This window comes from Bos mutus, chromosome 6, assembly GCF_027580195.1.
Source record: "Bos mutus isolate GX-2022 chromosome 6, NWIPB_WYAK_1.1, whole genome shotgun sequence".
NCBI classification, from domain to species: Eukaryota; Metazoa; Chordata; class Mammalia; order Artiodactyla; family Bovidae; genus Bos; species Bos mutus.
Window position 1 is genome coordinate 86,668,156 of NC_091622.1, and position 72,089 is coordinate 86,740,244.

At 38.7% G+C, this 72,089-nt stretch overlaps 1 protein-coding gene across 1 annotated transcript; it reads right to left on the bottom strand.

Moving 5' to 3' along the window:
• Positions 1–433: 433 nt before the first annotated feature.
• Positions 434–43,377, bottom strand: GC (GC vitamin D binding protein). Its single transcript, XM_014478621.2, has 13 exons — positions 43,356–43,377; positions 38,497–38,589; positions 22,429–22,498; positions 21,445–21,577; positions 19,212–19,423; positions 16,171–16,303; positions 15,768–15,862; positions 13,951–14,077; positions 12,084–12,286; positions 11,243–11,372; positions 9,239–9,336; positions 7,211–7,343; positions 434–485 (listed from the first exon to the last, which is right to left on the bottom strand). Exons 1-13 carry the CDS (start codon positions 43,375–43,377, stop codon positions 453–455), a joined length of 1,482 nt encoding a protein of 493 aa, XP_014334107.2. The 3' UTR covers positions 434–452.
• Between the last annotated feature and the right edge of the window lie 28,712 nt (positions 43,378–72,089).

A 72,089-nucleotide genomic window follows, 5' to 3' on the forward strand; every position in this document is an offset into this window, starting at 1 on the left:
GTACTATCTGAAAAAAGCAAGTGGCAGTATTTCAACAGTGTTGCTTTTGCTTGAGGAATGTCGTTTTCCTCCTGAGAATACTGCCATGTTATTGAAGACTTGATGGATTCTGTCTTCAAACTCAGCTTTTTCTGCTGAATGCATCAAGACCCCTGATCTCTATGAGGTCATTATCTTAGCTGTGGGGTTATAATGGATAAAGTACTGGGCTGGGGACTAGGACTCTAGTCCTAAATATGTCAGAAGTTGGTTGTATATTCTTGTTTAAGTTCCTTAACTTCTCCATATGCTTAATATTCTCATGTATAAAATACATTTGACTAGATAATTGTTAGAATAAATAATATGAACAAATAATCTCCTTCCTATTATGATTAAAAAAAATACATAGTACAAAGCTAGGTTCTTTACTGCCTTTAACAACTATACTTACTTAAGACGGTACACATGCATCAGGACTGTAGGGTATTAATTTCAGCATCAATCTGAAATGAAAAATGTTATTTAAATCATGAGATATTTTGTTTCAAGATAACATCATTCAGAAGGAATAAAAATTTTTTGAACCTTGCTTATATGAAATGATTCTTGTCAAAATACAGTTTTATATTAAATTTTTAATTGACCATCCTTCATATTTATTTGGAGAAGACAATGGCACCCCACTCCAGTACTCTTGCCTGGAAAATCCCATGGATGGAGGAGCCTGGTAGGCTGCAGTCTATGGGGTCGCACAGAGTCGGACATGACTGAGCGACTTCACCTTCACTTTTCACTTTCATACATTGGAGAAGGAAATGGCAACCCACTCCAGTGCTCTTGCCTGGAGAATCCCAGGGACAGAGGAGCCTGGTGGGCTGCCGTCTCTGGGGTCGCACAGAGTTGGACACGACTGAAGCGACTTAGCAGCAGCAGCAGCAGCATATTTATTTAGTTTTATATTACAGTATTCCAGGAAAAAAGACAAGAAACAATGACATGAGTTAATAGGTGCTAATTATTGGGTGTGCACAGAATATTAATTCATAGCAGATGAGCTTGGGTTCCAGGGGAGTTGATGTTTAATTTGAATCCTGAAGCTTGTGGAAGGATTGAGCCAGTTATAGTGTGTGAATAGGGCAATCTGGGTTGAGTTAGTAGGTGCAAAAGCCTTGAGGTAAGACCCAGCAATCCCACTCCTAGGCATATACCCTGAGGAAACCAAAATGGAAAGAGACACATGTATCCCATTGTTTATTGCAGCACTATTTATAATAGCTAGAACATTGGAAGTGACCTAGATGTCCATTGACAGATGAATGGATAAAGAAGTTGTGGTACATGTACACAATGGAATATTACTTGGCCATAAAAAGGAGTGCATTTGAGTCAGTTCTAAGGAGGTGGATGAATCTAGAGCCTACTATACAGAGTGAAGTTAGTAGAAAGTGTAAGATAAATGTTGTATTCTAACACATATATATAAAGAATCTAGGAAAAGGGTACTGGAGAATTTATTTATAGGGCAGCAGTGGAGAAACAGACATAGAGAATAGACAAATGGACATGGGGAGAGAGGAAGAGAGGGTGAGATGTATGGAAAGAGTGACATGGAAACTTGCATTACCATATGTAAAATGGATAGCCAATGGGAATTTTCTGTGTGGCTCAGGAAACTCAAACATGGGCTCTGTATCAACCTACCAAGATGGGATGTGGAGGGAGGTTCAAAAGGGAGGGGATTTATGGATACCTATGGCTGATTCACGTTGAGGGTTGAAAGAAAACAAGAAAATTCTGTAAAGTAATTATCCTTCAATAAAAATAAATAAGTTAAAAAAAAAAAAAAGAGCAAGCTTAATTTACTTAGGAAACTGCAAGTTGTTTAGGAGAGCCAAAGCAATAAGAATAAGTCACGACCAGTTTGGAGAAGAAACCAAGGTCCAAATTCTTTTGATTAGAAAAAAACAAAAATTGGACATAATTTAGAAGTGATGGAGAGGAATTAAAATGTATTTACCATTTTGTGCATCACAAAGGTTATTTTGACCTCAGTATAGAGAGGGGATTGGGTGTGAGACACTTAAGGAAGACTAGAGATGAGAGACCAATGGGCAGCTTGTAATCTAGGTAAAATGTTGCCTAAATTGTGCTGTGCTTAGCTGCTCAGTTGTGTCTGACTCTTTGCGACCCTATGGACTGTAGCCCACTAGGCTCCACTGTCTGTAGGGATTCTCCAGGTGAGAATACTGGAGTGGGTTGCCATGCCCTCCTCCAGGGGATCTTCCCAACCTAGGGATCAAACCTAGGTCTTCCGCATTGCAGGCAGATTCTTTACCCTCTGAGCCATCAGGGAAGCCATTGAGTATGAGTTTTTATCCAGTCATTTTCTACTTTGTAATTAGGCAAGTGTGTCTCCCCTTTGTCTATTTTTCTTTTCTGAGACACTACAGCAGAGCTGTATCATAATTCTCTTTGCATGGTGCAAGAAATGCCATCTTTCATTGTCCTCACTAAGTACTGATAATATAGGAGAAGGTATTTACTGAGAGATATTGAAGAGTTAGAATTCATAGGATTTGGAACTGAGTTGAATGTATGTAGAAGCCAAAGATTACTGTTTCTATTTTAGACAATGGGTGAATGGTGATGGTATTTATAAATGTAGGGAAATAGGAGTTTTTTAGGGGAAGACTTTGGGCATGTTGAGTTTGAATTTCTTGTGGGATAAGAGCCCCCACGGACAGTTGGATGAAAATCTTGGTCCTGAGGGGAGAGATTCTGCCTGGAGGTGGAGGTTTGAAGATTAAACACATGTCCATGGACAAGAACGCTCAGGGAAAAATGTAATGTCATGAAAATTGAAGATGAAGGAAAAAACTCTGGAAGAAAAGAAGTTTAAATTGTAGGTAGAAGAAGGGGACAATACTAAAGAGAGTGAGAAGGGAAGGACCATAGGAGAAAAAGGTAGAATATGATAAGACGACAATTGTTGCAAGAAGGAAGAAATCATTGTGGGTATCAAGTGTTTTACAGAGAAGGCTGGTAAGGGCTGAAAAACTGTTAGACTTACCAAGAAATTTTCAGTGTGACTTTGTCATTAGTGATATAGCAGCTTCAGGTACCATACTGCAAAGGGTAGAGGAATTCATAGGAGGTGTGATGAATGAGAGCGTATACTATTCTTTCAAGAATCTTGGCTTTAAGGGGAGGAGAAAGAAACGTAGCCAGGGAGTAGTGTCTGAATTACCTTATTTAAGATCGGGAGATAAAAAACTTTAAATTAGAATCATTCAAAAGGTATTGTTGAAACAGAAGCTTATAACTAATGAAAAAAGAGTCCAAGGAACTAGGATGAATGGAATTCAGAGTGATACTACTAACTTGGTATCAGTTTTACTATTTTAACAATCATTTTGGACTTCCAGTCAGTAATTAATAGTTTTCTGGTATTGATAATTTATTTTCACCATTATTAGGTAAATTAGGGCTAAATGCTGACAATCTCATGGAATAACAGACTCATGTGAAATAAACTTATGGTTTTTTCTAACATCATCTAACCTCCATATATCTACTCAACCCACTCACAAAAGGGGAATTAAAATGGTACCCAACATTTGGAATTGCTTTAGATCACTCCACAAATACATACATGTAAAGCTATTAATATTCTGCTTAACAAATAGTAATGGTTTAATAAATGATAGCTATGATATTGACGATTATAAAAACTACTTATACTGAGAGATTAACATTTTTCCTGAAGTGTGAGAGAAAGGAAAGAGGAGGCAGAAGGGGAAAGGGATGGGAAGAAAAGAATTGGTCTCCTCTTTGCCCAGCTGTTCATGGATATTTGAAATTGATTTTTAAAAAAATTTTAATGATCAAATCCAGTATATGACAGTGGCTTTCTGAAAACTTTGGGAAATCTGTTGGGACATCTTAGGGATAATGTAGTGATGAGTTTTCAGAAGCTATATTATCAGGTCATGAATACGAATGACCTGACTGAATGATGGAGAGAAAAAAAATCAAGCCTAATTTTGCAACTGTAAGTTTTTCTGCAGTCAATGGGCCTCTATAGAATAAAAAGGAATGACTTCTGAGTGCTGTGGTAAAGCTGAAAGAAAGCTATACTAACTGTTCTATTTCTTGGTCATTTCAAGATCAAGGTGAGGGAGTAGATAGAGGTAGATGACATAATTAAACACTAATTTAGTATGGTTCAGAGGCCCTTTCTGCCACTCCTCTAGCCATTGTGCCATGCATGTGTAGAATGGCAGATAGAGGTGGATCTGTGGATATAAATGACTCAGTGTGCATGTGGTGCACAGGTACCGCTTTTAAGAAGAAAACTTTCAAGCAAATATAGGACAAGGAGATTTGATGATAAACTATAATCCAAATTATAGGGTGAGTGGGACAAATACTTACACTAAGCATTGAGAATTAAAGTCTGTTCTAACAGATTTTGCCTTAACTTGAAGTCAGAGGTAAGCTCACTTACCTAGCTATGATATTAACATTAATGTAGAGACCATCAAAAGGCTAACAGAAATACCAGAGAGTCTAACCTCCCAGGGCTCTAAAAAATCATTTATCCATGAGTAGCTCAACTTCATTCATCTCACTGTCCTTTAGCAATTTCTGAAAGTTTGGCTACTCAGCCGCAGCACTGCTATAAATTTACTGGTTATAAAGCAAGAAAATAGAACATCACAAAACTGTGTTCTCACCATGGTTGTTGAAAATATGAAAAAAAAGTCTTAAAATGGCAATGTATTATAATGAATATACTGAAAAGCAAGTTAAAGAAATGAAAAGGAACAGGCTTGAAGGAAGTATGTGCTTCACGCATACAGCTCTATTTGCCTTGTACAAGGTCAAAAAGGAAAGTGGGTGTGGATGAACAGGTAAAGGGACTGGGGACTGGTTAGCAAAGTGGTATTTTTGACAGAATGTAAAAAAAAAAAAAAAAAAAAGGAGTTAGGTTTTTTTCTTTTCTTTTTTTTTTATTAGTGACTGAATGAGACCCTCATAGCAAATTCTCCTGGTAGAAAATAGCTTCTAGGAAAGGTAATTTTTTTTTTTTACTTCTTGTAAAGGCAACCTAGATTCAGTTGCCATATTACCCAAAGCCAGTTGTTAGTAAAGGAAGAAAAACTGTTGGATTTAGTTTCTTTATGATAGATGTTTTAATGCCAGTAACGATCAAAATTTCCTAATAATTCACTTTTTTTAGAACCTTGTTTTGAACTTTAATGCAAGATTAACATGATATGTTTCTCAGCAGAATTTTAAGAATAGGCTTCTTTTTATTTTATTGTACCCTTTTCATTCCAGAATTCTGGCTTTACAAATTATTACTAGGAAGATTGACAGATAGGTTTGGGATTTGAAGGGTATGCATTGAAACTGGAGAAGAAATTATAATTTCCAAGGGTATGCTGCTAAGTCGCTTCAGTCATGTCCGACTCTGTGCGACCCCATAGACAGCAGCCCACCAGGCTCCCCCGTCCCTGGGATTTCTCAAGGCAAGAACACTGGAGTGGGTTGTCATTTCCTTCTCCAATGCATGAAAGTGAAGAGTGAAAGTGAAGTCGCTCAGTCGTGTCTGACTCCTAGCGACCCCATGGACTGCAGCCTACCAAGCTCCTCCGTCCGTGGGATTTTCCAGGCAAGAGTACTGGAGTGGGGTGCCATTGCCTTCGGGAATAGAGCACAAAAATGAGTAATGTGATGTAGCTCAGCTTGTTAAATTGATAAGGTAAAAAAGCTCAGATGGTGAAGAATCTGCCTGCAACGCAGGAGATCCAGTTAGATCCCTGGGTGGGAAAGATCCCTTGGGGGAGGATATGGCAACCCACTCTAGTGTTCTTGTCTGGAAGATTCCATGGACAGAGGAGCCTAGTGGGCTACAGTCCATGGGGTCACACAGAGTCGGATACAACTGAGCAACTAACACACACCACACACACACACACAGAATAATAAAAAATAAAACCACCAAAATATGTACAAGAATTAGTATGTATAACCAAGACTTAAATACAAACAAAACTTTTCACAGCCTAACTTTCAGAAAACCGTTGAAATATAAAAGAACCTCTACGAGAGAACCGAGAAAATAACATTTTCTAGTTGGTAAAGAAAGCCAGACCAGACTCAGCAGAAATTATGAGGGGAATACATGTTTTAGAGAAAAAAAAAATGTTATCATAAATCAAGCTACTGGGCAGTGAAATAGGCTGCCTCTAGGAGAAAACAAATTTCAGATATTTAAATGGAGGCCGAATGACCTCTGGCAGGGATGAACTGAATGAAAAATTACACTAAATGACCTTTATAGTTTTCTTCATATAAACATTTCATTTCTTATTAAGTTCTTAGGTATCTTCAGATGTGCTCTACTAGAATAATAATAGAAAAATGAAGTGAAAGTGTTAGTCACTCAGTTGTCTCTGACTCTGCCACCCCATGAACTGTAACTTGCCAGGCTCCTCTGTCCATGGAATTCTCCAGGCAAGAATACTGGAGTGGGTAGCCATTCCCTTCTCCAGGGGATCTTCTTGATCCATAAAATTAAATCAGGCTTTGTTGCTTTCATGGTTTGATTGCATAAAGATTCTTATAAATTCTTAAAAAATCCTTTAATTTATAGAAAAAGACTTCTAATTGACCTGAAATCCCTGGCATAAGTAGTATTAACTTTAACACTATAGTAAAATTATTTTTATGTATAGATGCAGAAATGATGGGTCCAAAATGGGCCATAAGTATTTCCTTCCCAATAGACTACAAAATAAACAATAGTGTAATCCAGTCAAAAGGAATACAACTTAATATCATGAACTTTAGAAAGGTGAGCCAAGGAAGAATCTGTTTTAGCATGGCATAGAGCTGTTCTTAACCCTGCCTCTATATTCCAGAAATATAACAGATGAGACATCAAAATCCTTGGAATTGGCATTACTACTTCCGAATTAGCCATAAAGTGAAATGAAATGACCTCCTTATCTTTTTTGACTATTCTAATATAGCATTCTGAAATGACTGCTGGAAAATAAAGAGTCAAATGGAGGATATGAACAAATAGGATACCTGCATCTGAAAAGACCAACAAGACATTTCCCATGAGTAGGACAGGCAATCAGTAACCAATGAGCAATTCTGACCATACAGGTTCTTCATACTATGCAGTGATAAGTAGAACAGTAAATTTTCTTACCTCTGAATTGCAGTAGAGAGGAGGTGAGTTTACAGAACAGCACTTGGAGGCAAAGTCTGAGCGCTTGGCAACCAGCTCTTGGAGATCCGTCTCCGTGGCATCAGGAAATTTTCCTCTTAGTCTCTCTGCTAGTCTGAAAGGCCAATTTTATGTAAAGTTGTAATAGATGCACTCTATAATCATGTCCAGTGCAAAATGGTAGCCACTTCAGATCTTTTGCAACAGCAACAGCAAAAAAGGAAAATAGTGACCCTTAAGAAAACTTAGTATCTGTGGAATGATTTTTGATGTCGCAGTTGGAGAATAGGAAGTGAAATCTGTCTTTTTAGATCATGAAAGTAAACATACAACCTGCTGCTGAGTTTGAATTCCTATTATTTCCCTTTCATTCACTCAGTTACATCAATCACATGGATGACTTCCTCCTCTCTGCTCCCTAATCTTTCATCTTCTCTCCAGTTCTAGATTTCAAACTCCTCAAAGAGTACTTCCCTTATAGGACTTTGTCACCTTAATGAACTTTCTCTCATATATAATCTCTTCTGTTTGCCTACTACTCAACTAGCTATGCTAGAAGACACAAGGGCTTTGTGTTTTTTAAGCCCTGCTTTTTATGAACTCTCCATCTCCATTTAAGATGGTGCTAGGATCTGACTTTGTTGATTCCCTCCTGGTTTGAATGGTCCCTCCCAGTTTAAATTAACTCTCTCTTCTCATAATGGATAACTCAGCCTGGTTTATGACTTTTCCAAGAAATATTGATACTTGCCAGCCCAGTAGTGGGCATTGGGACATAATGGAGACCCAAGTTTATCTAGAGTTGGGATTAGTATAATGGATGCTGGGAAAGGACAGATGGGTGAGGGGGATTAGCTTACTTATTAAAGAGTTATTGAAAATAGTAGGTCCCGGCTGGGAGGGAAAGGAAGTCAGACTAGATGCAACTCAGAGGATAGGGAGAAAAAGAGGGTCTGTGGGATTTTAAAAACCTAGATTCAATAGCTTCAATCTTCTCTACTTTCAAAATCCCAAATATCAATTCCACTGCATTAACACTTTTAATGAACTGAGATTATATAAATTATCACAGAATTATCCCATGTAACCCTAGAGTTCAAAACAAAACTGTTGGCAGGGAACTTAATTTTGTATTATCCATAATATTCTATGCCACTTCCATAATTTATTAATTATATAATCTCCTGATAAATGGGAAACAACCATTTTGAACTTAAGGCTTTCACATTTATTTTTCTTTTAGACTTTGTTAAGGTCTTCATAGGGGTCACTGAAGGTTTCCTCCTTTTGGGATTCTTTAAAAGTTTTTTTTGTGAGGTTGTATTTGTGCTTATTTGAGGGCTGTGTTGTTGATGGTTTGAAATAGATCTAAGAAATTTGCTTAATGAAATTGAGAATGACATGATCTCACAGAGATATTTTCTAGGAAGCCAGTAAAATTTTTGTTATGACCTGTTATTTTAGTATTAACACCTATTTATAAAGACATGCTTCCTTCTTTAACTTGAGAAAAATGGCTATTGTACCTTATTGATTAACATTTCTATTTCCAGTTTATAGAGAATATATACTGGTAATGGATGACACTGTACTTGATTGAAAGTTTGGGTTGTCCTATCAGACAATATGCCATGAATTTAGATAATATTTTTCAGCAGTTTTAGTTTCTCTGTTTATCTGTAGCAACAACTACAGATAACTTTTTGGTAAGAGTGTTGATATGAGTTAATTATATATTTTTTAAATCATGTCCCTGTGGATCTTGGAATTTATGTTTCTGTGACTGTATTCTAACTGACCTCTCATCTGATATACATGACATCTCCCCAGAAAAGAACTGTTTTTTCTTATATAGGTATTAGACTGACTATTCTTTACAACTCTTAAATTGCATCTCCTCTTTTAACTGCTCACTTAACACATCTGAAGTCTTCAACCCTGCTTCAAATCACAATACCAGGCTATTATTATTGATAAATTTGAAGGAATCAGCCAGAACGAGACCCTTACTTTTTCTTGTACTCAGTAAATGTGTTTTCTGAATAATCAGCACATAGTTCTTGTCCTTTTTGAATGAAAGATGATAATTCCCTTGTCAATTGAGGGCCCTGTAAGAAAATAATGATTACATAACAATTACTTGTCTTGAAACGCTCTTCAGAGAGATGTTAAATCAGAATTCCAGGCAATGTATCAATATGAGTGTCTAACCTATGGACACCTTATCTTTGACAAAGGAGGCAAGAATATACAAAGGAGAAGAGACAATCTCTAATAAGTGGTGCTGGGAAAACTGGTCAACTACTTGTAAAAGAATGAAACTAGACCACTTTCTAACACCATACACATAAATAAACTCAAAATGGATTAAAGATCTAAACGTAAGATCAGAAACTGTAAAACTCCTAGAGGAAAACATAGGAAAAACATTCTCTGACATAAATCACAGCAGGATCCTCTATGACCCACCTCCCAGAGTAATGGAAATAAAGGCAAAAATAAACAAATGGGATTTAATTAAACTTAAAAGCTTTTGCACAACGAAGGAAACTATTAGCAAGGTGAAAAGACAGCCTTCAGAATGGGAGAAAATAATAGCAAATGAAGGAATTGACAAAGAATTAATCTCAAAAATATACAAGCAACTCCTGCAGCTCAATTCCAGAAAAATAAACGACCCAATCAAAAAATGGGCCAAAGAACTAAACAGACATTTCTCCAAAGAAGACATACAGACGGCTAACAAAAACATGAAAAGATGCTCAACATCACTCATTATCAGAGAAATGCAAATCAAAACCACAGTGAGGTACCACTTCATGTCAGTCAGAATGGCTGCTATCAAGAAGTCTACAAACAAAAGTCTCTACACCCTCTCCAGTCTACATGCTGGAGAGGGTGTAGAGAAAAGGGAACCCTCTTACACTGTTGGTGGGAATGCAAACGAGTACAGCCATTATGGAGAACAGTGTGGAGATTCCTTGAAAAACTGGAAATAGAACTGCCATACGACCCAGCAATCCCACTGCTGGGCATACACACTGAGGAAACCAGAAGTGAAAGAGACACGTGTACCCCAATGTTCATTGCAGCACTGTTTACAACAGCCAGGACATGGAAGCAAACTAGATGTCCATTGGCAGATGAATGGATAAAAAAGCTGTGGTACATATACACACACGATGGAATATTACTCAGCCATTAAAAGGAATGCATTTGAATCAGTCCTAATGAGGTGGATGAAACTGGAGCCTATCATACAGAGTAAAGTAAGTTAGAAAGGAAAACACCACTGTAGTATATTAACACATATATATGGAATTTAGAAAGATGGTAACGATGACCCTATACAAGAGACAGCAAGAGACACAGATGTAAAGAAGTGTTTTGGACTCTGTGGGAGAAGGCGAGGGTGGGATGATTTGAGAAGGTAGTGTTGAAACGTGTATATTATCATATGTGAAGTGGATCGCCAGTCCAGGTTCGATGCATGCGACAGGGTGCTTAGGGATGGTGCACTGGGATGACCCTGAGGGTTGGGATGAGGAGGGAGGTGGGAGGGGGCTTCTGGATGAGGAACACATGTACGCCCATGACTGATTCATGTCGATGTGTGGCAAAAATCACTACAATATTGTAAAGTAATTAGCCTCCAATTAAAATAAATTAATTAATTAAAAAATTATGTGTCTATTATCTACATTGGATATTGGATAACATTTTCTACATAAGGCCAGATTGTAAACATTTCAAGCTGTGTAAGTGTCATGCAGTCTCTGCTGTAACTAATCAACTGCCAACATGGCACAAAAGCAACTATAAATAATGAGCAGGACTGTCTTATGATGAAACCTTATGAACACTGAAGTTGGAGTTTTATGTAATTTTCATGTATAATGAAATACTATTTTTAAACCCTTTAAAAGTGTAAGACTACTTTTAGATCACAGGCACCAGGCCAGACTTGCTTTGTTAACCCTTGAGCTATACCAACATAAATATAGAAAATTGTACCTTTGCATTTAAACAGGCAGTAGAAGATTCAGAGTGGCAGCATTCATCAAGGCTTTTCAGGGTTGACTCAAGTATTTTAGTGAGGAATACTTCTGGAATCTGAGTCTTCCTGCTTAGTTCAAATATATACCTGGCAGAAGAGAGAAAGGAGATAACACTCTTTAACATGCGTAGATTTGCGTATACACGTCATGTTCTGAAATTTAGTATCTATTACCTGGCTTAATTAAAAATAAAAGATTGAACTAAAAATGACTCCAACACGTTTTAAGTTAAAATTCTCATTGAAATACAAGTTATTGATAGTTGCTTTGAAGCTATTGCGACTAAATTAAAATTCTATATGTACCAAATATATATTTGTTTATAAATTTATGCATTAACAGATCTATCAATACTTCAAATATATATGGAACTGCATTTGTGCAAAGATAATACAATAAATCCAATATAATGCATCAAGTGGGTACCTTAAGTAGCTTTTCTTAAGTAATTTGTGTAAACGCTTCCATTGTCTCATCCCAATATTTATGTATTTGTAAAACTGATGAGTATTTAGACAAATGTAAATTAGAGTTTCAGTTCAAGTTCAGTCTAAATTCTAATCTCTAATACGAGTAATTGATTTTTGGGGCCTGTTAATTCAAACTGAGATATTTTGAGGCCTTAAGTATGCACATACTTGTAGCATATGCAACTCAGTGTATGTAGCCCACGGTGTATCTCAATTCTTAGTGGGAGGAAAACAGATAAAGGCTTACCATCTCTTTCAGTTTTAATTTCTTTTGTCACTTAATGCTAGTGAAAGTCAATATTGTCAAATTAAATCAACCCTACTTACTGATCCAGGACCTTGGTGTTTCCTTCATCACACACATCTTTGTTCATGGGCAGCTTGACATCTGGCAATTCAGGGTTTGGGGAAGCTGGCATGAAGTAAGCGCACACAAATATCTCCATGGGTGTTTTTTCTTGACAACAGTCCTTAAATTTCGAATTTTTAGTGGATAAGTTGTCACAGAGTTTTACTGCATATTCAGGAAGCTACAAGAGAAATTGTGAGTTTGTGCATTGTTAGTTTCTAGTTAGTCTCATTAAAAATAAGGAAAGCTTAAAAAAGTCAGCATGAATGCTCTTACAAGGTACTGCTGCTGCTGCTGCTAAGTCGCTTCAGTCGTGTCAGACTCTGTGCGACCTCAGAGATGGCAGCCCACCAGGCTCCCCCATCCCTGGGATTCTCCAGGCAAGAACACTGGAGTGGGTTGCCATTTCCTTCTCTAGTGCATGAAAGTGAAAAGTGAAAGTGAAGTCGCTCAGTCATGTCCGACTCCTAGCGACCCCATGGACTGCAGCCTACCAGGCTCCTCCATCTATGGGATTTTCCAGGCAAGAGTACTGGAGTGGGGTGCCATTGCCTTCTCCTCTTACAAGGTACAGTGGTAGACTATTCGTGAAGTGCAGTTTGTCAGTATGTTATTGTTGTTCAATCGCTGTGTCTGACTCTTTTGTGACCCTATGGACTGTAGCCTGCCTGATTCTTCTGTCCATGGGATTTTTCAGGGAAGAAGACTGGAGTAGGTTGCCATTTTCTCCTCCAGGGGATCTTCCCAACCAGAGATCGAACCCACACCTCCTGCACTGGCAGGCAGATTCTTTACCACTGAGCCAGTAGGGAAGCCCTTGTCAGTATGTACTAAAAGCCATGAAGTATAACAGTATGATTTCCAAGAATTTACTCTCAGAACATAATAATGAATGAAGGGAAGATTTAGCTAAAAACGATTAAGGGCAGCACTGCTTACCATGTTAAACTGAAACAACCTAAATCCAATAAAAGGGAACTAGTTTAAAACATGGTATATCTAGGTAGCTAAATGTCTCTGGAGAAGGAAATGGCAACCCACATCAGTATTCTTCCCTGGAAAATCCCATGGACAGAGGAAGCCTGGCGAGCTACAGTCCATGGGGTCTCAAGAGTCGGACATGACTTAGCGACTAAACCACCACCACCAGGTAGCTAAATGTAGTATATACAGTACATATATACAGTAAAGTCCCACTTAGCCATTATAAGTCAGGTTATAGAGAAACACCTATCACTGAGATGTATCCTTAAAGAAAGACCAGATGTCAAAATATCTGTTTCTAAAGAGGTCACAGACATGGAGTGACTTCTATCTAAAGTAACAGTACAAATTTGTATGTACTTGAATGGATGATATAAATGAAAAATGGTGAAAAAGTTGGATGACTATTAAATTTTAACAAGTATAACAAAACATTAGAAGCTTTTAATAATGAGTTCAGTGTTGTCTAATAAAACAGGTGAATGATATAACAGGTGATGATGAAATATTCTCTATCTGTATTGTCCAATACTGAGCACTTGAAATGAGGCTAGTGTTTTCAAAGATTTAATTTAAATGTAACCATCTATGGCTAGTGGATATGCTCTGGGCTCTGTAGGTAGAGTAAGGTCTTCGGAATCAGAATCTTGGCTTTGTGTGGACTTTGCCACTTACTAGTTGTAGGACTTCAGTTTATTAATCCTTGATAATCTTGTTTCCTCATCTGTACAATTGAGTTAACAGTGTATTTAAATTTCATAGGATACATAGGAGAAGTCACTGAGATGATGCATGTAGAAAGCAGCTTAGGAGAGTGCCGGCCATTCAGTAAGTGGTCTACGACGATGAACATTTTCTTACCTCCTTGATGCAGTCCTCAGAGACAGAGTCACAGCACTTGGAGAGGATTGTTGTAATATCTTCAGCAAGTGGCAGAACATCTTCCAGATGTGCAGTAGGCACTTTCTGGGCAAATTTGATGAGATGGCTGAACAGTTAAAAATGAATGATTAGTTTACCTATATTCTCAGTTTTCTTGGTTTATTTATGAACATGGTCTGGAGGAATAATATCCAAGTTTTACTTCTTTGTCCTCAACATTTGCATAGAGCATATCTGTCATGTAGCAGATCCTTTGTGCAAAAGTCACTATTGAAAATTCAGCCATTCCCAATGAATCTCTTCATGTTTTCAGTACTGATAAAGAGCTTCTCTTCTGGCCAGATTTTTGTAGCTGAAGCAAGCCTTTAAAATGTTAGATCTAGGGACATCCCTAGGGGTCCAATGGCTAAGACTCTGTGCTCCCAGTGGTTCTGGGTTCAATCTGTGGTCAGGGAGCTTCATGCCTCAATGAAAAGATGCTGCATACCACAACTAAGAGCTGGCCAATAAACACAGCCAGATAAATGCATTTTACAAATTAAAATGTTAGACCTAAAATGGTAATAAAGAAATGTCTAACATCTATTCATAGGGCCAATGTTGTGTTTTGTGGCCCCTCCTAGTCTTTAGAATTGTTCATAAATTTACTTAGAAACTACAGATAAAAGGAATAGTGGTGTTTTGTTTTCATTAAATATTCTTTTGAAATATAATTCTAACTGTATGGCATTCTCTCATATGGATATATTATAATTGATTTAAACATGCTGTATTCTAGGCATATTAGGAAATGTTTTTCCTATTTAAAAAAAGTGGCGGCAATATTTTTAGCTAAACTTTTGTTCACACTCAGCTCTTCAGAGTAAATTTCTACACACTAATGCAAGTATAAGTTTATGATATATGAATTATATCTTATATATTATTTATGGTATATATTTAAGATATATAAAGCCATTTATGTATGTACATCTTTATAGGATGTTTTATACTATGAATTACTGTGCTCTACACACCTAATACTCTTAATGCAAAAGAAAAACTAAAGGGAATTTCAAGAGAAAACACAATTTAGTTTTTCAGTAGTTCTAATGGAAGATTATCTTTAAAGAATTCATGAAAGTAGCTTCTATGGCCTTTGGGGGAACCTTAAGATCTGGTGCCAGCATGAATTATTGCATTATCATTAGAGGAAAGAATTTGTGAATCAGAGTAAGAAAAATTAAAGAGACTGTAAATACTAAAGATATAAAGCTGGCAAATATAGATGTCTGATAAGCTATGAGAGAATTGTAAACATAGAAACTGTCAAAATTAAAGTGTGACATTAACAAAGCCATACAAAAATCAAAGTGAAGGTTAGAACAAAGTAAATAATTAAAATAAATTCAAGGAGCTTAAGAGATATATAAAAAGAATTCAGGAAGTTTTCTTCCCAAGGAAAAAATGGGCAAAGCAAGTAATGGGTGGTGAATAAGAAAATGATTGTTTTTGCTTGTGTGTTTGCAATATACAGCATTATGAATATTGAGGAAATAATTTCTAGTGGTCTACCAGTCTTATGATGAGTATATGGAAAATGTTGATTAAAAGCAAATTAGGTTTTATAATAGTCTTGTTCCTTTGGTTCATGTTCTGTGTAGAGAAAATAAAAAGTAGCTGAGCACTATTTTTGAGGATTGTAGGAACATAACACTATAGTTTGTATTTTCTATTGCAAACATTTTTTTAGAGAATCCTAATACAGATTGATAGCACAGAAATAGCTACACATACTGATTGTGCTTAATTTTTACCTGAGCCTTGACTTCTCCTTCCCATAAGCAGCGTATTGTGAGCAGATTCTGTTTGTCATAATGGTGAGAAGTGAAAAATGTTTAAGCTGAAGTCTCTAGAAAATAAATGAGAAATATTTCATTAGATGGTCAGGATACATTGAAAGCAGTGTGCAAAAGTAGCAGAAAAAAGGGACATTCTGACTCCTTTTAATGACTAGAAAACTGAATTCTGACCAAAGGAACATTTCCCCCAGAGTTGCTTATGTGTGTTTTTCCATTAACAAAATAAAAAAGAGGCATTTAAAAAATATTTTCAGATTCCAGAATCTGAATCTAACATTATTTAAAAGGAATGGCATTAATAGAAGAAAAAAGTACATAGCTAATGATGAATATATAGCTGTGATGAAATGACACCTACCTCTTTCAAAAAGCATACTGTTGGGTTTGGTGAAGTACAGCAGGACCCTACCATAGAGAGATAACTCTTGGTGTAACCGACTAAAAGTGTCAGAGGAGCTTGTCCATAATTAATGGAATATTCATACATAAATCTGTAGGGGAGAAATAGTAGGATTAATGAAAATATTTGTGGGAAACAACTCACTTTTTCAGAAGTGTTTTGATGGGGGAAAAAAAAGGATGCATGTTACTTTATAGTTTTAATATCTAAAAAAGCACCCGGGATATAGAGCAGGGGTTATAATACTAGTCACTTTTTTTTTAATTGTATGATTTTTATTAAGTGATATTTTACAGACTGGTTCGAACTCAAGTCTGCGGGTCAAGAAAAATTAAGTAAATGAAAAAAGGATATGGCAAAAAATGTGCTCCAGGTACAACAAACCAACTTTTTTCTTCAAGAAAGAAAATGTGGTCATGGTACACTACTTGAATTTTAAAAAGGAAACAAAACACATAAACTGAAAGTTACTGTACATGAAATGAGACAAAGTCTAATTTTTTACCTTCTATCACACATGTTCCTATAAAATAAGGAATGAGGCTAAATTCCTTCCAGATAGACAGTTGAGAACACCAACGGATTAACTATCCAGAAGGGCCAAGTCTCAAGTATTTCTCCCTGGCTGCCCAGTCTGATCCATTCTGAAGGGTTTTAAGTTCATGAGAAACTGGCTACATGATCAGTTTATAAATGGATATTAAGGCAATTTACTTATCACCATCTTAAGACATTCGGGATTGTCTTGAATAAGTGGTTCAGCTTGTACTGTTTTACTTAAATTCTTTGATATAAGAGGAAACCTGACTTTAGCAAGGATGTCAACCATAAAAGGTTGGCGGTTAGGTTCATCATATTTCAACCATCTGACAGCAGCACATAAAACTGACCCTCTGCTCTGACAGAGGGTCCTGGTTGAGGAGATGTGTAACTTGCTTGACAAGTTGTAGAAATTCATCAGTTTTAGAAACATCAGTAAAATGCTGATGAATAAAGTCATCTGCAGTTGCTTTCCATTCAGGACAGTCTAGACACTCTGCTAATACAGTTATGCCAAGACGGTTTGAAGCATCAATTTGTTTTCTCAAAAAATCAACACACATTTGCTTCACAGGTTCAATCTGGTACTGGTTTGCTGCATCTAACAAGGACTGAACATCGTTGCTATTCTCAGAAATTCTAGCGGTATAAGCGAATTCCACAAGTTGTTCAGTAATGTCAGGTTTGGCATCTTTGAGTTCCACTTGAAAGGACTTTGATTCAAGCATGTTAGTTGTGAACTTTAGGTTAAAAAAAATGAATGGCTGCAGCAAGACAACACGATGAGCAGGTATCTTTCTTTCCTGGACCGTAAGGATCACATCACACAGTATTGTCTGTTTCCGCATGTTATTCATGACACCCATGAAACTTGCCAACAATTTGGCTTCCTCTCCAGTAGCAAGTTTCTTTTTGGTCTTCTTCTTGCTGCTCTTCTCCACCCCAGAGGCTTCCACTCTCCCTCCGTCAGCGTGGGTCACGCCCGGGACTCGCCAGGCTCGGCGAGAAGTTGCACACTCCAGGCACGCTTGGGCTTGTGTTCACCAAACACCAAGGCTGGGACAGTAGCTGCAGCACTCTGCTTTGGAAAGCGCGGGCAGCGCCACTGCAGTAAGGCAGGGCCGGACAACCCGCTCAGAAGCTCGCTATAAGGCAATGTAGTCTCTGGGCTGCGTCTCCAGCAGAACTGGAGCTGGAAGGAGGTTCCTGTGGCACTATATACTAGTCACTTTTAATCAATATTTTCATTAAAAAAATCTTTCCCAAATTTCCACGTAGATTACTTGAGAGAGGTCATTTGTCCCTTTGTTCATTTAGCTTCTACCATATGCATGGCCTGGGGTGGCTGCTTATTAATGTTAATGAAACAAACTAAAATGAATGTAATGCAATTACCTTTCATTATCTGTTGAGTTTAGACAATTGTTATGTATTGGCTTGTTTATTTGTTGAAATTCATTTTTAGGAGTATAAGCCCCTAAGGGTCTAAAAAGACTCTGAAATCCTGGGCAAAATCTTCTCTGACAATTTACAGGTATCGGCAAACCAACCAATTTTTATAAAATTATCACCTTGACTTATTTCTAAAGCCAGTTTTAATGACATTTCTTTTGACTTCTCTGTGTGTGTGCATGCATGTGTGTGTGTGTATTCTATTATTACAAATAAATATTTTCAATTTTTCATTTATATGGTCTTCTAAGTCTAAAGAATCAACATATAACCTTCTCGAGAATATTAAACAATGAAAAAAGAAATGTAATATGTTTGCTTTGCAATATGTGTCTTGTTGACAGCTGTTTCTGGGGATGTACTGTAGGAATGAGAAAAAGCTATTTATTTCTTATGCTCTGAAAACGAAAGTGAAAGTGAAGTCGCTCAGTCGTGTCGTACTCTTCGCGACCCCGTGGACCGTAGCCCACCAGGCTCCTCCATCCATGGGATTCTCCAGGCAACAGTACTGGAGTGGGTTGCCATTTCCTTCTCCAGGGAATCTTCCCAACCCAGGAATTGAACCCAGAGTCTCCCGCATTGCAGGCAGATGCTTTACCCTCTGAGCCACCAGGGAGGTCCTATGCTCTTTTGCACAGCAATAAAATCCTATCGGATGGAGTATGCAAAGATCCCTAACATAAGAGTAATCACAATAGCTGCTGTTAAATATTTGAAAATGTCACAAGGATGGGGGCATTCCAGGTGATTCTGCTTCAGATACTAGAACTAGGATGACAGAAGGTGGGGGTTTGGGAAAGTTGCTTTCATCTTCATCTGAGAAAAGGCATTTATAATAATCAGCACTGACAAAGATGGGCTGTCTTGGGTTACAGCCAATTTTCTGTTATTGGAAATTGTCTGGGTTGTGGTATGGTATAAAAGGTGTCTGTACACAGTAGGGGGTTAGCTTAAACATGTTTGTTATTTTGTACCCTGAAGTTTTACATGTGATGAAAGCTGCTTACCGATCAGCAAAGTCCTTGGGATCTTTCCTGAATGCCTCACAGATCTCGTCATTTGTTGGCTCTACATAAGTTGGAAATTCTTGTGGCTGGTGCTTCAGGGCAGCCATACAGAGCTTCTTTTCAAGGCCCTCATGGGTGCAGCACTCAGGAGTTCCAGGGTGCACTGGGAATGGAGAGTTGCTTTCACAGGACTTGTCAGACAATGCTGAAGTCTAGGATGAGAAAAGAAAAACAAGTAAACTCACATACATACAATTTTTTGGCCTTTAGTTCTCCACCTGGTATAGTATCTTAGCTCTAAATTTGAAAACTCTCATTGGAAACAAAGTTGTCTATGACAAGTTGCATAATTCTAGTTTCAGGCAAGTACAGAGTCTTATGTTAAGACTCAGAGTAGGACCTAAAGAAAACCTTCATTAATGAGTGGATGGTGTGTGACTACAGCCTTTAGAGGCTGGATCCTCTAGTTTAGTGTTTCTCCATGGGGATATTAACATCTCTGAAGATGAGGGAGGTCCTTTTAAAAAACTCCATTGATTCTGATATGATCTGCCATCTGCATTCTGTTCTAAATACTATGCTGAGAATGGTTACCTCTCTCTGCCTTCCTCCCTTCCCTTTGTAACTTGAACACACTCTTAATTCTTGACTGCCTTGGTCTTCAACACTGATCTATGTTCTTGAACACAGTGGTTCTTGAACGTGCTTTTGCATCATATCACAGACTATATAAAAATTGGCACTGCTTGGGCTGCATAACACAGAAATTCTGATTCAGTAGGTCAAAGATGAGGCCTGAGGTTCTGTTTTTTCCCAAAGCCCCAAAGTTTATTTTCCTGTGTATCATAGCTGAAGCAGTGCTACAACTTAATTTACTGCCTCAACAATGGTAGACTGATTCATGTGGGCAGATTAAGCCCATGGTAATACCACCAAACAATTGTAGCAACGAACTGTTCTTTTTGGGAAGAATTTGATATCTGGAATAATTTGATGCATGGAATAGAAATAGTCATCATGGAAAAAATTATTTGAGGATTTACATGGGAAAAAGACTTTGACATCTTTACACTTACTTTATAAGTTATCTTTTTAGGACAAAACTTCTAAAGATCTTTCCTGTCAGTGAAGGAAACCAATGTGATATTAGTTTTGTAAACCAGAAGTAAACAGTGAAACTTTCACCATTTCTTTGTCTGGCAACTTCCCTATTTTTCCTTTATTACTTTCTTCCAAATAAGAAAAGTTTACAAAGAAAGTAACATATTTATAGAAGAAAATTGCTTTGAACAACAGGAGAAGGAAGATGTAATCCAAAAAACATCAGTGCCATTTCTGTACTTATGATCTGTCTCTAACAATATTGGAGCCCATCTTTGGTCAATGGATGGGTTAGCAAATATATAAAATAAAATGGAAATAAAAATGTGCTCTGTTTTGATTACAATTTGTAGCTTGCTTGTTTAACATAGTGCAGAAGGTAGGGTTGAAATAATGTACTTTTGTGGTTTATGGGAGAAAATGTTAAAATTCTTAGAAAGTAGATAAGGGCCAGATAAAGCAATTAATGGGTAAGAGTCACCATGTAGAATATATTCTAATCAGGTCTTTGGAACATTGTTTCTGTTGGCTAACTGCCACGGCTTTGAATAGGGAGATATTTGCCTGTAGAGGCATTTATCAAGATGCAGTTAAATGCCATTTTTATTTGGCCTGATGACAGTACCAGTAAATTGCTAGAAACACATGTAGTCCCGCCTCTTTTAGCTACTGTCTATATTTTGAAAACTGTCATTTCAGCATTTTAAATTTCTGCAGATATACTCTAATGGAGAAAATGCAGAACTTAGTGTGTGTGTGTATATATAGGCCAATTTTTGAACCTCAAACTAGTTTGAAACCAATGCTAAGTTTTTCCAGGGCAGCTGGTACCAGTCTTGGCATGATACAGGTATGCGTATTGGTAGGCTTCTAAGATATACAGAATGTTGGAATTATTTCAGGAGGTTCATGAACTACACCCCAGTTTTCTCATTTGAAACTTGTAGGACCAACGGGCAAAATTGATCACTACACTAGAATAAATTTTAGTTCTGAGATAATAGGTTTCATATTTCCCCTAAACTTGGAGTAGGTGGGTTGGTGTCTAAGATTTCCCCAAGATGTGATGTAAAGGCCTATCTCGACTCTGTTCTATGGGCCACAACAGATGAGGCCAACCACATATCCCTACTCTGTTGTCATAGCAGTCAGGATCGGCCCCTTCCGCACAGCAGGTTACTGTTAAGGAAACAACTTCATTCACAAGATGGCTGATCTGTTCAAAGGTGCCACTGGAAAATTTTCTGCTGTATAGGACCATTGACCTGAGGAGAAAAATGAACATACTCAGAATTTTTAAAAGTCTTCATGTTTGTGCATATTTTAATATGAAGTCTCTTCCATTGTCTTTTTAGTGGAATTTTGCACACGTTCTTGACCAATAAAAATAGGACATTGACTTTAAAAATAGGTTCACTTAGAACAAAACCTCATCTTGTAAAGCAGTAGAAGATGGAGTTGAGGGGTTCCATCAAACCAGCCTCATGTTCTTTCCTCTCTCAAGCTTCTCTGAATGAACCTGTTCTTGCCCTTGTTATGCTCTTTGCCATAGTCCTAGCATGTACTGCTGCCTTTTAATTCATCTTAGAAAACTATGCTTGCTCTCAACTCATTGGTAAACCTATAGCAAATTCTCAGACCATGGTAGGGGTAGTTCAGCTTGAATCTTTGGATGGTCTCCATATGCCTAACGTCTCTGCCCACTTTGACCCTGGGACTCTATCCTCTTAATCTCAGTGGAGCTCAGTTTAGCCCCTGAAGCTGAATTGAAGTTACCTCACATTGAGCTTTGGAGAAGGCAATGGCACCCCACTCCAGTACTTTTGCCTAGAGAATCCCATGGACGGAGGAGCCTGGTAGGCTGCAGTCCATGGGGTCGCTAGAGTCGGACACGACTGAGCGACTTCACTTTTACTTTTCACTTTTATGCATTGGAGAAGGAAATGGCCACCCACTCCAGTGTTCTTGCCTGGAGAATCCCAGGGACAGGGGAGCCTGGTGGGCTGCCGTCTATGGGGTCGCACAGAGTCGGACACGACTGAAGCGACTTAGCAGCACCCTGAGCTTCATTCTAGGTCAGGTAACCAGGAAGAGTGAATGAATACATCATACTTACAAAGATGTGAAGTCATCTCTTCCCAGGCTGGCAAGGTCCTTGCAGACTTTATCTTTCTCATAATCTCGGCCTAACAATCAGAAATAGAGAAATTGAATCTTTCCTCTTTAAATGAATGGTCCATTAAATGTGTATATACAAAGGGACATGATTCATTGATACGAAACTACCATTTTCTTAATATCTTTGTGCAGCTTCATTTTGGGGGTGCCTTCTTGTTTCTCACAATGGATCAGAATTTGATAACATACTATTTGATGGCATTCTATAAACTTTAATGACAATTAAGTTAAGAAAAAGAATGAAATAGTACTTAAAATAGGTGAATCAAAATATATATGCTAACTAGTAAATTGGAAGTGTTCTTTTTGATATTAGGTCGCTCAGTCATGTATGACTCTTTGCAACCCTCTGGACTGCAGCATGCCAAGCCTCCCTGTCCTTCACTATCTCCTGGAGCTTGCTCAAACCCATGTCCATTGGGTTGATGATGCCATTCAACCATCTCATCCTCTGTCGTCCCCTTCTCCTCCCGCCTTCATTCTTTTCCAGCATCAGGATCTTTTCTAATGAGTCAGCTCTTCATATCAGGTGACCAAAGTATTGGAGCTTCAGCTTCAACATCAGTCCTTCCAATGAATTTTCAGGGTTGATCTCCTTTAGAATGGACTGGTTGGATCTCCTTGCAGTCCAAGGGACTCTCAAGAGTCTTCTCCAACACCACAGTTCAAAAGCATCAATTCTTCGGCATTCAGCCTTCTTTATGATGATGTTAAAAGAAAGCTTTTTATCCCTCCCTCTTTTCTTTGCTTCAGATTCATCCAAGGGCTCAAATGAACCAAGAAGAAAATAAATGGAGAGCATGTCTACATTCCAAAGTGAAGCACTGGGCACAGGCACGCAGGCCTTTCAGGGAGGGGTGTGAGACCTGGTGTTGCCACTCTTGCTTCATTTACACCTCCAGACTAACAGAAGGCTGGGTAAGCTGAGGGAAAAATTGGAAATTAGGCAAAATAATTTTTTGGGAAAGTTGTCAGTCCATGTGATGGGTTCGGGAGAGTGGTAAGAGAGTGCTTTTCTTCACTTCAAGAATTGTAAGAGGGGCTTCAAAGAACACATTCAGACCTTGATAGGTGATCCTTGGAAGATGCGGTGGCATGGTCAGGTATCTGATTCAGTCTTGAGAAAACTGTACATTTAGAAGGGCTGGTTAAGTGGCCTGGGGCAACAGAGGTTGGGCTGTGAGTGGGAGACTCTGCTGTGGCCTGTGTACCTGATGCTGATTGGGCAGGAGAGCAAAACAGGCCTGGAATCCTCCTATCTCTTTTTTTTTTTTTTTGAAGTGGGGAGACATTTATGTAGAAGGCAGTAGGCTACCAAGAGTAGGATGCCCTTGTGCAGATGCAGACAATTTGAAAGTCAAAGGGCTAGAGGGAGCTCTTAAGTTGCCCGATGATGTGAGTGATCACCAGGGATGATGGGGAAAGAGATCTCCGAAGAACCCACAAAAAGAATGTGTTAACTCTGAACATCTGTAACCAGAGAAAGGAACGCTACCTCACCAGGCTGCCCACTGAGTGAGATTTGCTGCTGCTTATCTTTCCTGCTGGCTTCTTTTTTCCTTGTGTTAGCCCTGGAGGAACTAAAAGCAGCCTAGAGAGTAGGATGAAGGAGAAGAGAACAGGCAGAGGAAAGTATATGATCCCCTTTGCCATTAAAGGCAACAAGACTGAAATACAAATGACCTGGGGGAATCAAACTTCCCACTTTAAATGAATTTACAATTTTTTAAAAATTTATTTTTAATTGAAGGATAAGTGCTTTACAATATTGGTTTGGGTTCTGCCATATGTCAACATGAATCAGCCATAGGTATACATGTGTCCCCTCCCTCTTGAACCTCCCTCCCACCTTTCACCCTTTCCTACTCCTTGACAGATGAATGAATAAAGCTGTGGTACATATATACCATGGAGTACTACTCATCCATAAAAAGGAACACATTTGAATTTACAAATTTTTGATGATTGACCAGAAATTTCCATGACTGTTATAAGGTGGTTATTTTGAGGTTCAAAAGGACCATAAGACCTTATTTGTGTGATCAGAAAAATAAAAGTCCTACTTTCAAGTCCCTCGACATGGTTGGGAAAAGCTTGTTCCCACAGGGAATGAGTACTTTGTTGATGGTGAGACCCATGTTTTCAACATACGTATTACATACACAGTATGTTTTCAACATACCCATTACATACACAGTAGGAGAACACAGGGAAGGCAGTCAATATTTGTCCCTGATTCATCATTCATTCAAGTAAGTCTAGGAAATTTCCCAATATTTTGATACTATATTTAAAAAAATAAGTATATAAGTGGCCCAGTTCCTATTATAAATTTTTTTGATGTTTAATAACTCATCCTCCTGGATTTAAATATTGGGAAATCCTTCTTGGGTGATATGATGGCAACTACTGGTGTGCCTTTTACCACCTAGATGGCCTTGCCTCAACTCCACGGAAGAATAAATATATGTAACACAGGGTAGAAATTCTTCTTGTTTTTAAATTGGAATGTGTTAGTTTCAGGTGTACACAGAGTAAATCAGTTATACGTCTATTTACTCTATTTTTAGATCATTTTCCCATATAAGCCATTACAGAGTATTGAGTTCTCTGTGCTATACAGTAAGTTCTTCTTAGTTATCTATTTTACATCATATATTGCTTATATGTAGACATTCTTGTTTTATGATTTGGAGTGGAGGTGGTAGTGGTTGGATACTGACCAGGGAAGATTGTTTTTTTCCCTTTTAAAAAGACTCTCTTTAGGATTTGTTTGAATTAATGGTGAAAATGCCTGATTTTGGTGAAAACTGCTCATAGAGGAAACTGTTGCACCCTAAGTCTTTCAGGTGAGCTGTTTAAAGTATATATCCAAGGTGAGAAGTCAGAATTGAGGGACAAAAGCTTTCTTAAGTGTCATTTTGTAATAAGGGATTAACAATACCATCAACATGACAAAGTGGATAAAACCCTACATAATCAAATATCACATTATCTTGGAATCTAGGATAAGACAGTAGGATTGACAACAGCTTTTGATACTCTATTGACTATCTGAGAACCTTCATGTCTAGTACATTTCCTGTAATTTATTAACTCATTTACAAGGTTGGATATTGTCAATTTCAAAAGGTCAAAATAAAGCAGGAATTTTCTGTTAATCATTAATGGTATCTGGTGGGACTGAAGATTAGGGCACAGAGGGAAAGATTTTAGGATACAGCTATCCTCCTGTAGGGACAGAACAGGTAGTATGAGGATATCAGCGACATTTGTTACTCCTGGGTAGAGCTGAGAGAAATGGCGGACAGTAGATTTTAGTTCAGTGTGAGAGAACTTTATAGCTGTGGCTAATTAATAACTGAAATGATGAACAGCTTTTTGAAGCGAGTTTGTTTTGTCCTAGAAATATTCAAATAGAGTTTAAATAACAGTATATTGGGGGCTTCCTCGATAACTTTGTGGGTAAATAATCCACCTGCAATGCAGGAAACACAGGAGACTCAGGTTCGATCCCTGGGTTGGGAAGGTCCCCTGGAGGAGGAAATGGCAACCCGCTCCAGTATTCTTGCCTGAAAAATCCCATGGATAGAGGAGCCAGGTGGGCTACAGTTCATGGGGTCACAAAGAGTCGGACCCAACCAAGTGACTAAGTATGTGTGCATACATACATTATAGATTCCTGGATTTAGTACACAGTTGTATCCTCATGATCTTCCAGGTCACTTCTAAAAGTTACAAAGTCACCCTTTTTGAAATAGTAAGAGTAAGAAATTATATAGAATCTTTTTTCCAAAGCTTATCCTTTGAAGCTACTCAAAAACATAGCTGGAATAAGAACTCATTTATTCTCAATGCAAACGGGCTAACTTTGTTTAATAAACTCTCCCTATAAAACTTCAGAGGTCACTTTTGTTTTATTGTGACCAGTCAACAAAATGCAAAATGAGAGCCTGCATTAAGTGGGGACACCTCTGAATATTTAAGGAACGATTTTGTTTCTAGCTTTCCAGGTTTCTCACTTCACTAAGGAAGCAGAGTTTCACTCAGTGTGTTGAGAATGTGAGCACATGTGAATGTAGTGCAAGTGGACACTACTGTTTAAACACTAGTTTAAACAGCTTTAATTAAATCAACTGTGTCTGTACAGAAGCACATTGAAATCCATGTGTATTTTTAGTTAGAATGATAACTATTATTAGTTAGAATGACAGAAAACTGAGAAGCTAGATCAACTACACAAGACTTAAAATGGTTTTGGAACCATGTTTTCTTGGAATATTCAGCCTTGGGCAAGACAGAAGCAAGGGAAAAAGCCCAAAAGAGGCACTGAAGAAATTTAGAATTAAAATATAAGATAAAACTGTCCTTACAGAAGTAGCCCGTAGAGGAAGCTGTTACACCGTGTATCTTTTAGGTGGATTACTTTAAATATTTCTGACCAGAAAAAATTCATTTATTCAAAGAGATCTGGAGCTTAACTGGCTAAGTGAGTATGCTAATCACTTTTTCATCTTCTAAAAAGTAACAAATACTGAAGTTAATTTGAAATGCAATTTATTAGAAATCGATTCCTTATTCCATGGAATACTGCATAATGTTTTCACAGCAGTTGAGCTCACTTTGATTCATATGATTAAACCCTATATCAAGTGAATTTCAAATGACATACTCTGTTATTTCATGTGTCATGTGGCTGGGAAGAGGACAGTCTGGACTTTGAGGCAGCTCTGGTAAATATTGGCATAATCCCGGTGACACTGGAAAATCATTTTCACATCCTGATTCCTCAGCACTCAATGTTTACAAATGTCCTTAACGGACTTGCTTTTTGCAGTAGCGTGCCCCTTTTCTATCTGTATTGCAAAACATTTTGGTAACTTGTGCCTCATTCTGGGATTCTGAAAACATTTGGTTTACTTCTGGGAAATCTTTACTGCTTTATGTATCTCTCACCTCTTGCAACACAGCTGACAATACTTGTTCATACATGGGACAGACGTGTCTTGAGGACTTACTCTGTGCCAGGCATTGGGTTCAGTACTAAATATACAATAAAGAGCAAAATAGACATGACCTTGCCCTTGTGGAACTTTTACTCTAGTGGGGATAGACGATATGATACTTACTGTGGTGATACAAACTTTAGGGTATTTTGAATGTTTTAACTATTGGTTTAATCTTTCTCTAAAACCATATTGATCCTCTAGAGAAGCTGTATAGCAGTAGCTATGGTTAGAGCCTAAATAATACTGAATTGAATTAAAAAAAAAAAAAAAAGCAGGATGCTAAGAACTGTCTTAAGTTGCTATTTTCCTATTATGTTCTGGAGAATCATGGGCTTCCAGAACTGTTGGGCATTGACATTTTTGCAGTTTTATTTGTTTGACATTTTTATTTCCATCCTGCACTGACAGACTCATCTGTGTCAGAAAAGGTCAGTATACTCATGCTTTAGACTTAAAGAATAAGGTTTGTACTATTCATTTGGACTAGTAGGGCTAGATATTCAGAGTAGTGGTTTTAGTTGAGAAATTAAACACTGTTGGGCTAATTTAGGAAGTTGCCCTGTTAATCAAAACTAAAGGAAAAAAAAATCACAAAAAACAGATGTCACTAGAAACACTGTCAATGAAGAAGTGGTAATCAAATTAGTACTTTTATTTCATTTTTTTCCCCAGTTTTCTTGGGGGGAGCTCATTTCCATTGACATTTTAAATCATTATTATCTAACCCATTGATCTGGTTTCATACTGATATTTGCTGGCAGGTATGTGGTTTTGAGTTTAAGTCAATGGGCAGAAATTAAATTCTTTTTAATATTGAGTTCTTTTTAATATAGAGTTCTACATGACTTCTACTGACTTCTACATGACTAATCTAGAAGAAATTAACTGTAACTTTTAGGCTGCCATCAATGGAACATTTCAGATGTTGAAAATTCACAAATAGTAGAAGATAGGATAGCAATGGGTCAGTTGCCCAGATATTACAATTGCAGTAGAGGATGGCCTCATAGACTCACTCAAATGTGATGTCTTTGGGTTCAACATGGGTGGTAGGCCATATAGATGCTACCCTCACCAAAGTCCCAAAGGAGGCATTCTTCCTCCATGCATCTCATTTCACCTCTCCTTCGCTTCACAAATTGAGCACCTTGTCATCTACAAAGCCTTTTGCAGAGGTGAAGATAAAGGAGCAAGTTTCCTTCTCCCACCTTTGGCATGAGTGACAGTGTTGTCTTTGGTATCCTGACTTGGAAACTTAGAATGCATTACAGGTCTTGGTTTTTAAAACAGCATAAGAATAAATAACATGATAAAGCACCATATAAGAAATTTGAAAGCCACCAATACTTAAGGAACTGAGGTCTGATAGATAAGAATAAGACCACAACACCAATAGCAACAATGGTGATCATTGCCATAGAAGACATTGAAACAAAGCATATGAACTCCTAGAATGGAAGAGGGCCTTTAGAAAGACTTGTGGAAGGAACTGCCACTTGAAGTGGACCACGAATGACGGGCAGGATGTTAACAGGGATAAATGAATTGGGAGAGGAATTTTAAGTAGAGAGAACAACATGAAAAAAATATATGAAGTTAGAAAATCAGTCATATCTGGAGAATGAATAACCCAATAAAACTGAAGTGAGGGACTTAAATACTAGAAAAGGTGATCACCAAAGTTTTACTTATTTTTTTAAGGTAATTGGGTATTTATTGAAATAACATTCATGTACAGGCATGAAAAACTTGGAGTTGTATTCAAGGAAGAGTAATCTTAGGATCTAAGTGAAATAGTACCTTGTTATTAAGGCTGTTCTATGAAATACGTTAATCTATGTAAAAATATATAGCACATCTCCTGCCTAATATGTACTGCAAGGGGATCAAACCAGTAAATCCTAAAGGAAATCAACCCTGAATATTCATTGGAAGGACTGATGCTGATGCTGAAGCTGAAGCTACAATACTTTGGCCACCTAATGCGAAGAGCCGACACATTGGAAAAGATCCTGATGCTGGGAAAGATTGAAGGCAGGAGGAGAAGGGGGCAACAGAGATTGAGGTAGCTGGATGGCATCACTGACTCAATGAACATGAGTTTGAGCAAGCTCTTGGAGATAGTGAAGGGCAAGAGAGGCCTGGCATGCTGCAGTCCATGGGGTTGCAAAGAATCAGAGATAACTGAGCAACTGAACCATAACAACAAAACGTGGTTAAAACTCAATGAATGTTAGCAGTTCTTCTCATGGTAAAAATCTACTGACAGTACATAGTAGGAAATACAACTTATATGCCTTGTGATCAGGATCCCATGTAACTTGTTGCAGTCCTTCTCTCGGGTGGTAGGCTCCATTATTTTCTGGTCAGAGGAAAATGGTAGAGAAAGTGAAACCCAAACTCCTAGGAATCAGGGAATTGAGTTAACATGTATCCCAGTTACCTCCTGGCCAACTCCCCCTGGATCTGGTCAATAAAACTGTAATCTATCAAAAGTGAGATGATTTCACTCATTGACTCTTTCCTTTGGGAAGTCCCAGCCTGTCACAGGGCCCGGAAACCTATAGTGCTGTATTTCTATTGCTATGGTAATAAATTCCCACACATTTAATGGCTTACATTTACTTCTTAATATTTAGGTTGGGTAGTCTGACACAGATCTCACGGAGCTAAAATCAAGGTGTCAGCAGGGCTCTGTTCTTCTGGAGGCTCTAGTTTAGTTCAGTTGCTCAGTTGTGTCCGACTCTTTGAGACCCCATTGACTGCAGCATGCCAGGCTTCCCTGTCCATTACCAACTCCCAGAGCTTGGTCAAACTCATGTCTATCGAGTCAGTGATGCCATCCAACCATCTCATCCTCTGTCATCCCCTTCTCCTCCTGCCCTCAATCTTTCCCAGCATCAGGGTCTTTTCAAATGAGTCAGTTCTTCACATCAGGTGGCCAAAGTATTGGAGTTTCAGTGTCAGCATCAGTCCTTCCAATGAATATTCAGGGTTGATTTCCTTTAGGATGGACTGGTTGGATCTCCTTGCAGTCCAATGGACCCTCAAGAGTCTTCTCCAACACTACACTTCAAAAGCATCAATTCTTCAGTGCTCAGCTTTCTTTATGGTCCAACACTCACAACCATACATGACTACTGGAAAAACCATAGCTTTGACTAGATGAACCTTTGTCAGCGAAGTAATGTCTCTGCTTTTTAATATGCTATCTAGGTTGGTCATAGCTTTTCTTCCAAGGAGCAAGCATCTTTTAATTTCATGGCTGTAGTCACCATCTACAAATAATTTTGGAGCTCCCCAAAATAAAGTCTCTCACTGATTCCATTGTTTTCCCATCTATCTGCCATGAAGTGATGGGACCGGATGTCATGATCCTAGTTTTCTGAATGCTGAGTTTTAAGCCATCTTTTTCACTCTCTTCTTTCACCAAGAGGCTCTTTAGTTCTTCTTTGCTTTCTGCCATAAGGGTGGTGTCATATGCATGTCTGAAGTTATTGATATTTCTCCCAGCAGTCTTGATTCCAGCTTGTGCTTCATCCATCCTGGCATTTCACACAATGTACTCTGCATATAAGTTAAATAAGCAGGGTGACAATATACAGCCTTGACATACTCCTTTCCCGATTTGGAACCAGTCTGTTCGTGTCCAGTTCTGTCACTTCTTGACCTGCCTACAGATTTCTCAGGAGGCAGGTCAGGTGGTCTGGTATTCCCACCTCTTTACGAATTCTCTGTGCTTTGGAGGCTCTAGGGGAGAATCCATTTCCTTGCCTGCTCCAGTCTCTAGACACCTCAGCTTCTGGGCTCAAGAGCCCTTTCCTCCATTTTCAAAACTGGCAACTTTGTACCTCTCTGTGCCTTTTCTCCTTAGCACATCTTCCTCTGACTGATTCTCTTCTGCTTCTCTCTTGTGATTGCATTGGCCTTACTCAGGTAATACTTTCTATATTTTTCTGTTTTAAGAACAGCTGAACCTGCAACCTTAATTCCCCTTTGTGACGTAAGCTAGAGTTTTTTCAGGTTCCAGGCATTCTGACATTGACATTTCTGGAGGACGCTCTTTCTGCCTCCCATACATGTTACTATTTAAGCCTGAGATTGTACCCACCATTAGGTGACTCCAAATAGAGACCAGAATTGGTGTGGATTCATATAAGACAGTCTGATTCCTAGAATCCCACTAGCTGGCTATGCATGTTCATCCCTATTGTTTCATTGTTGTTTTTCATTTGGTAAGTTGTGTCCAGCTCTTTGTGACCCCCATGGACTATAGCACTCCAGGCTCCTCTGTCCTCAACTATCTCCTGGAGTTTGCTCAAATTTATGTCCATTCCATCAGTATCATTTCATTAGCTGCTGGGAGCCACCACAGGAGATCCCACCCATGACAAAGGTCATGCGGAGAGAACCTGACAGGCAAAGGCAGATCAGGCCTCAAGGGACCCCCTGGATCTGCTCGAGCATCTACCCCCAAACCAGAATCTGTCTGTCTTACTATTTTGTGCCTTTCACCAACTCTTCTGACATTAACAGGGGGCTATCCCTGACCACCTTTCTCTTGAAAAAGTCAACTTAGGGTTTTAGTTAATAAGTCTCCTGGGAATGAAAGGAATATTTCTATTTTAACCCCTCTGTTGGCATTCTAGCTTGCCTGACAGGTTTATCCATACTCTTGCAAGTAACACACATGATTGTTCACAACTCCCCAACCTTGAAAGGCACAGGAAGCCAAAACATTCTAAAAGTCCTTTAAGGGATGAAAGATTATTAGAATAGATAGTACTGGTAACTGCTACTGCTGCTAAGTCACTTCAGTCGTGTCTGACTCTGTGCGACCCCATAGACGGCAGCCTACCAGGCTCCCCCGTCCCTGGGACTCTCCAGGCGAGAACACTGGTGTGGGTTGCCATTTCCTTCTCCAACGCATGAAAGTGAAAAGTGAAAGTGAAGTCGCTCAGTCGTGTCCGACTCTTAGCGACCCCATGGACTGCAGCCCACCAGGCTCCTCCGAGTACTGGTAAAGGGCTTCATTATTGGGCCAATGCTTGCTGCCAAGTCCCCATATCCCTTGTCCATTGTGCACCTTGGAGTGCATTAGTTAACACAGTTGGAATGTAAGAAAAACAAGTAGCAGCCTTGGAATTAACCACATCAGACCTCTGAGCTAATTGTTTCTTTCTTTGTTGTAACTCACTGCACCTTTGCTCCCTGAGAATGTAACTCTGTTTAGCACTTTCTGAGGCTGACATAGATTAGAAATATAAAGAAAAAACACTTCAAGGGAAAATAAGTTTTCTGGTTGAGCAGGCTTTATCAAAAAAGGGTCATAAAATGTCCACAGGCCTCTAAGGCCAGAAGATAATGTACACAACATTGTTTATGGGAAAGGTATGCAGAAAAAATCCTGGTTTAGATAAAGACGTAATGTTTGGGCTGACTCTGTATGACTTTGCATCTTTAATTTCCCTCTATGTACAAGTCAAGGTATAAAAGTTCCTTTCGAAAATAAAGTTATGGGCCTCGCTCACCGAAGCTTGGTCTCCCCCTGTCATTCTTTTTTTCTTTTCTCTCCTTTTCTCTCTCTGTTCTTCTTTCAGGATGCCTCCTTGGAACACAGGAGCTTTATTGGCTTTCTGTGTAAACCAAGGAAGATCAAGCCTCTTTCTCTTCCCTTTTTACTTTCCTTATCGCCTATGCAGTCATCCTGAGGGTACCCCTGGATCCTGCTGGGGCTGGACCCCAGCAATTAGCCTCTCAGTAGTGATTCTACTTTGGATATAATTCAGTTTTGAATTCTACTTACCACATTATGCCAAATTTTGCATTGTTTTTTAGTTTGAATTGTTTGGGGAAGTGATGGGAGGTAGGGTTTTGATTAGGGAAGCCATTACAATAGCTGGATGAAGGGGAACAAGAACCTGCACAAGGAGTGTATAAGGAAATGGAACTGTACTGGTAAAGAAGCTGCCTGCCAATATAGGAGATGTAAAAGATGCGGGTTTGATCCCTGGGTTGGGAAGATCCCCTGAAGAAGGGCATGGCAACCTACTCCAGTGTTCTTGCCTGGAGAATCCCATGGACAGAGGAACCTGGTGGGCTACAGTCCATAGAGTCACAAAGAGTTGGACATGACTGGGAAGCAACTTAGCATGCAGATAGGAGTGTTCCCAGGTGTTAACTAGAGCTATGCAGAGGGCAAGGCGACAGACAAAAGGGAACACTGAAGAGGCTCTGTGCAAGGCTGATGTGTTTCAGGGCTAAAATATTTAGAATATAGAAGTGATTGAGTATAGATTAACAAATGGATAGAATAAAATCCAACAATGCTCTACAAGACGGAACATAGATGGCTTAGAGGTGATAGTGCCCTAAAAATAGGGAAGTTTAGAAGACAGAGCCGGTTTCATGGAATAGGTATGAAATGAGGTTTGGATCAGTTGTGGATGACCTTGGTGGACAGAATGAATTTCACTTGCTTCCCCCTAAATCAGTGGTAATGACTGGTTCTCTCTTACACTTGTCCTGAGATTAGTTAAAGACTGTTTCAGCTACGTGTCTCATGTGAGGCAGTGAAGCAATGATTGTGAGCATTGCCTTTGTAAACCCAGTGAATTAATGTAAAATTCTGATTCTGCCAATTACTAGCTCAGTTATTTTGGATAAGTTACTTAGCCACTCTTTCCCTCAATTTTCCCACTTATAAAATAGGTATAATAGTACTGATAGTCATCATGGTGTTGAAAGGATGAAGCAAATGTATCTAAAAGATTTTAAAAGAATGTATCTAAAAGATTTAAGTTGGCACATTGTAAATTATTAGCTATTTTATTCAGTTCATAAAATCTAGTGTCAGTGCTTTATAATGAAAATAACAAGAGACTTAAAATCTACTCCTTCCAGGATATCTGTGATGTGTCTTAGTTGACATTTCTTATCATTGCTGTTTAGTCTCTAAATCATTTCTGACTCTTTTACTATCCCATGGACTGCAGCCCACAGGCTCCTTTGTCCATGGAGTTCTCCAGGCAAGAATACTGGATTGGGTTGCCATTTCCTTCTCCAGGGGATCTTCCAGGCCCAGGGATTAAGCCTACCTCTCCTGCATTTGCAGGTGGATTCTTTACCACTGAGCTACCAGGAAAGCCCCTTAATTTTCCTTAAATACTCAAAACTATCTTATGAGGTAGGTACTCTAATAAACTTAATTTTGCGATTTTACACACAAAAAAGTCTACTAACTGTACTATGTGGCAAGTACTGTTCTAAAACTGAGGATTCCAGCCGGGAACAAAAAATCCTTGATTTCATGGAATTTACCTTTTACATCTTACTTTCATTACAAAAAAAATAAATGAACAGCGGGTGATAAGATGATGAGTGCTATAAACAAAAGCAAAATGAGACTAAGATGGGGTAAGGGAATAGAGAAAAATGTAGTAGGTGCTATTGGTAGGTAGGTTGATCAGGGAGGCCTTCTCTGTATGTGAACTTGGAGCAGACAGAGGGGGGTCCATGCGAAGTGACCATAGATACTAGAGGGAGGCCAAGCAGTTCCTTTTTAATGATTTCAACTTCTTCCTATAGAGATCAACCTTGTGACCTTTTAAAGTGTGTGTACACACCCCTATAGCCCAGCTGTGACGGTGAGTGCGTACCTGACATTGGACTTGACAGCAATGAAGCATAACTTGGCTATTGATTTCCACAGAGGTTAGCATTGCTTTCGATGATCGAGTTTAGATTCTTCTCTGACTGCAGTTCTTCCTCCTTTCCCTTATCATCTAAGCCTCTTTAAGCTTTTACTTGGGCTGCTTTGTGAGCTTAGATCAGGTCCTATTTGTTCCTAGCCTAGGACATTTGCACCTGGCTTCCTTCTGCTTGAAACATACTTCTGGATATTTACACAGCCGTCTTCTTTTCATCATGTAGATCTCAAATCCTGTGTCACCTCCTCTGTCACCATTATGTTTGCTTTGCAGAGATAATATATAGACATATCTGGGAAATTAGAATATCTACTTGCTCTAAATTACTTCTCTTTAGCATTCAGTATAGCTATGTTCCTTAATCAAACTTAGGACAACTTTGATTTTCACATGGCTACTGAAGAAGTGGTGGTCAACTTGTAGAAAAGAGAAACAGAATGATTCAGCAGGGGATAAACCATATTGTTTAACCATATTGTCTTAGGACTGTTTTGACAGCTAACTGGGAGAAAGGAAAATACAGCTTACCCAGCAACCTGAGGGAAATTTACTTTCTTCTTGCTGTTTCATATCATGTTTAATAAAATTAACTTCCCTGGTGGCTCAGACAGTAAAGCATCTGCCTACAGTGTGGGAGACCCAGGTTCAATTCCTGGGTCAGGAAGATCTCCTAAGAGAAGGGAATGGCAACCTACTCCATTACTCTTTGGATTTCCCTGGTGGTTCATACGGTAAAGTGACTGTCTACAATGTGGGAGACCCGGGTTCAAGCCCTGGGTTGGGAAGATCCCTTGGAGAAGGAAATGGCAATCCACTCCAGTACTATCGCCTGGAAAATGCCATGGACAGAGGAACCTAGTAGGCTAAAGTCTATGGGGTTGCAAAGAGTCAGACATGACTGAGCGACTTCACTTTCACTTTAATAAAATTATGCTGAGAATGAATTGCTTAAAGCAAAAGGAAAATGTGCTTGCCAACAGCTCTTATAAACAGCAGTGGTTTATTTCTTGTAGCATTATTTCTGTGGTGATTGTGAGGCTGTGTCAGTAGCCTTCTTGCTTGTTTCTTAGAAGAGGGAAAGATACAATTTGGATTAGTGCTTTATCCAGTTTTGAATACAGAAGCCAAGTGGAGGCAATTGGTGGACATAATTTTCTTGTCATTCACAGGGTAGCTAAAGTGGATATTATATCATTTAGATTTAACATATTTGGTAAGCCCTTCTCTCACAAGATGTATACAAGGGCTTATGAACTGAATCCCCAGTACCATCTGATATTCGAGTATGGGCCTGACTGGAGCTAATGCTCATACTGTATACATTTTAGAGCTGATGTTTTCCAGAGACTGTTTCTACGGGATATAGGCATTTTAGGAAACAGCCCATATGTCTGGGAAACTCTGGCTTAAATTTTCTTGTTTTGTTGTCCTATGAGTTCTGAGAAACCAAAAACATTGATCATAAACCAGCAAAGAAGGACTAACGTATGGCTTATTTCTTAAATATATTTGTATATAGAAACTTCTTTATAAAATGAGTGTTAAGGGACATACACCTTGGAAAAGGGGTTCTTTTTTGGGTGGGTGATAAGTCAGCTCTCAAGAACTAGACAGAGAGAACTATAACCCTAACCAATCCTCCAGCATCCAAAATTCCTTTCAATTACTTTAATATGTGCACTTCCTGCCAGGAGTGAGCACACCTCGCTTTCAGGTAAATCATCGACTTGGTATTTGGGTCATGCTCAGGTGTTATAGAACTGAGAACTGATGGCTCAGGACTACAGTCACCAAATATTGGACATTTATTAGGTAATTGTATTTTACGTCTCAGGTATCATCCTCTGAGCTATGGCACATAGTTAACCAAGTTCATTGTGAAGTTCAGTTCAAGGGAGCTGGCTTGAAGTTTTTAGCATCCGTTACATCATGGGCTGAGAGAATGCTACAGGATGTCGAAAAAGAGGTTGCTGAATACTGGTATTCTCCAAAGCACTGTAACTGAAGTTAATCCAGTGTACACTTACTGAGTCAGTAGAACAAAACGGCACATTCTGGCATTCACATGTAGTCCCAGAACTTAACCATTACTGGCCTTTCTGTGTTGTGAAGATCCAGATCTGAAACTAGTTCAGGAGGACTTTCGAGGCTCAGATCTGCCCCAGGGAAACCCTGGGAAAAGGAATAGGCTTTCAGGGTTCCTTGGGACCTGGGCTATTCAGAGGTCTTGTAACAGACATGAATAAGACAAAATTTAAAAATAATTTGAATGAGAAAAGAAGATTATTTTCTTAAAAAGTGAATGTAAAAGAATAAGAAAGGCAGGAGTAAGATTATTCTTGTCACAGTTAATAACTGATTCCTGGGGTACACATATTTTATTCCACTGGTTAAATGTTGTTCATATGAATTCTAATATATGACTTGGGTAAAGCTGTTAACTGCCAGCACTACATGAAAATTTTAACTTTTCAAAGCAGGATGAATGCAGATTCCATTTATAAGCATTAAAGAATCACCCAGAAAGTAAACTGAGACAGATTATGAATTTTGAAGCTTGGGAAACTTGCCACAAAGTTGTATATTGCTCAAAGATGAAGACACTAGTTGATAAATGAACTCAATGAGAAATATAGCTCAAAGATCTTAATAGTCATATTTCATAGCTGTTAAGTTCTTTTTTTCTTTTATTTTTTTTTAAATTTAAATTTATTTATTTTAATTGGAGGCTAATTACTTTACAATATTATATTGGTTCTGCCACACATCAACACTGGGATGACCCAGAGGGATGGTATGGGGAGGGAGGTGGGAGGGGGGTTCAGGGTGGGGAACACGTGTTAAGTTCTTTTATGTGAGATATTTTAGAAACTATAATGTGGTTTCAAATGTTGCATATAGAGGATTCCTTGAAGAAGTTAAAAAAAAAACTCACTTGACTTCATGCATCATTGATATGGTACATCACGCTCTCAATGGCCGTGAAAAACGAAGCTTAGTGATGGATCACAATCTCCCTCTGCATTCTCTTTTAACAAATAAAAACATTCTAATTTTGAACCATTTTCTTAGATCTTGGTTATTAAGAAAGTAGGGAAAGATAAATGACAAATCATATAGCTTTTCTTTCTTTCATGAGATTCTTCTTGGCTATTCTATTAGAAAACTATGTCACATCTGAGTTTAAGGTTAACCCACTTTTATTCTTCCCTCTCTCCCTCTTTCATATGGTAATGAAATTAAACTAGTGGAAGTTCTTGCAAATGGTCACAGCACTGGAAATCTTACCTCTCTCTAGAGCATGCACAAAGGCTACAGCAAGGAGGGAAACCAGGATCCTCTTCATTTTTCTGCCACCACGTCCTGTATCACCTCCTTCTCCTGCAGGTTACCCAGTTTAAAAAAATGGCAGCCCAAAGTAACCAATTCCCTTTTACTAAAATTCCGAGCTATGCACTAATCAATTATTAATCTCTACACAGAAGCAAGGGCAGTCATCCTTGGGCCACAGGAGATAAAGTATCATCAATCAAAGCAAATAGACAAGCTGTAGAAAATGTAGTGGAAAATCTAGGAGAGTTCAATCATTAACTTTGTCAAACTGCAAAAGAATCAGGATATATATAGATACCCCCCACTCCCGCCATTGCTGCTTTTCACTGAAGCTTATCTCGTGTATTTATGGGTACATTTTCCCTCCCTCTTTATGTGTTGTCTTTGAACATTCCCTACTCTTCTCATGTGTACAAATGGAAACTTGAGGTCTCTCTTTGTTTAAACCTACTTCAAGTAAAGAGTATCTTAAAATAGCACTGACTAGATGTTTAAGTAATAAGGGGAAAAAGTGAGAACCCAGTTTATCACAATTGCTCAAATCCATAATCTTAACGCTATGAATTTTATTGAGGATGATAGGATGGTACTTTATGTGCTATATTACACATATATTTCAAAAGCACTGAGATACATATTGAAATAACCCTTGAAGTGAGGTAGATAATAACTGAGGAGGTTAAATGGTTTGCCCCAAATCACAGTGGCAAAGCTTGCGTTCCTTAGAGCTCATTTAAAGTTCTTGTTACTAATACTATACAACTGGTATATTTTAGGATAACATAACGTGAGTTCATGATTGGCCTTGTAAATGCAGAATCCACTATCTTCATTTTGCAGATAACAGAACTAAACCTCCAGCTCTGTGACTTGCCCAGAGAGGCACAGGCAGTTACTGTTCATTCCATCATTGGAATCAGGTCAACGTTTGGTTCTTGCAATAGTCCTCTTTTCAGGAAATGGGGTCAGATAAGGTTTGGGTAGACTTCCCTGGTGGCTCAGACAGTAAAAGCATCTGCCTACAATGTGGGAGACCCGGGTTCGATCCCTGGGTTGGGAAGATCCCCTGGAGAAGGCAATGGCACCCCACTCCAGTACTCTTGCCTGGAAAATCCCATGGACAGAGGAGCCTGGCAGACTGCAGTCCATGGGGTCACAAAGAGTCAGATACGACTGAGTGACTTCACTTCACTTCACTTCACTTCACTTCACTTCAAGGTTTGGGTACACCAGCTCTGGAATAAAACCCCTACTCAGCTCTCCTTTGGCTGTATAACCTTGGGAAATCATTTTGTCTAAGCCTTACCTCTCACCTATGTAAGTAGTGATAACTCTTAGCACTTTTGTTACAAGAGTGTTGTGAGTGTAATAAAATGATGTGCAGGGTTAACCATAACAATAAACACAGGGTAGCATGCATTAATACTGAAGTGAAGTCAAGGCACTCAGGCGTGTCCGACTCTCTGTGACCCCATGGACTGCAGCCTGCCAGGCTCCTCTGTCCATGGGATTTTCCAGGCAAGAGTACTGGAGTGGGGTGCCATTGCCTTCTCCAGGGGATCTTCCCAACCCAGGGATCAAACCCTGGTCTCCCTCATTGTAGGCAGATGCTTTTACTGTCTGAGCCACCAGGGAAGTCCGTTAACCACTTAGCATTAATGTTAACCACTACTGTTATTTTAGCTATTCTCTTCACTGGCTCTCTAAATTTATAATAACTAAGAAGGTTGATGAAACTAATGTGGCCTGGAACTCAGTAGAAAATCTTAAAGCCAGCCTATATCCTGGACTTAGGACCATCACAGATAAGTGGTAGAGAATTTTGATATCAACTTAGTAACTAAGGATGAACTGCATGGGTATATTTCATGAAAGTCTCAAACTGCATAACTAGTTACATTTTTAGTCAGCTTCTCCATCTATATTGAAAATTGTGGAGTGTTAAGTTCAGAAAAGGGAGTCCAGAAAGTTCAGAAAATGGAAAAGACAACTAAGCAAAATTAAAGCAGAGATATCTCAATAAAGCCAATGGAAATACATGTTCTAGAGGAGACTGAAAGATACTCATTAAATATTTCTAGAGGCCAGATGGGAAGATTGTCTTACTGGTCAATGACCAATTATATGCTTTTCAAAGATTGACTGCCTGCCTACCACAAGTCTTCTAAACTTTTCCCTTGGCTAAACTCTTCATTTCATGGCATCCAGTCCCATAACTTTATGGCAAATAGAAGGGAAAAAAGTGAAAACAGTGACAGATTTTATTTTCTTGGGCTTCAAAATCACTGCAGATGGTAATTGCAGCTGTGAAGTTAAAAGACACTTGCTCCTTGGAAGGAAAACTTACAAATGTAGACAACATATTAAAAAGCAGAGATATCCCTTTGCCAACAAAAGTCCATATGATCAAAGCTATGGTTTACTAGTTATGTATGGATGTGACAATAGTTATGTATGGATGTGGCAGTTGAACCATAAAAAAGGCTGGGCACTGAAGAACTCATGCTTTAGAATTGTGGTGAAGGAGAAAACTCTTGAGAGTCCCTTGGACTGCAAGGAGATCAAACCAGTCTATCCTAAAGGAAATCAGTCCTGAATATTCATTGGAAGGACTGATACTGAAGCTAAAGTTCCAATACTTTGACCACTTGGTGCAAAGACCTGGCTCACTGGATAAAATCCTGATCCTGGGGAAGATTGAGGGCAGGAGGAGAAGGGGTCGACAGAGGATGAGATGGTTGGATAGCATCACTGACTCAATGGACTTGAATTTGAGCAAAATCCGGGAGACAGGGAAATCTGGCCTGTTGCAGTCTATGGGATTGCAAAGAGTCAGATACGACTAGTGACTAAACAACAACAAACTCTTAGTTTATTTTGCAAGTTAATTTACAAGTGTGTTTTTGTCTTACTATAGATTATTTGGAAACAGAAAATAAACAAGTACCGAAGCACTTAAAAATAATTAAGAGGGACTTCCTTTCTAGTCCAGTGGCTGGGACTCTGTGCTCCCTATGCAGGAAGTCTGGGTTCAATCCCTGGTCGAGGAACTATGTCCCACATGCAAAGAACTGGTGCAGCCAAAGTAAATAAATATTTTTTTTAAAAATTACTAAGAATCCTAGAACTCAGAATGACTATTAACATAGTTTCCATTTTTAGGATAATATCCATGTCAAACATGACTGCCTCAGTGGTAAAGAATCTGCCTGTCCATGGAGGAGACATGGATTTGATCCCTGGATTGGGAAGATCCCACGTGGAGCAAAGCAATTAAGCCCATGCACCACATTTATTGAACCAGTACTCTGCAACAAGAGAAGCCACTGCAATGAGAAACCCATGTACCACTAGAGAGTACCCCGTGCTCTCTGCAACTAGAGAAAAGACTGATCAGCAATGAAGATCCAGCAGAGCCAGTAAATAAATAATTTTTAAAAAGATAATACACATATCTACTTTTATAGAGTTTTTTATTTAACAGTATTTTATCTTCTGATGAGTTTACTCAAAGGTACATTAGGTTGTTTCCCATTTATGTTGTTACAATATAAGATCAGCCTGTTCTTTCATTTAAAAAAATTTATAACTTTATCTCTGCTTTTGCAATAACAACGACCACTTTTGTCTAATGATAAACTACATGGAGCAAGAGTTGCAAAACCTCATTTAGGTGTCCTCTTGAGAAATCTCTACACAAGCTGCCAAATGCATTCTCTTGTCTAAGTTTATTTTTCCAACTGACAATTGGCACTCATGTGCTAATAGAAAAACACATGAAACTTTTCTCAGTCTTATTTATATAACTCTCCTTAATTCTTTTAAATGGTGATGGCTTACAGTGATTCTACTGGGAAGAAATAATGGGCTTCAATGAGATATTTCAAGTTGCCATGACTACTGTATTCATTGAGGGCTGGGGGAAGATAAAAAAGACCAAGTGAAATCTTCTGCCACTGTTGCAGCAACTCAAAATCATAATAAAAAGTTATTATTAAAGAATTATTTATTAAATATTTAAGCAGTAGAATTTCAGAGGAATTTTTTGCCCATAAAGAATAGAATATACAAGAGTTGAAATAAATTGTTGTATGCATGACATTGATGTAATATTTTAACCAGTTAAAAAGCCTATTTGAAGAAATCTCCTGCCTCTTTATCTTAACACTGGCTTAAGAAGAAATGTAAGTTTTTCCCTAAACAGAGCTAGTTCTAGGCAAAATTGTGAGTTAAAGCCCATCTTTAGTTCTTTCGCTATCATATTTTCTTTTTTTAGTGAACTCTTAGATCTTATGCACTTAACTAAAAAGAATTTTTAACATTTTATGCTGTGATAGTCTGCTTAAAACTCTCACATTATAGTATTCCAGTAGAAATGAACTTCTTCAAATTTATTTCATTTGCAAGGAAGTTTTCATGTGGATTCTCTTAATACTGTTGAAGTGCTTTGTCACTATTTTTCCCTGATAAATGACCTGATGAAATGGATATTGGTCAAGTGACGTCCTTAAAGCTAATGTGCAGAGTTGGCACAGAGCACAGTCTTGATTGCAGGGTACTCTTAAAACCCAACCATCTTGCTTTTCTCAACTCCCATGAGAAATTCCAATACCCTGATAAGTCCCTTCTTTAAGCTTATTCAAGCAGTATTTATTTGTAATTAAAAGCATCTTAACTAACATACTTTTAGACCAATCTTTCCTCTGTTGCTGTCATTATTTATCTGAAATGCAAAGTGATCCATACTATTTCTTTCCCTACTTTAGCTTCAGCTAAATGCCTATGTTTAAAGTTGGTGACTTCATCCTACTTACCTCTGTAGGATACTTTTCGCATATTAAAATTTAATACAGCTGACCTGCTTGTGGTTCATGGAACACATTGTGCTGCTGGGCTCCCAAAGGTCTTGTTCACAGCCTTTTCCTTGGACGACTCCCCTATGGCATTTTGTGTGTTTGCTTTTAATAGAAGAAGGTTTTCACTTATTTATTTAACATATGTTTAATTGACACCACTCTGCACCAGCTGTTATGCAAATAGTTGGTGTAACAGTGGCATACATACCTACCTGGTCCTCATGAACCTTCTAACCCAGCTAGGAAGGCAGATGATAAAATAACAAATGGAGAGTGTGTGAAGGATGGAAGGGGGCTGCAGAGAGACCAGTCTGAAGGCTGCTTTGAAGTTCAGTCGAGGAATGACAGTGGCTCAGCCTATGGTACTGGCAATGGACGAAGAGACTCTACTTAGAAGACAGAATTAGGGGGTGATAGCTAGAAGTTGTGGAGAAGGAAATGGCAACCCATTCCAGTGTTCTTGCCTGGAGAATCCCAGGGATGGGGGAGCCTGGTGGGCTGCCATCTCTGGGGTTGTGCAGAGTCGGACACTACTGAAGCGAAAGCAGCAGCGGTAGCTAGAAGTTGGGAGGGAGGAGTCACAGGTGATTCCCCAGGTTTCTGGCTTAAGCAGGTGGGTGAGTATTAGTGCCATTTTCTGGGCTAGAACACACTGGAGGAGACACATAGTTTGGGGGAAGGTGTGTTAGGGAGAATTTTAATTAGGTGCATGAATATTACAATTGGTTCTCTGTACCTGCAGGTTCCACATCCTTGGATTCAACCAACCTTGAGTTGAAAACATTATAAAAAAAAATTCCAAGAAGCAAAACTTGAATTTGCTGTATATGGCAACTATTTATATAGCATTTAAACTGTATTTACAACTCTTGACATAGCATTACACAGTGTTTTCAGCTATTTAAATAGCATTTACACTTCATTAAAAGATTTGAAGTATACCAGAGGATGTGTGTAGTTCATATGCAAGTACTGTACCATCTTATATAAGGGACTTGAGCATCCTTGGATTTTGATTTTAGTTTCTATGGGGATTGTGGAACCAATGCCCTCAGGATATTGAGGGATGACTACTACCCTGGAGTGCAGAAGAGACCTGAATTTCCAGGCTACAATGAGGCCTCCTTTTCTGAACTGTGTTTTTTGTTTTTGTTTTTTTTCAAAGTATTTTATGTTTTCTTGAGTTTTAAAAGTAACTTTATTTATTTGTATTTTAGTTTTGGCTGTGCTGTGTTTTTGTTGCTGTGTGGACTCTTCTCTAGTTGTGATGTGTGAGTGTGTCACTGCGGTGACTCTCCTGGTGCAGAGTACAGCCTCTAGAGCATGGGGCTTCAGCAGTTGCGTCTCCTGGGCTTCAGAGCCTAGGCTGGTAGTTATGGCTCACGGGCTTAGTAGCTCCACAGCATGTGGGATCTTCCTGAACCAGGAATTAAAGCCTTGACCCCTGCATTGGCAGGCGGGTTCTTTACCACTTGGGAAGCCCCTGAGCTGAACTCTTATTCTAGCTGAAACTTGTTCATCTAGGTATTCCCAACAGTTTGCACAAAAACTCAACATGATAAATCCTGAGTAATAATCAGTTCAATGGAGGAATTTAAATATCTAGTGAGTTTGTCAATCCTGTTTTAAAAATTTAAGACTATGATAGAAGTCTCTCTCTATATATATGTATATTTGCTCATTGAAATCCAGGTAAAATTTCAACAAATAATTGTTTTGATGAAAAAGCTAATTCATTTATAATTTTACTTTGGTTTTTATGCAAATCTGTGAATGATTTTTGTACTTAAAACAAAGAGGCTATTACATAAATATTTTCAACAGAGTGCAGAAGTTAGAAAGTTTCACAAACATAAATGGTTTATTAAACAAGATGGCTTCATTTATTTTAAGAGGAAAATTTGAGCTGACATTAGAGAAAATTGTGCTTTACTATGGCTCCATCTACCAAGACAACAGTAGTTTAAGAGGTCTTATGTGATAAACTGGCAAATCATCAGTTTCCCAAGAACATTTTCATGAAGAAATACACGTCACTAAAAAGAGCCATAGATATTTAAGAGAAATGCTTGTTCAGACTAGAAGAAAACTATTTTATATTCAGCTTAGAAAGACACAGAAAGAATGAAAAAGAAAATAGAGGAATTCGGGAACAAGGTATATCTGAGCTTTCATCAATAACCTTAGACAAACAGCTCCATCTTTCTGTCTCTGTTGTTTGATGGAATGAAATGCTCCATAGTCACCCTTGTTATAACTAATAAACTGTCAGCTAAGTATTCTCAGTACTGCGGGGGAAAAAAATGTTGAGTTTCAGTTAAAAAGAAATTACTTTATAGCAATGTCTTCAACTATTTTTGACTCTGAAACCAAGTAATCTGTGAAAACAGGACTGGATATTAAAACTGAAGTTATTTTCTAGATCATTGCCAATGGTGGTATATTTTTTGTATCACTTATAGAGAAAAAGACAGAGGTTGATAAAGACAAAATGAGACAATGGGGAAAATAAACTATGAAAGAAAATGAGAATGTGAAAATGAGTCTCCTTATAGTAAAATATCTTCTATGTGTAGTAACAGATTGTTGTGCCCCAAATGCACATATTTCTCTTCCGCATTTTAAAATACTTTCTCAGAATAGAATAGGAACCACAAAGATAGAATGTGTTAATATTCATAGCCTATGTGAAACTTCATTAAGAGTTTCTCATAATGCTGTTTCCTATGTATTTTCTAATAAGCAGGACTCTAAAGAAGGAAGACTGGCAATTTAAATAAAAAGTGATATTTAAATCAGATTATATGGGTTTGAGTTTTCAGGGACATACTATGACACTAGTTAATATTAGATTATCAAATAGAATCTACCTGGGGGGAGTTGTACTATGTTGGTTTTCGTGAATTTCTATTTAAGTGAGTCTAGAAAGTCAAGAATTAGTGAAATTAATTGTGATAGGCAGAACAATTCCCCGCAGGCCTCTCTGAGCCCTCTGTATCCCAGCTCCCAAATGCCCATATCATAATCCCTGAAAGTTGTGAACATTATGCTCTGTAGCAAGGGGAAATTAAATTGCTAATTGGATTGCTATAAAATATGAAACTTTTCCTGTATTATCCTGGTAGGCTCAGTATAATCACAAGGCTCTCTTAAATGTGAAAGAATAAGGCAGAAAATTGGAATCAGAGAAAGATATGAGGTGGAAAGAAGAGATGGAAGTGATGTGGTTACTGGCTTTGAAGATAGAAAGGGGCCAAGAGATGCAGGCAGCCTCTAGAAGCTCGAAAGTGCAAGAAAACAGGGGTGTTAAGATTTTCAGATTTTGAGGATTTTTCAATTTTTTCTTGTATTCCTGTACTGAAGTTTTTTGAATTTTTAAGCTATGGTATTATATACATATAAAGTTTTATCTTTCTAATACACTTCCCCTTTTACTCCCCTTTATGTAATACTTTGTCTTGAAGTCTCTTTTGTCTAATATTAATGTAGCCAAGACAGCTTTATTATACTTTTTACATAGTATATCTTTTTCTATGTTTTTATTTTGAAACTATTTGTGTCTTTGTAAAGTAAATCTCTTGATAAAGGCATATATAGGTGCATCTTTCCAACTAAGACTTATCTCTTCCTTTTGATTGGAGTATTTAGTTCACTTATGTTTAGTGTTATTGAAATAATTGAATATATCATTTTGTTTTATGTGCTTGAATGTTTTCCATTCTTCTTTTCCGTATTTTGTTCCTTTGTTCTTTTTTTGCATCTTTTGTATCAGCTTATTAATCTTATTAATAATCTTCTTAATTTTTGGCAACTTCTTAGATTTTATTTTTCAGTAATTGCTCTAGGACTAACAATACTCATCTTTAATCAAAGTTTACTGGTTTTACATCTGACACTTTCCACTTTCTATTTCACCCTTCTCACTTTACATATGATACTTTTCATTTCCTATTTTCCACCTCGTATTTTTATTCCCATTTCACACATTTTAGAAGCTTACACAGTATAAAACCATTTGTCCACCTCATCCTTTGTCATACTTTGTATTTTTTTGTTTTATAAACCTTCCTTTCAAAGCTACTCTTTTTGACTTATATATAAGTCTCTGGTATGTTTTTTTCCCCCTCAAGTTGCTTTCAAGATTAGCACTTTTTTTGGTTTTCAATATTTATCCTCTGATGTGCATGTTGTGGTTTCTTCCCTATGTATCTGGTTAAGGATTTATAGAGACTGTAGCTCAGACCACGAACTCCTTATTGCCAAATTCAGACTTAAATTGAAGAAAGTAGGGAAAACCACTAGACCATTCAGGTATGACCTAAATCAAATCCCTTCTGATTATACAGTGGAAGTGAGAAATAGATTTAAGGGACTAGATCTGATAGATAGAGTGCCTGATGAAGTATGGAATGAGCTTCGTGACATTGTACAGGAGACAGGGATCAAGACCATCCCCAAGGAAAAGAAATGCAAAAAAGCAAAATGGCTGTCTGGGGAGGCCTTACAAATAGCTGTGAAAAGAAGAGAAGTGAAAAGCAAAGGAGAAAAGGAAAGATATAAACATCTGAATGCAGAGTTCCAAAGAGTAGCAAGAAGAGATAAGAAAGCCGTCTTCATCGATCAATGCAAAGAAACAGAGAAAATCTCAGAATGGGAAAGACTAGGGATCTCTTCAAGAAAATCAGAGATACCAAGGGAACATTTCATGCAAAGATGGGCTCGATAAAGGACAGAAATGGTATGGACCTAACAGAAGCAGAAGATATTAAGAAGAGATGGCAAGAATACAGAGAAGAACTGTACAAAAAGATCCTCACGACCCAGATAATCAGGATGGTGTGATCACTGACCGAGAGCCAGACATCTTGGAATGTAAAGTCAAGTGGGCCTTAGAAAGTATCACTACGAACAAAGCTAGTGGAGGTGATGGAATTCCAGTTGAGCTATTTCAAATCCTGAAAGATGATGCTGTGAAAGTGCTGCACTCAGTATGCCAGCAAATTTGGAAAACTCAGTGGCCGCCAGGACTGGAAAAGGTCAGTTTTCATTCCAATCCCAAAGAAAGGCAATGCCAAAGAATGCTCAAACTACTGCACAATTGCACCCATCTCACACGCTAGTAAAGTAATGCTCAAAATTCTCCAAGCCAGGCTTCAGCAATATGCGAATGGTGAACTTCCTGATGTTCAAGCTGGTTTTAGAAAAGGCAGAGGAACCAGAGATCAAATTGCCAACATCTGCTGGATCATGGAAAAAGCAAGAGAGTTCCAGAAAACATCTATTTCTGCTTTATTGACTATGCTAAAGCCTTTGACTGTGTGGATCACAATAAACTGTGGGAAATTATGAAAGAGATGGGAATACCAGACCACCTGATCTGCCTCTTGAGAAATCTGTATGCAGGTCAGGAAACAACAGTTAGAACTGGACATGGAACAACAGACTGGTTCCAAATAGGAAAAGGAGTATGTCAAGGCTGTATATTGTCACCCTGTTTATTTAACTTATATGCAGAGTACATCATGAGAAATGCTGGACTGGAAGAAACACAAGCTGGAATCAAGATTGCTGGGAGAAATATCAATAACCTCAGATATGCAGATGACACCACCCTTATGGCAGAAAGTGAAGAGGAACTAAAAAGCCTCTTGATGAAAGTGAAAGTGGAGAGTGAAAAAGTTGGCTTAAAGCTCATCATTCAAAAAATGAAGATCATGGCATCTGGTCCCATCACTTCATGGGAAAGTGATGGGGAAACAGTGGAAACAGTGTCAGACTTTATTTTTCTGGGATCCAAAATCACTGCAGATGGTGACTGCAGCCATGAAATTAAAAGACGCTTATTTCTTGGAAGAAAAGTTATGACCAACCTAGATAGCATATTAAAAAGCAGAGACATTACTTTGCTAACAAAGGTCCGTCTCGTCAAGGCTATGGTTTTTCCTGTGGTCATGTATGGATGCGAGAGTTGGACTGTGAAGAAGGCTGAGCGCTGAAGAATTGATGCTTTTGAACTGTGGTGTTGAAGAAGACTCTTGAGAGTCCCTTAGACTGCAAGGAGATCCAACAAGTCCATTCTGAAGGAGATCAGCCCTGGGATTTCTTTGGAGGTAATGATGCTAAAGCTGAAACTCCAGTACTTTGGCCACCTCATGCGAAGAGTTGACTCATTGGAAAAGACTCTGATGCTGGGAGGGATTGAGGGCAGGAGGAGAAGGGGACGACAGAGGATGAGATGGCTGGATGGCATCACTGACTCGATGGACATGAGTCTGAGTGCACTCCGGGAGTTGGTGATGGACAGGGAGGCCTGGCAGGCTGCAATTCATGGGGTCGCAAAGAGTCGGACATGACTGAGCGACTGATCTGATCTTGTTTCTGTAATTCAGTATTTTTCATTAAATTTGTGAAAGGTTCACATGTTATTTTTGAAGGACATTTCTGCTTCATTCTCATCCTCTTTAGCACTATAATTGTATGTGCTCCCAGTGGTGTTTTAGACTATTTGATATTATCTCCCATCCCTGAGCTTCTCCTCTGCTTCTCTAACCTTTGTTATCTCTGCTAGTCAGTTTGGAAAATTACTATTTTTTAGTCTCAAGTTCATTACTCTTGTATCTCCAATCTCATTCAATAAATTTAGCATTTTTCAGTTTTAGAATTTCTCTTGGTTTTCTTGTTTCTATTTTGCTGCTGAGTTTGTTTACCTAAGGCCATATTTGCTTTTAATTCTTTAAACATATTCTCCTTTAAATCTTTCTCCATATTAGTAAAAGCTGCTTTGTTTGTAGTTTTTGTCTACTAAATATTATGTTTGAGCCATAATGTTTACCTGTTTATAATATAAAATTGAGTGACTTTGGAGACTTCCCTGGTGGCTCAGATGGTAAAGCGTCTTTCTACAATGTGAGAGACCTGGGTTTGATACCTGGGTTGGGAAGATTCCCTGGAAAAGGAAATGGCAACCCACTCCAGTACTCTTGCTTTGAAAATCCCATGGATGCAGGAGCTTGGTGCAGGCTACTGTCCATGGGGTCACAAAAAGTCGGGCACGACTGAGCAACTTCACTTTCTAAACAACCAACATCTGTCTAATCTTAGAACGTTTTCATTACCCCAAGGAGAAGCCCTATAGTTTCCCTTTTGGTATGATAGTATGAGGAGCTCTGTGGACTTACTCCCCAGAGAGACTGGTAGAAGTCTCTGGAAATGGTTTTAAGGGCACAGAGCAAATGAAACTTAATCAAGAAAATCAACTAAAGTTGGTAAGAAAAGTGACAATCTGTGGTATCTGAGCTAAGACCTACTCACTCCTAGCTCCAGCTCAGCAAGACAAGTATAACTCAGTACTCAGGGCTCCCTCTCACCCCAACTTCCAGTTAGAGGTCTGTCTTCTTGAGAGGGTAGGATGCCAGCATTTCTCCTCCAACCTTTACCTACACTGGAGCTTAATTCCAGGCAAGTGCAGCCCCAAAGCAGATGCTCTTTTTCCTTTCATACCCCACTTGTGGGATGTAGATTCCACCGTGGACCTGGCATTACTGACTGCTCTTGCTTCAGCTTAAGGGCAGGAGCTCTAAGACAAGAGAGGCAAGCCAAGGAGGAGCTGGGATTGATGCCTACTCCCTCCACTGGGTGCTCAACTCAGCTGACACTCTACACTTCTATTTTGCTATTAATTTCCAAGAAAAAAGTATGAGGATAATTTTCATGATCTTAAATTTGGCAGTGGATTCTTATATAGGACAGCAGAAGGATGAACAACAAAAGAAAACATAGATAAATGGGCTTTGTCAAAATTAGTATCCTTTTGAAGTGTGATTTTCTTTTCTTTTCTTTTTTATCAAGAAAGTGAAAAGACAACCCACAGAGTAGGAAAAATATATTTATAAGTCATATCTGTTGAGCGTCTTGTATCCAGGGAATTCCACGGTGGTCCAGTGGTTAGGACTCAGTGCTTTCACTGCTGAGGACCTGGGTTCAATCCCTGGTCAGGGAACTAAGATCCCACAAGCTACACGGCAAGGCTAGAAAACAAAAAGTCTTTGTGTCCAAAATACATACAGAACTTTTACAACTCAACAATGACAATCCAATTACAAATGGTAAAGGATCTGATTAGACATCTCTCCAAGGATGGTATACACATGGCTACTAAGCACACGAAAGGTGCTTAACCTAACTAGTCATCAGGGAAATGTATCTCAAAACAGAGATAAGGCACCACTTCATACCCACAAGAATCACTATTTCTCAGTCAGATAATAATGTGTTCTTGAGGATGTAGGGAAATCTTCACCTTCATAAACTGCTTGTGGGGGTGTGAAATGATGCAGCCACTTTGAAAAATCATCTGTAAGTTCCTTAAATGGATAAGCTTAGTTATTGTATGAGCCAGCAATTCTTCTCCTAGATTTCTACCCAAGAGAAACAAAGCCATATGTCCACATGAAAATATAAATGAATGTTAGTAGTACCATTCATAATAGCCAAATAGCGGAAAAACTCCAGTCCATCAGCCTATGAATGGGTAAACAAAATGTGGTGTATCCTTACAGAATACTAAGTGTAGATACATGCTTAATATGGACAAACCTGAAAACCATTATGCTAAGTGAAAGAAGAAAGTCATGAAAGATAACATGTGATGTGATTCTGTTTATATTAAATATTCAGAATAGGCAAGTCTATGGAAACATGATAGATTAGTGGTTGTCTAGGTTTGGGGGAATAGGAGAAGGCAATGGCACCCCACTCCAGTACTCTTGCCTGAGAAATCCCATGGACAGAGGAGCCTGGTAGGCTGCAGTCCATGGGGTCGCTAAGAGTCAGACATGACTGGGCGACTTCACTTTCACTTTTCACTTTCATGCATTGGAGAAGGAAATGGCAACCCACTCCAGTGTTCTTGCCTGGAGAATCCCAGGGACGGTGGAGCCTGGCGGGTTGCCGTCTATGGGGTTGCACAGAGTCGGACAGGACTGAAGTGACTTAGCAGCAGCAGCAGCAGGTTTGGGGGAATAGGGGATTGGTGTGGTGATAGCTAAAGGCATTTCTTTTGAGGTGATGAAAATGTTTTAAAATTAATTATGTGATGATTGTGTGTATCTGTGAACATAGGTAACACTTTAAATGAGTGAATTATATAATATGTGAATTATTTCAATAAAGCAGATATTACTTAAAAAAAAAAAAAGCTTAACTTATTAGCAAACCTCATGTATCTTTGCCTTGTGAATGCATAGCCCAGTCTTCGGTGTAGATCCTATGGGGAAGCTGTGTCCTCTGAGTATATTTTCTCCCCCTGCACACATTCTTCTCCTCTGGTATCCTACCCTGAAAATTCCACTTGTTTAAGCTGCCCTAAATTCTAGTCTCTGCTTCCCCAGGTCCTTGTGCTCTGCTTTTGGATTTCAACTTTGTACACTGAAGTCAAGACATTTTCCACAAAGAGAGGATCAAGGTTACCTTGGGGCTCACCTTTGTAAGGTTCCTTACTTAAGGGGATCTCAAACTAATCTATTGTCCAATGTTTGAAAGCAGGTACTTCAATAATGTTTTCTTACAGCATGAATTCTAGTGTGGTACTTGACTTTCCTGTTATTGCTTTATACCCATAAGAGAAAATACTCTAAATGTGTAGATACAATTACATTCACCTAAAATATAAAATTTAAATGTTAATGATAATGAATAATTACTTAAGTACTTTACTAGCACATTCCAAAAATTTAAAATTACTAGACTTTAATTTTTAAACTTTCTGTAACTTCTCGACTTTCCTGTAACTTCGTGTAATTTTCCTTTTTATCTATTCTGAAAGTCTATTTTAATTCTAAGATGGAAATTAGTCTTAGTTCTGGAAATATCAGGTGTTTGAAAAAACCAACCTAAATGTTCTGTAGTATTGTGGAAGTGAACAAAATAACTTTGTGGACTAATTGACTTTAGTATAGTCTTAAATAATGTCTTTCTTTGCTTTGCTTGAACAGCTGTCTTGACCTAAGTATTGGATATAAGCCTTTAGTCTAATACCTTCATATATTCACCGTCTTAAATATTTTTATTAACTATTCCCATGAACATTTCATTAATAGTCTTAGTTTCTCCAGTGTTTATTTGAAGTTTAAGCTTAATATTATGTTTTTACACACATATATATACGTATGTATGCATATATATCAATAATATATATATAAATAAATATAAATAATAATATATATATGTAAATAATATGGCTTTCCAGGTGGCTCAGTGGTAAAGAATCTGCCTTCCAAGTAGGAGACCTGGGTTCGATCCTGGGTGGGAAAAATCCCCTGGAGTAGGAAATGGCAACTCACTCCGATATTCTTGCCTGGAAAATCCCATGGACAGAGGAGCCTCATGGGCTATAGTCTTGGGGTCACAAAGGATCAGACATGACTTAGCGACTACACAGGCACACATGTATATATATATATATATATTTTTTTGATTGACATTTACCTTCCAGGAGTATTCACATGCAAAATCATTAGGTGAAGTCAAGACGATCTTTCATAAGAAAATAAGACCCTTAGGATGGAGAAACTAATTAGTATTTGTAGTTTTTGTGATATAAATAGATTAGTATTTGTTGAATCTTAAACTCAACATTCAAAAAATTAGGGCATCCAGTCCGGTCCCATCACTTCATGCAAATAGACGGGGAAACAATAGAAACAGTGAGAGACTATTTTCTTGGGCTCCAAAATCACTGCAGATGGTGAATGCAGCCATGAAATTAAAAGATGCTTGCTCCTTGGAAGAAAAGCTATGACCAACCTAGACAACATATTAAAAAGCAGAGACATTACTTTATCAACAAAGGTTTATCTATTCAAAGCTATGGTTTTTCCAGTAGTCATGTATGGATGTGAGAGTTGGACCATAAAGCTGAGTGCCAAAGAATTGATGCTTTTGAACTGTGGTGTTGGAGAAGACTCTTGAGAGTCCCTTGGACTGCAAGGAGATCCAACCAGTCCATTCTGAAGGAGATCAGTTCTGGGTGTTCTTTGGAAGGAATGATGCTAAAGCTGAAACTCCAGCACTTTGGCCACCTCATGCGAAGAGTTGACTCATTGGAAAAGACTCTGATGCTGGGAAAGATTGAAGGCTAGAGGAGAACGGGATGACAAGATGAGATGGTTGGATAGAATCACCAACTTGATTGACATGAGTTTGAGCAAGTTCAGGGAGATGGTGGTGGACAGAGAAGTCTGGCGTGTTACAGTCCATGAGGGTCACAAAGAGTCAGACATTACTGAGAGACTGAACTGATGTTAATAGGAAATTAAAAAAAAATTAAACCATACAAAATTGTCAAATTGTTTTTACATTGCCCTTCTCATTCTCGATATCTCAGAGTTTAATTAGTCCTTTTCAGACATCATTTTGATTGAATTAATTGGATAACAGTCAAATTGCTGCTTGATTCAATCAAACCACTATTTGAAACACTTAAATGTGTGACGAGGACAGAAAGGGGTCTGATGAACTCAGTTTGATATCATACTCTAACTCTAACTGGGATGGAGATAAAAAGTACTAGCAAAGAAAAGCTGTTTTCTGGTAACAGAAAATATCTGATTCTTTTTTTTTAATTATTATTTTTTTTAATTTTTATTTATTTATCTATTTTTAAATTTTATTTTATTTTTAAAATTTACAATATTGTATTGGTTTTGCCAAATATTGAAATGAATCTGCCACAGGTATACCTGTGTTCCCCATCCCTAACCCTCCTCCCTCCTCCCTCCCCATACCATCCCTCTGGGTCATCCCAGTGCACCAGCCCCAAGCATCCAGTATCGTGCATCGAACCTGGACTGGCGACTCGTTTCATCCATGATATTATACATGTTTCAATGCCATTCTCCCAAATCTTCCCACCCTCTCCCTCTCCCACAGAGTCCATAAGACTGTTCTATACATCAGTGTCTCTTTTGCTGTCTCATATACAGGGTTATTGTTACCGTCTTTCTAAATCTGATTCTTATTCTGTATCTAATCCAGTGTCTTTTTAAAAAATGGAGTCTCTGACTACCTACTAGAAAGTTCACTCTAACTTCAAATGTGAAAAGTTTAAAAAGGAGCTTACTGTGTGATGAAAATTTTACCTATTTCTCTATTTCCTGTTTTAAAATACTGCCATGTGAATTCTGTATGAAGATTCACTCTGAAAAGTGAGTCCAGTTAAATGTAATAGGGTACAGTGCAGTCTAAACAGTGGCTATTTCTGTTATTCTATTTATTTTTTGTCCTCTTGCTTCAGATATCTGTGATTCTACTGCATTCTCACAAAGAAAATTTGGTGTAAAGTCATAGCTCTTAAGAAGTCTTCTTGAAAACAGAAATGAATATAGATATGTGCTATGTGAGCAATATCATAGGCACTTCAGTACTGCTTTACAATTCTTAAGCATTAGATGAAACAACTCTTTTTTTGTGGGGGGGGTGCTAAAAGTAAAAAAACAAAGCGATAACCAATGATTAACACTTTATTTTATTATATTTTCTCCTCATCTCTTGTATTGCCTTCATGATATATCACCTAACATGTACACAAACACTTAAGGATTTGAATTAGGCTTTCCAAGGTTATCTGAAAGAAGGGTGGTGGTTGTTCTTACATATGTATTGGTATACAGAATATTATAAATTTTATAAATAAGAAACCTGAAATTCTAATTAAGAAGATTAACATTTTATAGTATAATTGCAGACATGGTAAGGATTATTTTCAAGGAAAAATTTCCTTTTCATTATCAACTCATGTTTTGGGTCATTCTTAAATTTACACCAAGGTCTGTTTATAGAATTTATTGAATTACTCCAAATTCAATAAAATATATTGGTATTTAAATAAAATTCTCACTGAACTACTAAAAACTTCCCAATGCTCTCTGGACACTTAATAGAAATATCTCTCTTTCTGTCCTATAGCTCTTGTGGCCTGTGTGTGCTCTGCAACATGGACTGGCTAGATTAATTACTACGAGTGGTTTTCCCAGTCTTTTTGGTGGGAGAGGATCAATGTTATAACAGATAGTCAGTAGGTCCCTATGTATTTCATTAAAAAACATTACCATGGAGTGAGCTTAACATTTGCTATGCACCATGCTGAATGCTTTACATGGATTTCCTCATTTAGTCTTTATGATAACACATAAAATGCATATCATCACCTCTTTATAGATAAGAAATCTGAGCCTTGGATATTTCTAGAAGGTAACTTAGAATCTGAATTGAAATCAAGCATTTTGATCCAGAGCTACCCTTAAGCCAGCACTTTACTGTCAGCAAGAACATATATTTTCCATGCTACTCTTTTTCAGTTATATTCAGTACTCTTCTGGCTATTGAAATGCAATTTTATTTAAAAGAACTAAATTAAGAATAGTATTTGGGTCTTTTTTCCATCGCTAAGTTGTGTCTGACTTTGCAACCCCATAGACTGCAGCACACTAGATTTCCCTGTCCTTCACTATCTCCCAGAGTTTGCTCAAACTCATGTCCTTTGAGTTGGTGATGCTGTCTCATCTTTTGACACCCCCTTCTCCTCCTGCCCTCAATCTTTCTCATCATCAGGGTCTTTTCCAGTGAGTTGGCTCTTCACATCAGGTAGACAAAGTATTAGAGCTTTAGCTTCAGCATCAGTCCTTCCAGTGACTATTCAGGACTGATTTCCTTTAGGATTGACAGGTTTGATCTTGCAGTCCAAGGGACTCTCAAGAGCCTTCTCCAAGACCACAGTTTGAAAGCATCAGTTCTTAAGCACTCAGCCTTCCTTCTGGTCCAAATGTCACATTCGTATGTGACTACTGGAAAAAACCCTAGCTTGACTATATAGACCTTTGTTGGCAAAGGGTTGGGAGGCTTTTGTCCTTTCTTTTTTCTTTTGGGTGGAGGAGTCTTTGGTACATTTTGAGTTAACTTTTGCACATGATGTTAGATAAAGCTCTGACTTAGTTCTGTTGCACGTGGATATCTAGTTTTCCCAGTACCATTTATTGAAAAGACTGTCTTTTTCCCATTGAATAGTCTCAGCACCCTTGTTGAAAATCTTTTGACCAAACCTGTGAGGGTTTATTTCAGGGCTGTCTTTTCTGTTGCATTGGTCCATATGTTTGTCTGTAAGCCAAAACCACTGTTTTGATCACTGTAGCTTTGCAGTAAGTTTTGAAATCAGAGTGTTATTCATCTTCATTCTTTTTCAAGATTGTTTTGGCTCTTCTGGATCCCTTGCAATTCCATGTGAATTTTACAATGTTTTTCTGCAAAAAGAATCATTGGGATTTTGGTAGGGTGTACACTGATTCTTTAGATCACTGTGGGTAGTGTTGGGGTTTCCCTGGTGACTCAGATAGTAAAAAATCCACCTGCAATACAGGACACCCAGGTTTGACCCCTGGGTGGGAAAGATCCCCTGGAAAAGGGAATGGCTACCCACTCTAGTACTCTTGACTAGAGAATCCCATGGACGAAGGAGCCTAGTGGGCTATAGTCCATGGGGTCACAAACAGTCAGACACAACTGAGCGACTAACACACTATACTTGAAAAAGTTGGGAGCCATAAAATTAGAAGCTTGCAATATTGATTTTGGGGTCCTTGGCTTAGGACTTGAGCCTATTAAGCACTAGTCTGTAAAAATTCTTAATGGCTATAGTTTCACCATCGTTATAGTCAGTCATGTCTGACACTTTGCAACTCTGTGAACTGCAATTTCACCATAACTGGCCATTTTTTATGCATTAGGGTTTCTCTGCTACATTTGCATGGGACACTTGCAAAACCTCTCCTGTCATTCTGATGAATGTTCAAAGCTGGCAGTATGTGAGTTATGACTGTACTGCAGAAAGATTTATGGTCTGCTGAAAGACTTACTTTTGGTTTTAGGTTCAGAGGATTTACTGACAAAACCACTCTACACTTAGTAAGGAAGAAACAAGGAAGTTTATTATGTTAATAGTAAGTTACAGTATGAGGACAAGTAATATTATAGACATAGTTATCACCAAATTGGGAAAACGGTTCCCAATACACAAGTAGTTATGTGTTATTGTTTAGTTACTAAGTTGTGTCCAACTCTTTTGTAACCCCATGGACTGGGGCCCACCAGGCTCCTCTGTCCAGGAGACTTCCCAGGCAGGGACACTGAAGTGGGTTGCCATTTCCTTTTCCAGGGGATCTTCCCAACCCAGGGATCGAACCTGCATCTCCTACATTGACAGGCAGATTCTTTATCACTGAACCATCAGGAAAGCATGCACATGGTATAGCAAGAAGCAAATGCATATACATCACCAACCTGGAGAAACACATCCAGACTCAACCAGTGCTAGGAGATACCTTGATAGCAATCTGGAGTTCCCATTTGGAAGACCCCAGGAGTGTATCTATCCCGCTGGTGAAACCTCAGCATGCCTTCCAAAGGAGTAATGCTTTTATTGCCAACTCTAAGCCAATAATCAGCTTATGTGTAAAGATGCAGCTGTGGCTAGTATTATAAATGCTTATGTTTCTAATCATAAATCTCAGAATGTTCTCTGATCCCTGGGAACTGACCAGATTCTCAAGGCTCAGGAAGCTTCTCAACTTATTACCTTCCTTACCTGTTAGTTCCCAAGACCTACTTTAGCTGTTTCTGCTGGCTACTGGATACCTGGCATATAACTCCTTTCAGGGTCTCTGTTCAGTCAAAGGCCTATTGTTGCCTCTGAAACCTAAACAAGACTATGTCTATTAACATTAATTTCCCCAACAATCACCCTATGAGATAAGCCTAGACAATGGAGGTAGGAGTTTATAGATAAATGCTACTCTTTTTAATCAACAGGCAGAGAATTTTGAGGTTCAAAATGGTTCCTTTGAGGGAACCAATCTAGAGTGTGAGCACATCCCTAAATAAAATGCACATACACAAACTTTGTCTTGGTCTTTGCTCATAGGGAAAACTCAGGCAAAGATATTTGGTAATATTACAGCTCTAGTAGTACTTTTCTAACAGACCTTAAGATGGGATTCTGGAAGTGATTATTATTTGTTGGTCACAGTGATCAGACCCCATTGCTGGTTGTTGTCCAGTCACCAGGTTGTGTCTGACTCTGCGACCCCATGAACTGCAGCACGCCAGGCTTCCCTGTCCTTCGCTATAACATTCCTGAGTTTGCTCAAACTCATGTCCATTGAGTCAGTGATACCATCCAACCATCTCATCCTCTGCCTGGTGGTAGTATAACCCTTGGCATGTAGTAGTATCAGTATGATGAGGACTTCTGTGATTAAGAAGTACAGCAGATAGTAAATCATTGATTTATACAGTAGCAGTATGGACTAATATTGGGCCAATAACTGTGGAGTTGGCTGGGTTATGTTAACTGGTTGAAAAACTTTGAAAAATAAATCAGACTGTTTGGCTCCCTGTCAATTCAAACCATGCTCTGAAATTCAGAGAGCCTCCATGGCAGTGTTTAGAGCTGTAACCCCTGCAGTCATTGTACAATCACTATCTTGCCCCAGGGTTATGTTAACTTTCTTGTTCTTTGTAACATTATAGTCTGAAGACCATGAATTTCTTGACCTGCAGAATATCATACTAGTTCACTGATTTATTGCCATCAAACTAATTGGACACATTCAATAGGAATCCGGTTGTACTCTGATATCTCAGTAGGACACATGAGTTGTAGAGGGTGAGAGAAATTCCAAGAAGGTTCAGGGGTCTCTCATACAGGTAAAATGTTTAGATGTCCTGTGAAAAATGGGACTCTGCATTGGGAAATCTTCTTTTGGATTTTGGAACAGGCACATAAAGTACTTTGGGAATACTTCTCTCACCGATTTAGGAGTAACTTGAAAGTTGACTATGTTTGAATGGGGCCAGAGCATGAATTGAGTTTGAAAAGAGCGGCTTACCAGCACATCACTAGTTTGGGCTTGTCCTTCAGAACACATCATGTGCACTTGTTGACTAAAAAAGATGAAAAAAGTGAGTTGAGAATTAAGTTTTATTTGGGGGCAAAGCAAGAACTGCAGCATGGGAGACAGCACCTCAGATAGCTCTGAGAGACTGCTCCAAAGAGGCAGGGGGAAAAGTAAGATATATAAGATTTTGGTGAAGGGGGATTTCAGTGCAATCAAGTGCTTACTTTACAAAAGGCTTTCTGCTAGTCACAGGGAGCTGATGTCACCATGAAGGGATTTAGTGCTTTTCTGGATATGAGGAGATGCAAAGATTGGCATCATGAAATCAGTTCCTGAAAGTATCTAACTATCAGTAAAACCATGAGCCATGCTGTGCAGGTGACTGGTGATAGAAGTACAGTCCAATGCTGTAAGAATGATATTGCATAGGAATCTGGAATGTTAGGTCCATGAATCAAGGCAAATTGGAAGTGGTCAAATAGGAGATGGCAAGAGTGAGCATTGACATTTTATGCATCAGCAAACTAAAATGGACTGGAATGGGTGAATTTAACTCAGATGACCATTATATTTACTACTCTGGGCAAGAATCCCTTAGAAGAAATGGAGTAGCCCTCATGGTAACAATAGAGTCTGAAATGCAGTACTTGGGTGCAATCTCAAAAATGACAGAATGATCTCTGTTCACTTCCAAGGCAAACCATTCAGTATCACAGCAATCTAAGTCTATGACCCAACCAGTGATGCTGAAGAAGTTGAACAGTTCTATAAAGACCTCCAAGACCTTCTAGAAATAGTACCCAAAAAAGATGTCCTTTTCATTACAGGAGACTGGAATGCACAAGTAGGAAGTCAAGAAGCACCTGGAGTAACAGGCAAATTTAGCCTTGGAGTACAGAATGAAGCAGGGCAAAGACTAACAGAGTTTTGCCTTTGAGAGAAAGGCACTGGTCATAGCAAACACCCTCTTCCAACAACACAAGAGAAGATGCTACACATGGACATCACCAGATGGTCAACGCCAAAATCAGATTGATTATATTCTTTGCAGTCAGAGAAGGAGAAGCTCTATACAGTCAGCAAAAACAAGACCAGGAGCTGACTGTGGCTCAGATCATGAACTCCTTATTGCCAAATTCAGACTGAAATTGAAGAAAGTAGGGAAACCCACTAGACCATTCAGATATGACCTAAATCAAATCCCTTATGATTATACAGTGGAAGTGAGACATAGATTCAAGGGGTTAAATCTGATAGAGTGCCTGAAGAAATTTGGATGGATGTTCGTGACATTGTACAGGAGGCAGTGATCAAGACCATCTCCAAGAAAAAGAAATGCAAAAGGGCAAAATGGTAGTCTGAGGAAGCCTTACAAATAGCTGTGAAAAGAAGAGAAACAAAAGGCAAAGGAGAAAAGGAAAGATATACCCATTTAAAAGCAAAGTTCCAAAGAATAACAAGGAGAGATAAGAAAGCCTTCCTCAGTGATCAATGCAAAGAAATAGAGGAAAACAACAGAATGGGAAGACTAGAGATCTCTTTAAGAAAATTAGAGATACCAAGGAATTATTTCATGCAAATATGGGCATAATAAAAGACAGAAATGGTCTGGACCTAACAGAAGCAGAAGATATTAAGAAGAGGTGGCAAGAATACACAAAAGAACTATACAAAAAAGACCATCATGACCCAGATAACCATGATGGTGTGATCACTCATCTAGAGCCAGATATCCTGGAATGTGAAGGCAAGTGGGCCTTAGGAAGCATCACTATGAACAAAATTGATGGAGGTGATGGAATTCCAGTTGAGCTATTTCAAATACTATAAGATGATGCTGTGAAAGTGCTGCATTCAATATGTCAGCAAATTTGGAAAACTCAGCAGTGACCATAGGACTGGAAAAGGTCAGTTTTCATTCCAATCCCAAAGAAAGGCAATGCCAGAGAATCTTCAAACTACCGCACGATTGAACTCATCTTATATACTTGCAAGTTCAGTTCAGTCACAATCGTGTCTGACTCTTTGTGACTCCATGAATCACAGCACACCAGGCCTCCCTGTCCATCACCAACTCCCGAAGATCACTCAAATTCATGTCCATTCAGTCGGTGATGCCATCCAGCCATCTCATCCTCTGTCGTCTCCTTCTCCTCCTGCCTCCAATCCCTCCCAGCATCAGGGTCTTTTCCAATGAGTCAACTCTTCACATGAGGTGGCCAAAGTACTGGAGTTTCAGCTTCAGCATCAGTCCTTCCAATGAACACCCAGGACTGATCTTCTTTAGGATGGACTGGTTGGATCTCCTTGCAGTCCAAGGGACTCTCAAGAGTCTTCTCCAACACCACAGTTCAACACCACAGTTCTTCATTGCTCAGCTTTCTTTACAGTCCAACTCTCACATTCATACATGACCACTGGAAAAACCATAGCCTTGACTAGACAGACCTTTGTTGGCAAAGTAATGTCTCTGCTTTTGAATATGTTACCTAGGTTGGTCATAACTTTCCTTCCAAGGAGTAAGTGTCTTTTAATTTCATGGCTGCAGTCACCATCTGCAGTGATTTTTGGAGCCCCCCAAAATAAAGTCTGCCACTGTTTCCATTGTTTCCCCATCTATTTCCCATGAAGTGATGGGACCAGATGCCACAATCTTCGTTTTCTGAATGTTGAGCTTTAAGCCAAAATTTTCACTCTTCTCTTTCACTTTCATCAAGAGGCTTTTGAGTTCCTCTTCACTTTCTGCCATAAGGGTGGTGTCATCTGCATGTCTGAGGATAATGATATTTCTCCTGGCAATCTTGACTCCAGCTTGTGCTTCTTCCAGCCCAGCATTTTCTCACGATGTACTCTGCATAGAAGTTGAATAAGCAGGGTGACAATATGCAGCCTTGACATATTCCTTTTCCTATTTGGAACCAGTCTGTTGTTCCATGTCCAGTTCTAACTGTTGCTTCCTGACCTGCATATAGGTTTCTCAAGAGTAATGCTCAAAATTCTCCAAGCCAGGCTTCAACAGTATGTGATCTTCCAGATGTTTAAGCTGGATTTAGAAAAGGCAGAGGTACCAGAGATCAAATTGCCAAATTTCCCTGGATCAGCAAAAAAGCAAGAGAGTTCCAGAGAAACATCTGCTGTCCCTTGGTCAGCAAGGGGATCAAACCAGTCCATCCTAAAGGAAATCAGTCCTGAATATTCATTGGAAGGACTGATGCTGAAGCTGAAACTACAATACTTTGGCTACCTGGTGCAAAAACCTGACTCATTGGAAAAGACCCTGATGCTGGGAAAGATTGAAGGTGGGAAGAGAAGGGAACAACAGAGGATGAGCTGGTTGGATGGCATCATCAACTCGATGGACGTGAGTTTGAATAAGCTCCAGTAGTTGGTATGCAGTGACAGATGGCAAATGCCCTTGTTGTTGTTCAGTCACTGGCAAATGCTCTTCACAAGTGCCAATTTGTAGTTGACACACTGAAACACTGGTTTACCTAGTGTGAGACATGGTGCTGTTTCCCCAGTAACTAGAACATATGGACATGCATGTCCTACTCTTTGCGACCCTATGGATCATAGCTGCCAGGCTCCTCTGTCCATGGGATTCTCCAGGCAAAAACACTTGAGTGGGTTGCCTTGCCCTCCTCCAGGGGGTCTTCCTGACCCAGAACACATGGGAGTAGGAACCTATGTTTATAGAGAGGATCCCTGTCACCTCTCCAAGTGACCTTCTTTAGGAATTTGTGCTTCCCCTATTCCTGGAATTTGCTGAAATAGAGGGAAAGTATTTCTTATCATGGAATTACTTCTGCCAGAGATAAGAATTCAAATTGCTTGAAGCTTCATTACTATCCGTCATTTAACTCCTAATTCTGTTGAACCATTAGACAAATATGAGTTGCTATGAAGCTGGGGATAATTGCCCTTGATTACCTGTGATGGTGCTGTTAACAGTGGGCACAAGGAGTACATCGGAATCCAGGAAACTATCCTGGTGCTTCTATGCCCAGCATGACTATAGATGGGTAATTGCAGCAACCATGGTTAAGCCACAGACAAGTGACTCAAGGCTCTGACTTCTCACAGAGATCTATAAATCCCAGTAAGCAAGAAATCTAGAGCTATTGAGTCACTGCCCAAGAATTATGAAAATCTACAGTGCGAGGTGGAGGAGAGAAATCATAAATACTTGGGATAGTCTTGGGATGAGTGGCAGCAATGGGAACTTTGGTTTGTTGCTCTGTGACATATTGGATTAAATATGAGCAGAAGTATAGAGCAGAGTGGTACAAGTGTTAGACTGCATGAGGTGATCCTTGTGCTCTGCTCTCAATGTCTCAGTCTACCTTCCTATTCCAGACATTGCAATGGGAGTCCACTGCTTGACAGCAACTTGTCTCAGCTGGATGGTTTATCTCTTGCTTTTTGCCCTGGTGTTTTTCTACATACCAGTATAGAACATTGGTAAGAAATAGCTCAACCATTCCATACACCAACCAGGGAGTGTAAGAGAGTTATTACTTGGGGGTGATTCTTGGCTAATAAAATTGGAAGAAGGTGTATATGTGTGCTTAGTCGCTGTCATGTCCAACTCTTTGTGACCCCATGGACTGTAGCCTGCCAGGCTCCTCGGTCCATGAGGATTCTCCAGGCAAGAATGCTGGAGTGGGTTGCCATTCCCTCCTCCAGGGGATCTTCCGAACCCAGGGAGAGAACCCAGGTGTCCCACATTGCAGGCGGATTCTTTACCAACTGAGCCACAGTAAACACTCAGCTGGGCAATTGGGTTCCATTCTATAAGGCTCCTATGAGGCGTCCCAGAATGATAGAGAATCAGCTTGCTAACACTTCTCAGAACTGCCGTTCTTTCCTTCCCTGTATTCTTCCTAGTCTCATCCTATTTCTTGGATTACTTTACAAACTAAATGATTTACAGGCATGCACTTTACTTAGGTTCTTTTTTTTTTGCTGGATATGGGGGTAGGGAGGATAATACAGCCTGAGACATAATTAGCTCCTTGAAGTAAGGAATGGTTATGTGATGTCATTGGCCATGCTTGGAAGCACTTGGATCTTTTATGCAATTAATCATCCCTGCTCTTTACTAGCTGTGGTAATTGTATAAACTTGTATTTACATGAAACCATCTGAAATGTGGAGCCACTGTAAGGAAGCCACTCTGCAAGAGTGAAAATTGAACGTTTGTTTAGTTATGCCATAAATCTTTTGGAGTTTATTAGTGAAGCATAACCTAGCTGATGCTGGCTAGTTAGGGTTTAAACAATGAATGAAACAGGGAACAAAAGCAAGAATATCTCCTTTCCTCACCCTTTGCTCACCCCTAGGAAAGAGGGATCTAAATTTTAATTCTTCTGTTATGAGTTAGTCCAAACATGTTGAGAGGTACAGAAAATTACCTAGTTAAAATCCATATACATGTCACATAAAAAGTTATAATCAGGGAGAAGTGTTTTGTTCTCCCATCTTTGAGGTAACTAGCATCATTTTTTTTTGCATTTTTTTTTACTTCTGTGAATATTAATATTTTTATCCTGAATGATTCACTGAGTAATATTGTTTTGCATGCTTCTGTACTTAAATACTATCAATACTGCAGGCTACTTTGTGCAACATGACTTTTGTTCCTGCAAAAACGATGCTTTGGGGATTCCTGAGTTGACATTAGTAATTCTACTTCATTTTTGTAGTAGAAAAATGATATTTTTTTTTCACAAAAACAGTATTAAAATATAATATTTTATATTATATAAAATATAATGTTTTATATTTCACAAAAACAGTTAAAGGATATGCCATATTTTATTTACCCATTCTTCTGTCAAGAGATATTTAGGTTGTTTACAGAATTGAGTGGAAGCTTAAGCTATTCTTATATATATATTTTTGTTTTTCCCCCCAGAGAAAGTAAAGAGCTTTGTAGTTTATGTCCGTTAAGAAGGGTTAAACTATTAATATTTACCTCTGTAAGAGCTGGTCACATGACCTACTGGGGCAGAGGCCAAACCACTGTTGAAGGCTGGGTTGTCAGGAGGTGAGGAAGAGAAAACGGTCTGATAAGAACCATTAAAAGTCTTTCAGAGTTAACTGGTTTGTGGGGTTTGAAAATGGATGTATGTTTTAGGAGAACCCTAGGCTGAATATCAAGGGAAGCTCTTTTCTGCTTATTTTCATAATGTACAAGCCATATATTTAGAAGGTTCAGAACTCTAAGAGCCATCTGTCAAATGGGTTTGTAACAGTGTTTTTATTTTCCAGTTAAGATAGATTAAATAATCATCCAGCATTATTTCCACTGAATTCTCATGGCTCTGTTTTAAGGTCTCTTTGAACTGTATTAATGATTTCAGCATAAATGGAAATTCCTAACCCCTTTGCCAGTCTTAGAACAACAGAGTAGAAATAAATTTGTATTTCATCAAACTTTGTGGACATGGCCTGGCCAGTACTCCTCAGGACATGGCCAGTTTTATGTCCACTTTGTCTGAAATGATTTCTGTGACATCCTTCACCACCCCCCCCCCTCCCGCCACTTATCTAGGACACTTAAGGTGGACTTCATTTGCTTAATAATGTATCTGATAAGGAAGAAAACATAGAGATAGTCCCATGATACAGTGTGAAATATAAAGACTGGAGACTACCTCATGTACTTTCTACCTCTCTTTGGTAAATCTACATAAATGATCACCTGGGAGTGAAAAGTAAGGCTTATTAGAATCAGCACACTTGTTACCAAATCTGTAAGTTCATAGATGAAGCTATTTGTCACATGGTGAATGGTCAAGAAACCCCCATTTCCTGCCCCATAGTATTCTCCTGAATTTCTGGACACTGAGGTATTACTTTTTTTTTTTTTTTTTACATACAAGGTAAATGTAAGTAAACAGAACAGTAATATCTTTTGTACAGTAAGGAAAGGGAGAAGGTGATTATAATCATCGTGGTGATTATAACAGAGGAGGTAGAAAGGGCTAGAAAATATCAGTGAATATTTTCCCTCAGAAATGGAAAAATTCTCAGATTATATGGGAAATTGAATTGTGCTTCCCTGAATATTTGGTTATTAAAACTCTAATGAAGAAACTTTTCAAGAGACTGTACAGAGGACAGCTTTCATATTAATTGTTTGGCTAAGAGAAAGACAGCCATTTAGGTGTTAACAGAAAGTACTCTTTTTCATTTTATTTTTTTAAAGAGAAGAAAATGTGTGTTTAATTTGATTGCATTTATTTCACACATTTCATGAAGACTTGTTTACCCTCTGTCTCTAAAGAGGCATTACAAATAATTGAAGAGAGTGATCCAGCAAATGGAGTTATTAAAAATTTTATTGTATGCCCCACATTTTGTCATGTAAACTATTCAGGTGAAATATTTTTAGTTTTACTTCTTATTCTGGAGTACTAAGGGTTGACTGAAATTCAACAAAACTTGATCGTAAAAGGGATATCTAAAAGCTCAACAGAGTTAAAGTTTCAGCTTCAGATGGAAGGTGCAGGTATCAAGAGAAAGGAATAATGCTCTAGACTTTCTTAGATCTATCACTGCCTAACTGCAGATATCCTTCCATTTTCTGTGTGTGTGTGTGTGTGTGTGTGTGTGTGTGTTAGTCACTCAATCATGTCCGACTCTTTGCGACCCCATGAACTGTAGCCCACCAGACACTTCTGTCTATGGAATTCTCCAGGCAAGAATACTGGAATGGGTTGCCATTCCCTTCTCCAGGGGATCTTTCCAACCCAGGGATTGAACCAAGGTCTCCTGCATTGCAGACGGATTCTTTGCCATCTGAGCCACCAGGGAAACCCCAACCTTCCCAAATCTATACCTACAATTTTATATATAAACACTTCTTTCCAGAATCTTGGAAGTCATGAAAGACAAACATGCTGGTTATGGAGGTAGTTTTATTCAAATTATTTCAATAAAGTGTATGTTTGTTAATGAGTAATGTTCAAGAGAAATTACACCAGATGGAATTAAACAGGCAGAAAAGACTTTTAGACTATTGTGGTAAGGAACAGAGATTGAACTCGAGTCCATTGAGATAAGAAATGGGAGGGTTTTTTTTTATTGTGATAAAAGTCACATAATATAAAACATACTATTTAAATCACATTTAACTCTACAGCTTGCTTAGTGTACAGGCACTAAGTATATTCACATTGTGATGTAACTCTCACCATCATCCATCTCCCAGTTTTTCACTTTTCTAAACTGAAACTCTGTCCCCATTAAACACTAAGTCCCTGTTCCCCTTCCCCATCGCTGCCCACTGCGCCCCCTGCCCCCACTCCAGCCCTGGCAGCCACGAATATACTTTCTGACTCTATGAATTTGACTATTCTAGGTACCTCATATAACTGGAATCAAACAGTATTTTTCCACTAAAAGATGGGAGTTTTTTTTTTTTTTTAACACTGGAGTGACAGTAGTAGAAAAGGACTGTGTAAGAGCTTAGAAGGAGGTTGATGAATGTGATCAGACCAACTCTTTACAAATTGGCACTTACCAAAATTAGGCTCCTACTTCCCACAGAGACTGGGAGATAGAGGCACTATCTTTCTTGATGGTTACATTTCAAGGGGATGACTGACCACCAGGTCACTGAAAAAGATTTTCTAGCTCATAAAGTTAACAAGAGGCTGCAGGAAAGTTTATAGTTCAAATGAGCACAGAAAGGTCTTACAATTGAAAGTTTTGTAAAATAAATGCCCTAAGAAAAAGGAAATCAGGGGCGTCTAGTTGGGAAGAAAAATGTCTAAACTTAGTCAATTTGAGGGTCACCTTGACCAGAAAAGTCTCAAAGAAGAGGGATAAAACTTGGGGTTTTATATAACAACAAACTCACGGAGGAAGAGTAGAGGTGGGTTTAATTGAGGGAAGGAATCAATACATCTAAGAACCATTTCTCAGGACACACAAAGATGAGGGAATTTTTTAACCGTCACTTTCTAAACCATCCTATTGAGAGAGCCCAGGGGTCAGGTCAAATTCAACATTGGCAAACCAATACAAGATCCTCATTCATCAAAAGTGGGTGGTTCTCTTTATAATACTGCTTTCTAGGCCAGAGATTTTTTAGCAGGATTTCAATCATAGTGGTAACCTTATTGATTGACATGTTACAGAGTCAATCTAATCTAGGAAAAATATTTTGTTCTCAAATTATTTTATTAATTAAAATACCATCAATTTTACTGAAAGGCACAAAAAGTTGTTCTGTTTATGATATTTTCTCTGCTTTTTAACTGTTTAGTCATTTTCATTATTGGCTCTTTTCTGTTTGTTACAATTCTCTGCTTATTCCTCAGAATACTAATCTTTCGAATTTGTGCTCTACAGATTGCAAAGCTTTTTGTTTATATTATCTCATTTGATAATGACATCAACACCCTGTGAAATAGCCAACAGCAGAAATCTGCAAATTTTTCCTGAAAATAACCAGATAATGTATATTGTAGGATTTACACGCCATAATGTCTCTGAGACAACAGCTATTCAACTCTGCTTTTGTCAGATGAAAATAGCCAAAGACAAAATGTAAATGAATGAACACAATTGTGTTTCAATAGTTGTTCATGGACATTAACATTTGAATTTCATTTATCTTTTCCTGTGTCATATTATTTTTGTGGTAGTTTTCAATTATACTTAACCTGTGGGCCATATAAAAACAGGTGACAGGCCAGATTGGGCCTTAGGACTGTAGTCTGCTGACCAGTGGCTTGCTGCTGCTGCTGCTGCTCCTCCATCAATGGGATTTTTCAGGCAAGAGTACTGGAGTGGGGTGCCAGTGGCTTAGAGGGTAATATATTATGAAGGCTTGAAAATCAACTCTACTACTTAATAACACAGGGCTTCCCAGCTGGTACGGTGGTAAAGAATCTGCCTGCCAATGTAGGAGACACAAGAGATGCCGGCTCGATCCTTGGGTTGGGAATATTCCCTGGAAAAGGAAAAGCAACCCACTTCAGGATTCTTGCCTGGAAAATTCTGTGGACAGAGGAGCCTGGTGGGCTACAGTACATGGTGTCACAGAGAGTCAGGCATGACTGAGCACTTACTAACACTGAAGTCTTGGGTAATTTTTATTTTGAGCTGTCATTATTAGAATAACTTCATAGTTCTACTCTGAGAGTGAAGTTAAATGAGATGTAAAGTTTCTGTTATCAGTAGGTTCTCAAGTGGTTTTTCTCTTTATGATATCAGATAAGGAATTTACAAGGACTTCCCTAATAGCTCAGTTGGTAAAGAATCCACCTGCAATTCAGGAGACCCTAGTTCTATTCCTGGGTTGGGAAGATTCACTGGAGAAGGGATGGGATACCCGCTCCAGTACTCTTGGGCTTCCCTTTTGGTTCAGCTGGTAAAGAATCGCCTGCAATGTGGGAGACCTGGGTTCGATTCCTGGGTTGGGAAGATCCCCTGGGGAAGGGAAAGGCTATCCATTCCAGTATTCTGGTGTGGAGAATTCCATGGACTGTATAGTCTATGGGGTCTCAAAGAGCTGGACACGACTAAGTGACTTTCACTTTCCAGGAATCTACATCTCAGAAGTTGTGATCTGCCTAGGATCATAGTAGTGAAGCTGACTTTCAAGTCTTTCAAACTTCTGAACAAGGGGACTTCCCTGGTGGTTCAGTGCTGTGCTCCCACTGCAGGAGGTGCAGCTTTGATCCCTGGTAGTGGCCACCCACTCCAGTACTCTTGCCTGGAAAATCCCATGGACGGAGGAGCCTGGTAGGCTGCAGTCCATGGGGTCACGAAGAGTCGGACATGACTGAGCGACTTCACTTTCACTTTTCACTTTCCTGCATTGGAGAAGGAAATGGCAACCCACTCCAGTGTTCTTGCCCGGAGAATCCCAGGGACGGGGGAGCCTGGTGGGCTGCCGTCTATGGGGTCTCACAGAGTCAGACACGACTGAAGCGACTTAGCAGCAGCAGCAGCAGAGGAACTAAGATCCACATGCTGTGAGGCATGCCCCCCAAAACAAACAAACAAACAAACAAAAAACTCTGACCAAGCTGCCTTCCTTTCAGATGGCAATTGTGTACAATAGACCTCTTTCCTATTGGAGAGAGGGTCTTTTCAGATGTGACCTATATAGCTTGCTTTCTTCCATGCCCTCTATTTTCCTCAGTACTCAGTTCTTAGTAAATATTCTAAATGAAAAGATTTTTTTTTTTTCAAATCTGAGCAAATACCACAAAACTTAGAAATAGGGCTTGAAAATTCAATCACTGTTCCCCTAGACTTCTACTCCCTAGAGACCACCAGGTTGCTTGGAGTAAAAAGACTCATTTGTATCACTTCACATTGTGCTTTTCGTTTTATAATACGTGAGGATCCTCCTCTGGGTTTTATAATGGACAACTGGCAGTGGAAAATTTGAAAGGATTCAGGCAAATATCATAGTAGAGTGTGAAATGACACATTGTATTTAAAAATACTAGCTCAATTTCTTTTAGCAAACTTTTCACTAAAATATGAAAAAGCAGTTGGTTACATCCACACTGCAACTCAATGTAATGTCAAACAGGGCTAGATGTATAGTCTAGTGTTGAGTATATTCTCACTTTACTTGCTCAAGTCCAGATGATTTAATTGGTTTTATTGCTGAAATATCTGATGAGTAAATATTCAGAATTGAATACCAATATTTGGTGTTTATAGAAAGAAATTGAAACTGAGTATGGTTTTGATTGGTACCCTTATAGCTTAG

Coding starts and splice junctions, on each gene's coding strand:
- GC (XM_014478621.2), bottom strand. CDS start 43,377: ATGCGAAAAGTATCCTACAGAG. Junction 11,373..12,083: donor AACACCAAGGTCCTGGATCA/GTAAGTAGGGTT, acceptor CTCTTCTGCCAG/GTATATATTTGAACTAAGCA. Junction 486..7,210: donor CTCTCTACTGCAATTCAGAG/GTAAGAAAATTT, acceptor TTTTCATTTCAG/ATTGATGCTGAAATTAATAC.